Genomic DNA, 67,624 nt, shown 5'->3' on the forward strand with positions numbered 1-67,624 from the left:
ATTAGACAGTTCACAGAAGAAGATTCAATAGAACCTTGCTGAGTTTCTTTTCCAATTCCCTTGTACTACTGTCCGCCATTGGTTTTCAATGCTCAAGGGCTACACATCTTGATTCATTTCACTAATTTTTGGCCTTTGCTAAAACTTAACATAATATAACCAAGCATCATATAACTAGCTAAATTTAATTAACTCATGCGGAAGAAGTCTTTTTCTGTTCATATATAGGGTTTTTGTTTAGCAGACCTTTCTTTGCAAAAAACAATAGGAAAATCAGGTAAGTTGTTCTAATCTTTCTCAACATATATATACTTGGTTTGGCGTAATGCAAGCTGGACCAACTCTTATGTTTTTATGAGCATAAACTAAAATTGTAAATGCTTTTTTCCTCAGTGTGTTGTGTATCTAGGGTTCTGTAATGGTTAAAGAAAATTTTGTTAATTTATATATTAATAAAAAAATTGGAGCTGACACTTCTAATTTGCAGTCTCCTTTTAATTATTTAAAATGGGAAACAATATTTACATATAATAATTTCCTTAGACTTTTTTTAATACCATTTGTTTAGACTTTAAGAGAGAAATTAAGGAGGAGCAGTATTATGTGTTTATATATATATATATATGCGCGCGCGGGCCCGTGTTTGCAAATATCATTTTCTATTTATAATTCAGATTCAGAGGAAAAATTGTCTTATAAATGTGTAAGTTATTTTGATTACTTTCTTTTATGTTGGTTGAGTTGTATTTTGGTTTGTCAAATTGTTTTTTTTTAGATTGGTAAGAGGGTATACATGAGTTTGGATTGACTCGATGATTCATTTAATTAATCTAAATTAATTAAATCAAAAAATAAAAAGGGTTGGTTTAGATAATCATTTTATCACTCAAATTAACTTATACCATTTTAATTAGTTATATATATATATATATATATATATATATATATATATTATTTCTATAATATTTATATTGTATAATTTTATAATTCTATTTTTTGAAATTATTTGTCAACATTTTTTATTTTATTATAATTTCCTATTTTTTAATTATTTTGTTCTAACGACCTGATCCAAGCTAACCTAAATGTGAACAAGTTGGTTTGGATGGTAAAAAATTGAAAACCCAAAAAAAGACCAATTGATTAACATTGGATTAGATCAATCTATATATCTCTTAAACCCAACTTGATTTATGTCCACCTATATTGAGTATTGCTATATATATGGGTGCTAAATAATTAAAAAGATTTGTTGATGTGCACCTATTTGTCTTTTAAAAAGAATAGTTTGGTAAACTATAAGTTTCATTGACTAAGGACCGTCTTAGAAAGTCTTATATAAGTTTCATTTTCTTATATAAGGTGTAGTTTGCTAAATATATTTTTTTATAAAAAATAAGTCACTACTACAAAATTGGAATCTAACATTGAGTTTTTTAGACATTTAACATCAGTTTTGAATCGATGTTGAAATAACTGTCGTTGAAAGTAGGTCATTTTTAACATTAGTTATAAAAATTGATGTTAAAATTCATTATACAACATTAGTTTTCTCCAAAACCAATATAGTATAATAGCAAATAGACAAAAAAAAAAGCAAAAACAACACGAATGTTGTAAGTACCATATAATATCAATTTTGTCAAAATCGATGTTGTATAATAACAAATAGACAAAAAAAAACAAAAATAACATCAGTTCTGAAAAATCGATATTGTATGATACTTACAACATCAATTTTGACAGAACCGATGTTATTGTTACAATTTTTTAATATATATATATATATATATATATATATATATATATATATATATATATATATATATATATATATAACACTTTTGAGTTTTAAATTCAAAATCAATCTACAAATACATTATTTAGATTACTAAATGACTTCATTTTTTAAGAACATTCTACTAAGTTAAATAAAGTTGCATATCAGTATAAAGAAGTTCAATATGTAATGACTATTAATTAGAAATAACTAAAATTGTTAATGACCATCCTTGTCATATTCTGCAGAGGCCCTTTCCATAAAAATCATCAAAATGTGCAGATTCTTATGCATATTGATCAAAAAAGAATAAAGTCCTTACAAATTATAATTATAAACTTATGGAAATGTGTAAGCAAATTCTACAAGAACAAATTGACCAGAAATGGAGAATTACCATATGTGATAGAGCTTGTAGTCGAGCTGAACGTAGAAGCAGAGCTTGTTCATTATTACCCACTTCTGCCAATTGACATAGTTTTGGTATAAAACCCTCTAAGTTGAACATGTATGTACCATTTGTCTACTTTAACTCAAAGGGTCAATATGACTAAAATTTATGACATTGTAAAAAGAGGGGAAAAATACTTGGTCTACAAAATGCAATATCACAAGTAGCATGACCTATAAAGAGATGACAAATCTCTCAACATGAAATTGAGGCAATTTTGCAGTGATTTTAACACTAACAAGTCAGAAAGGCCAAATAAATTTCTTGATTTGTGGGCGCCTAACTTGCTTGCAACTTTAATTTGGAAAGTCTGCAAATAAAAAATCTAATAAACCGGAAATAAAATTTAAACCATACTCTCCTAGACTAAGTCTTGGACAATTAATCCATTTAATAATTTTTCATTTGAATCATGTGATAATATATTAAAAGTTGTTGATACCAAAACTAGATAAACTAAACATTCAAAGGCATGTAATTTTAAATTCTTAATAATAATATTGATGAAATGCAAAATGAAACAAGAAAGAAAATAATCATAAATTCTTAGTGTATGATGAATCATAAATTCTTAATTTTCATTTTTTCCACTGATTAGTCTACAAATTATCTTATATACTTATACAATAATTAGGGAAGAAAAACTGAAGCTCAAAAAGTTTCAGTTAGAAGCAGAAACAAAATCCAAAGGACAATTGAATTAGACAGCCTGCTTGATTCCCTTCTAAATATGGACATCATGGTCTCAAAGAAATGGGGTTGTTTTCAAAAATCAGAATATGGATGTGGAATCAATCATAGATTTGTCAAAGGTAAAAGTGTGGGCTTGGCTACAAGCCAAGGTGCCAGCATTCAAGGTTCCTTTTGTAAAATGACATTCTCATTTGTCAGTGTTTAAATCTCCTAAAGAAATTATATATAGTGCAGTGAGAAATGAGTGTGAGGTTTATTATTAGACTTTGTTCTATAGGTGCAACTGATTTGAACTAAAACTTTGTTCCATTGTAACATTTCCTCTGAATGTGGGCCATAATTAGTGCAAGCAAGAGCTAAAAATGAAACCTTTTAACCTAGGCAGCTCACAAACTAGTGACCCTCGTCACCAAGTTCAAGATTCAAAGCATGAAATTGGGTTGTAAGGGTGAACAATCCGAAATGAATTAAAATTGAGAGTGGGTAAATAAGGAAAGAGGTGAAATTGTTACCTCTCAACGGTGGCCACATTAGTTGAGACATCATCGGTACAAGCAAGTTAACTACAGAGTAGACATCACCACGGTTCTACCTTTCTCCATCTACAACAATAACATAATAAAGTTTAGGTTTTTGTGAATATAAGATTATTGGTCCCTTATTCCATTGTGGGAAAGCACTACAAGTGTACACAATAGAATTATATTCTACCAACTTTTTAGACTCCTACCTACAAGTGTAAATAAAATTCATAAAACTATGAATAAGATTCAAGGCTTCTTTTTAACCAACTTAATAGAGGGAGTTAGTTTAAATTTAAAAAATAACTTTAAAATATTTTTTTATGTACGTATTTTTTAAGTAGATATGATTTGTTTTTAAATAAAAAATTACTTATTTTAAGTAAAAATAATTTAGATAAACATATAAAAAAGCTTAAACTAACTCATAATAATCTATAATTATTAATAAAAACAATTATTCCTTTTAGTATACACATTTCTTATTTTTAAATTATTCTTTAATATATATATATATATATATATAATTGTTTTCATTTCTTTCATAAACATTCGAAATATAACTGTTGTCACTACTTTTTTTTATTACTTTCTCTTTTATTTTAAAAAATATAGATAAAGACACGAAATTTCTTTTCTTCAATAGTAATAATAATAAATAGTTAAAATTGTGTAGTGGTTTTTTAATTAAAAATATAAAGATGATTAACAGATATATAAATAACTTCTGTCAAAAAAGAAAACATATATAAATAATTTTCATAATTGAAAAGTTATTTTAAAATAGAACAAAATCTTCTAAAAAATTATGTACACGTGGGATATTTTTTAATTAATAATAATAAGAATAAGAATAATAATTATAATAATAATAATTCAATTCAACAACTAAAAATTTACAAAAACTGCATCATGTATGATACAAAGATATATATGCTCTGCCATTTTCAGATCAATGATCATTGGCACGTCGGACAATCAAAAAGCTAAAGGCAAGGGCTTCCATTAGGCTGATATATGCTCATGCTACCCAACAAGTACTAGCTTAGTCTCTCCCTTAGTTTCTCCCTTGCTCAACACCTTTTGTAAATAGAATAAGAAAAAGATCATATGTTTGCTGCATTTAGTTTAAGTGTTTAACAAATCCCTAAAACTAACAGACAAGAAATTTATAAATTCATGAGACTTAGAGAAGATTTCTCCCAAGTCAATCACACCAGAAAAACTCCTATTCAAGTGTAGGCACAGTCAATAAGTAGTAAAAACTGAATAGAAATTTGATTGTGTAGGTTGTAGTTATAAGCTCATGAGACTTATAGAGGATTACTCCCAAGATTAGATTGCATGATTTTTAGTCAAGTGAAAATGGAAAACAAAGACCAAGAAAGACATTGGGGAAGTTAAGCAGGATCTCATGGTATATAATATCTCAATTGATAGTTATATAGAAGTGTTCTTAATACTTGCAACGAAAAACTATGATCTATTTTGCATTTAAAATATACAATAATAATAAATATAAAAAAATAGGTTTGTGTATTGAGAAGTGCATTCTTGAAGCAACCAAATTTTTCTTCAATAGTATGAAGACTCTACGTGTATCCACACACCGCCGAGACCAATCTCTGCTATCAACTCTTTCATGAGTGCAACTCTAAAGAACAAATCATCTTTCTACTTTTCAGGTCTAAAGTTAGGTTTGAACTTTTTAGTTTGTGTCTAGTTCATATGCCTCAAGTAGATGTTTCTATTTATAGCGTTAAAGAAATATGGATTTGAGACTTTATTTCAAAGAAAAAAAAGGAAAGATTTTATTTAAAATAATTTCATATATCTATATCTCTATAAAAATAAAAATTATCTCATATCCTTTATGTTAAGAAGCTTCCTAATATAAGACCAAGATAATTCATAATTAATCACATGACTAATTACAATAATTAATCACGTGATCTAGTCTTGATATGTAGCAATAGAATATTATCCTTGTTTTATGGACAACTTCCACATTTATAAAATAATGCTCCTTTTTTATATTAGTTATATTCTTGGTGCTAGCAAAAAATAAATTTCACTAAAATATTTATTTGATTAAATTAAATTCTCTAATTTAATTATCAAATAAATTATTTTCTTTTGTAAAAATTGGAACACTCGTTTGTGTGTGACCCAATAGCTTCAATACTAATCCAGTAGTAAATTAATCATAATTAATTTACTATACAAGATTTGCATCTACCAACACTCCTTAACATCTGAATAACATGAAATAATATCTTTTACCTTCAAGAACCAATAGAAGAATAGTGCAATATATTTCATTCCATCATTTATAACTCAAGATTAACTGAGTATAATATTATTGTCAAACTCTAATAAGTTAACACACTTAATCAATGAATGACTTAAGGAATTTTTTTCTTCTTTCATTCAATTGCCCTGACCAAGGTCTTAATTCTATCATAGAGCTCAAACTCATTACCCTGAGTTGATGAATTCCTTTTTGATTAATCATTAATTCTACAAGTATTTAACCATATTCAATATTTATTCAACTAGTGTCATAAGGCATTAGATGTCTGAAATTAAAAATATAACAAATAACTTGTTAATTACTATGATAATCTCAAATCAAAGGAAATTATTATATTTCTTCTTGGAAACTTCCTATTGTCATATCAAGGTTGTGAATGTATATATACAAGTTTTGATGATGCCAAAGTATTCTCTTGATGAGCTCAGATTGATTCAAGATCAAACAAACAAGATCAAGAAAAGATAAGGCCTTAGTCAATTTGTTAAAAGAATCTCATATTGATTGCTATAAGTTTTTGGCCTCAAAGTTTGTTTTAAAATGTTTTTTTTTATCAAAAGTTGATCAGTTCAAAATAAAATATTTTTGAACTGGTAATCGATTAGCAAGTTTTGTAATCGATTACTAGGTTTCAGTAATCGATTACAAGGTTTCCATAATTGATTACAAGCAAAGAGATTACAGAAAATCTTTTATAAAAGCCATGACTCTTCAAAATATAACTGTGTAATCAATTATCATAATTCTATAATCGATTACCAATAGAAGAATCTTAAAAGCTATTTTGAAAAGACACATCTCTTCAAATTGTTTTTGGAGAGCCACAAAAGGGCCTATATATATGTGTCTTTACTTCAAAAATAAAGAGAGTTTTTTTTATTAAAAAAATAGAACCTAATTGTTAAATTCTCTCAAAACAACTATTGACCAAACACTTGCAAATCAATTGAGAATTCTTCTAGGATCTTCAATTTGTATCATCTACTCTAAAGGAGAGAAATCAATCTATTCATCTCTTTTAAAACTTAGTTGTAATCAAGAGATTGTTAGTCTCTCGGTGTGTAAGGATCTTGAACACAAGGGTAGGGGATCCCAATGTGTGTTCAAAGGTTGTAAAGACTTTACAAAGATAGTAGAAAATCTCAAGTGAGTTACTTGAGAACTGGACGTAGGCACGGAGAGTGACCGAACCAGTATAAATTGAGTTTGCAATTCTCTCATCCTTTATCTCATTTATTTTATTACAACTGATTTTATCTTGCACGTTCTAAAAGAACATTATTATATTAATTGCTGCTTCTTTTTCTACATTCTGAATTGATTCTATATCATTTAAAAAAGAGATTAAAACTTGTTAGTCAAAATTTTTTTAAAACTTAATTCACCTCCTTCTTAAGTTATTAAGGCCACTTGTCCAACAAAGGTAATATTAATTATTAGGAATTCTCAATTAAGTCATTTCAATGATGACATCCACATATACATAATCTATATATGTAATTTAATAAATAAGATATATTAATTTTTATCCAATAAAGACCATTACATATATATTGATATATCCGGATTATTGATGCCATATTCACAACAATCCTACGATTAAGAACAATTTAGATTAAAATTATAAAGGACTTATTTCTCATTATCATAATTTTTATCATGATAGCAAACCTCTAATTTTAATGAAGGACTTGTCAAATTAACAATTCAATAAAACAATAAATATGATAATAAAATAAAGAATAATTCTTTACTAAAATTGATAGCAAGATTGATTGGATCTTGGACATAGATATTTATCCTCAACATCAACATGGATGAAGCCTTAAAGAGATATATATAACTTACTTTTAGCTCTCATATTTCAAGAAAGAGAAAATCCTTTCACCTAATAATATTAAGTTCAATGACTACTTTTTAGAAAATATGGTGGATAAAACATTACTAAAATCTTAAAGGAGATTAAATGAGTATATCAGGCCCTTGTCCAGGAGGTATCGACAGAGGGAATCAAAATTCTCAATTATACCGAACCTTTCAACTTCTCTTCCATAATAGTAGCTAAAATCAATGAATAGATAAAATGCCCCTTGACAGTGAAAATGAATAGTATTTTTTTAAGGAAAGAAAAAAACTAAAAATAGAGAAAATAACGGTCAAGCAACGGGCCAATGACTTCACAACTATGGTTCACATATTTTCACACCATCCATTTCTCTAAAGCTTTCAACCAATAAATCCCTTCATTCCCTGAAGGCTTTCACCATGGTAGAAATAGCTTCCCCACCAGCATAGCCTAGTCCTAATGTAGCAACTCCAACTTTCTAAGATATACTACTTGCACATGAAGTGAACTATATTCAATAAATGTGTTATTGTTAGCTACAAGTTAGCCAAAGTAGAGTATCAATAGTTAACTAGAATAATCACTAAGTTAGTTTGTATGCTAGAGAAACGGGGATCACTCAATCTTATATAGGCAAGGCAACGAGGCGATTCGGGGTCGAGTTTTTCTTATCCCGCCTCTAACTCCCCATTCCCCCCCCCACCCCCGCCCCCGAAACCCAATGGGGGTGTAGATTTACCCCTCATCCTCGCCCCCGACAGGGTTGAGTTTTCCTCATCCTGCTCCCGACATGCTTATAAAAATTCTGTAAAAAATATAATCAGATTTTTTTTATATAAAAAAAAAAACCAATGTTGTAAGTGCTTATACAACATCGGTTTCTAAAAAATGGATGTTGAGATTCTTTTTAAAAGTCCCTTGCAAGTTCATTTCTCGATACCCTCTCACTCTCTCTCAGCCCTAAGCCTCAATGTTGCCCCTCATATGCTCGCTTCCTCCATTCTCATGCTCTTGCTCTTATACTCCTAGCTCCATACGACACCTCTTTCTCTCGTTATTTTGATTCTTTTAAATCTTCTAATTGAAACTCATTGTCGTTTTTGCCACTACCTCCAAGGTTGTATCTTCACACTGTCACCGAGACCAAGCTTGTCATCGACACTTCCAGAGCCAAAACGATGTGTATTAATGTAATTACTAATTCCTATCCATTTAAAGCTTAATAACTTGTTTATTTGAAATAATATTTAAAATAATTGTGCACCATAGATTAACTTGTCATTGTCCTTTTGATGGTGAAAATGCAGTTTGATGTTAGGTTTAATGCGCTTCTGTGTTCCATACTCAACCTTGATGCCATGGACATGAACGAAGAACAACATCTAGATGTTGCTTGGGGACTGGATGTAGGCATGGGTCGTTGTCGAACCAGTATAAAACTTGTGTTTGCTTTCTTCTTTCATACGCTTTTTACTTTTCTGTTGTGCACTTTTTATTTCCGCTTTACTTTTGTCTAAGTTATTATTTATGTTCTTTACTTTCTCATAACTTAGTAGTAAAGCCTAATTGAATCTAGTAAAATTAAGAAGGATAAATTTTAATTAGTCAAGACACATTCATAATTATTTCAACCCCCCCTTCATAATTATTCCGAGGCCACTTAATCCAACAAGTGGTATCAGAGCAGGTTATCTTGAGAAAAGTTTCACAACTTCAAGATAAATGGCCTCTTTAAATTCTCTATTTTTCGAAAATAATTTCGTGTATAGATCAAATTTGAAATCATTTCAAGATCATGATGAAGACCAAGCCAACTTATGTCTCATGACAAAATCCTATGAGTACAACGAGGAAAAATCTGTAAGGAAGAAGTGGTACATCGACAGTGGATGTTCCAAGCATATGACGGGAGATGTGTCCAAATTTACAACCATTTCTCCCAAGAAAAATTGACATGTTACATATGGCGACAACAACAAAGGAAAAATCATTGGAGTCGGCAAAATAGGTATGAGTTCCTTCACTTCCATTAAAAAGGTGTTACTTGTAGAAGGTTTAAAACATAGCCTATTAAGTGTTAGCCAATTATGTGATAAAGGATATAAAGTATCTTTTGATTCTGAAAAATGTGTTATCAAGCATGAGCATGACAAAGATATTGAGCATATAGGTTTCAGAGAAAATAATGTTTATATGATTGATTTGAAACAAAAATCTGAAAATGATAAATGCTTTCTAAGTAAAGATAGTGATCCTTGGTTATAGCATAAGAGAATTGCTCACATTAACATGGATCAACTAAATATATTAATCTCAAAAGACCTAGTTGTTGGTTTACCAAAATTAAAGTTTGAAAAAGATAAATTAGCTGATGCATGCCAAAAAGGTAAACAAACAAGAGCATCTTTTAAATCTAAAAATATTGTCTCTACCACTCAACCATTACAATTACTGCTCATGGATTTGTTTGGTCCATATAAAGTCATGAGTTTTGATGGAAGTTATTATGCACTTGTCATAGTTGATGATTATTCTAGATATACTTGGACATTGTTCATCACTCATAAAAATGAAGCATTTCAAGCATTTAGGAAACTTGCAAAAGTGATTCAAAATAAGAAAAATCTTAAAATTATTTCTATAAGGAGTGATCATGGGGGAGAATTTGAAAATAAAGAATATGAAATGTTTTATGATGAATATGGCATTGAACATAATTTCTCTGCACCTAGGACTCCTCAACAAAACGGTGTAGTTGAAAGGAAAAATAGATCCTTAGAAGAAATAGCAAGAACCCTATTAAATGATACTCATCTTTCAAAATACTTTTGGGCGGAAGCCATTAAAACTGCATGTTACATCCTAAATAGTGTTTTAATAAGACCCATCTTAAAGAAAAATCCTTATGAATTATTCAATGGTAGAAAACCAAACATTTCACATTTACATGTCTTTGGTTGCAAATGTTTTGTACTAAATAATGGAAAAGAAAACTTAGGAAAGTTTGATGCCAAGGCAGATAAAGGAATCTTCCTTGGTTATTCCTAGCATAGTAAAGCATATAGAATATACAATAAGAGAACTATGAATATTGAAGAATCCATTCATGTTTCCTTTGATGAGTCCAATGTTATTTCTCCAAGAAAGGATGTTTTAGATGATGTTTCATATTTCTTAGAAGAGATACATACTCATGAAAGGGATTCTAAAAGGAAAAGAGTTGAATGCAATGAGGATTCTTAAGACTATGAAACTCAAGCAAACAATGATCTTCCAAAGGAGTGGAAAGCTTCCAGAAATCATCCTCTTGACAACGTTATTGGTGATATCTCTAAAGGGATAACAACTAGACACTCTCTCAAAGATTTATGTAATAACATGGCATTTGTTTCTATGATAGAACCTAAAAACTTAAAAGAAGCCATGATAGATGATCAATGGATAGTTGATATGCAAGAAAAGTTAAATCAATTTGAGAGAAATGATGTTTGGGAACTAGTTGAGAAACCACATAACTATCCCATTATAGGAACAAAATGGGTATTTAGGAATAATTTAGATGAACATGGCATAGTCATTAGAAATAAGGCTAGGTTAGTTGCAAAAGGATATAATCAAGGAGAAGGAATATATTATGAAGAAACTTATGCTCTTGTTGCAAGACTAGAAGCCATTAGAATGCTTTTAGCTTATGCCTCCATTATGAACTTTAAGCTTTGTCAATGGATGTTAAAAGTGCTTTTTTAAATGGCCTAATACAAGAAGAAGTATACGTAGAACAACCTCCAGGTTTTTAAAATTCAGATAAGCCAAATCATGTTTATAGATTGAAAAAGGCACTATATGGTTTAAAACAAGCCCCTAGGGCATGGTATGAAAGACTAAGCAAATTTCTCATAGAGAAAAACTTTTCTAGAGGAAAAGTGGATACCACTCTGTTCATAAAGAAAAAGGATGATGATATTCTATTAGTTCAAATATATGTTGATGATATAATCTTTGGATCTACTAATGAATCTATGTGCAAGGAGTTCTCTATTGACATGCAAAGTGAGTTTGAGATGTCCATGATGGGTGAGTTAAATTACTTACTTGGACTATAAATCAAACAAACAAATGATGGGATGGAAAACTCAAAACACATGGCTACTCCTATGAGCACTGGTTGCTACCTTGACAAAGATGAGTCTGGTCAACCCATTGATGAAAAGCAATATAGAGGTATGATTGGATCTCTACTTTACTTATCTGTAAGTAGGCCAAATATTATGTTTAGCGTGTGCATGTATGCAAGATTCCAATCAAATCCAAAGTTTTCACATCTAACTGCAGTAAAAAGAATCATAACAGTCTAAATATTAATAAAATGATTATTTTATCCAAATAAAAAGTTACAAAATGCTAACATACACCTTTTTATTTTTTTAAGTCAATCTATGTTAGTATCCCTATATATAGAGGGAGAGAGATGTTTAAGAAAAGTCATATATTCAAATTAAACATGTGAATAGTTAACAACATTATATATCAGATTAATGTTCAAAGACTTTTTTACATAAATTATTGAATTATCTCAAATTTAACAATTAAAACAAAAAATTTTATTATATCATACACCACCTGAAAAATTTAGTACAAATAATATATTTTTTAATATGTTAAAATTTTAATTAAAAAAATTCATATTAATTTAAAAAGGTAAAAAAAATACAGCTCAGTTAAATAGTAAAAAAAATAGTATGATTTTGGGTCCCTCCAAGAATTCACACGGCTACTTTGACCATCATTCGCCATTATTGAAGGCGATTTCCCTTCTCTGTGACCTGTGATCCCATGTTGAAAACTCTAATCCCAACTAGCAATGACCTTTTCGTCAAAGATTCTCATTGTTGTTGCGCTTATCACCTACATAGTCATAGTGTAGTTGATTAGCACTGGTTTCTTTGCAAGTCTGATGTTGTGAAAGTTGAGTTTGAGTGAAAAGAGTAAGTTGAGTTGATGGACCTACCACGACTGGTGGTGTAGGCGGCAACATTAGGGGGAGGGAGGATAATCCAATGTTGTTTTCCTCAATCGAAAGTTTCAGTTTTTGGCTGAGGTTGAACAACATTGTTCATGGAAACACCATAGCTAGAAATCTCCTCTGGAGGCCACGAACGATTTTCAGTGACAAGACTTTGCAGATAAACTGGTGTGGAATCTATTTCATGAGATTGATCAAACAACTCAAAATTGCAATCCATCATGTACCTGTGTGCATGCATCTATAAATAAAATGTATTGTGTTTGGACGGGGAATTTCCAAATTCTAAAGAATTTGAAATGCTACATATTTGAAGTGCTTTTATTTAGAATTGTTTTATTTTCTAAATGATTTATTTAGATAAATTAATTCAAATTTTTGGAATTTTAAATTCTTAATTTTGATGGATAATTCAATACTTTCATATGCAACATTTTATTTTTAAATTCACATTTTTCCAAGAGTATCAAGATAAATATAAATTTCTTTTCTTAAATTGTGACAAACACTATTAGAAAATATGTTTTCTACATCAGTTATTTATGACTTTCAACATCGGTTTTTGAACCGATGTTGAAAGTACCGACGTTGATAGCATTATCGTTAACATCGGTTTTTTAAAAACCGATGTTAACGTAAAATTACCAACATCGGTTATATAAATAACCGATGTTGCTAATATGAATTACACCCAAAAAATGTATATTAATGTTGAAAGTTAACATCGGTTTTTCAAAAAACCGATGTTAACGAATGTGTTAATTTTGACAGTTAACATCGGTTTTTTGAAAAAACCGATGTTAACTGTCAATAATAATACATTGGTTAACATCGGTTTTTTCAAACAACCGATGTTAACGTTAACATCGGTTGTTTGAAAAAACTGATGTTAACTGTCAATAGTAACACATTCGTTAACATCGGTTTTTTACAGAAAACCGATGTTGTTGTCAGAAATTTTTTTATAAATAATTTCTCTGTTTTTACAAAAAAAAACCAAAATTTAACCTGTAAATTTAAAATCAGACCACACAGCACACAACATATATCATTTACATTCTGCTTTCAAATAGGTTTTAGCAAAAAATTAGCTATCAACAAAGGTTATTCAATGTTAAGATGAAACAACAATTGTAAAAAATGTAATGCAAAGTATGTAAACTAATTAAGTAACCTAAAGTTACATAGTTGCCTAACAGCCTATGTTTGATTTCTAACTTTTAGATAATACTGTGCCCACTGGATGCAAAGCGCCTTGAATCTCTCTGCTTCCAATGGTCTAACTTCATTAAAATACTGCATGATCAAATAAAAAATAAATTAATAATGTAATAACAATTATAAGAAAACCAACTTTGTTTGAAATAAACAATTACCGTCTCCCAATTATTCCTGAAAGATCCTAAGATTATCATGGACATCCAGTGCATCACGTAGTAGCCACATTCAGTGATTCCTTTTTGTATATTACATTAAATACATAATGAAATTTGGATATTAATTAAACGTTAACTACAATTAGTGTACACACACATAAAATATATATATATAAGTAGAACTTTTATTTAAATCACATACCTTAACAACAATCCACCTAACAACAGCCTTGGATTTAGGTTGTGGAGTATCATCAAGTCCTTTCAAAGCACTAGTGTTGAATATGAGGAACATTAAAATATTGATGTTGTTGAGTTATGCCAATGAAAATGTATTGTAAACAATACTGACCTGTTAATTATTCCCTTAAGGTAGTTGTCTGGCCTATTATGTAAAGAACAAAACCAGACAACTAGGTTTTCCTTAGGCAGAATGACGACCATTTGCCAGTGTCCGCTGCAGTAGAGACGAATATGGGTTATTGTAGTAGTATAGATTATTTAAATTCAATTATTGTGTTTAACTTACCCATTCAGGTAGGCTCCAAGGTAAACATCTCATTTTGAACTCTGTATCCAACTCTTGATGTAACTTTCGGATTCAAATTGTGATTGCCTAGATCTCTGAATGGACTATGGCTCGAGGAATCCATACACATCAGAATTCCCCGCTCGCACACTTGGCTCAGTCAGATGGCTGTGTTGTTATGCCAAAGTTAATTATGTATGAATTTAAAATAATTACTTTGGTAATTAACAGTAATCTAAAATGACTTACAGAATCCACAACTGTATAACAGATATGCTGAGACATTGATCACCGTGTGCAATTTCAGAGAGATCTTCGTGCTTTATATATAACGGGAAGTTTTGATTAAACACCCCGAATATGGTAGCATCCCACATAACCTGGAGAGGCTTCAAAAACAGTTGTGGGATGGTCAATGTCATCAGGTACAGGGGATCCTCGACCTCTTCATCCGGGCTTTCTGGAGGTTTTGCTGGAGACACAGCTTCCTGTTGATCAAACATAGTTAATTAGCAAGTTTTGATTACAGTGAACAAATTAATTGAAAAAAATAAACATATAATCTGCGTAAAATACCTATTCTAATAAACGCTTCACAAGATGTGTTGGCCAAGCAAGGAAGGTGTTAAGTGCCTGCCCCACTAAGGTAACCTCATCAGTGGGTACAGGAACGAGAGCCTCTGCATCTTTAACCTCCTCAACACCAACCTTGACTTGGCCATGCAACAAAGGGATGTTGTGAACTGTTTTGGATCCCTCATAAAGTCTTCCTAGGGCAACTAGGCGGGAAGGATTTTCTTCAATGTATAGTCTGCATTTATTTGAGTCACCCGTCCCTGGATCGTTCCCTGAGGGAGCAACACAACTTTCCTTTGTGCTGACACGAGGACCTGAGGGACCAACTTCTGGCTCTGGAGGTAGTGCAAGTCCCTGTGATTGCATTTGAGACTGAAACTGGGACTGCATCTGGCTGAAGGATGCCATCATCTTTCGAGTCACTTTTTATGTGATTGACTCCTCCAGTTGGTCTCTAATTTGTTGGGTCAGCTGTTCTAGGTCTTCAGGAGGTATGGAGGAAGAACTGCGGGATGTTTGTGAAGCCGATCCAAAGTATTGCTTTATGGTGACACCGGCTCCAACAACACAAACATGACCATGGTGCTCTGGTCGCCCAATTGCAGCAGTCAGGATATCCTGACGTCCATGAGGGACAAACGATCTCTGTGACGCCTGCTCGTCCAAAGAATCCTGTACCGAACACATATTTGTCCAAGGAATTCACAAAATACACAAAGATAATTACAATTATTAATTAAAAATGACTTACCATCTTGTCAGCTATTTCCTTTGCTGCCTTAGACGTCATCTGTCCAGTTTTCTTCGTGCGGGTCATCTTCCATTTCACGTGGCGTTTGATGGGAGATGGAGGGTCAATGATGCCCTCAGTGCTTCCAGACTGGGCAGCTTCATCCAGCCTTTTCTTTGTCTTTTCAGCCATGAGCTTTTCTTTTAAATATTCATAAACCCCACGAGACAATACGTGGGGGCAGTGTTTTGCTTCTAGGAGGCCTGTGCCTTTTTCCGCACATCCTGCAAAAGTTTAACATTAATGAAAATGATTATTACAATAAATTATAAGAAGTGATTTTATTGTGGAAAACAACTAAAATGACAAAGTACATACCTCCCATGAGGGGTCTCTGCGGGTCTGACAAAATTGGGCCCATTTCTCCTTGCTAATGCCATATTTTTCACAGACAATGTCGTCCACATCGTCCTTGTCGGCTGCAAGTGCCCATTTCCTAGTCAAGTCAGATTTAAACTGCCTCCAGCGCTCACCGACAATCTGAAGAATTTTCTTCTTTGTCCTACTGTCAGAAGCTTCAGGGATTTCAAATTCCGCCTGACAAACAATAAATTAGGTTTTATTGTAAGTAAATAACAAATTTAGACTATTAAAGAAAATCAACGAAAAAAAACTCAAATACCTAAATATCCTCCCATATCAAATCCTTCTGAGCAGTAGGGACTTCCTTCCAGGTGTCATATGTGACGTCGACCTTATCATGAGCGACAATCCCCAAATATGTTCTTAATTTCTTCTTGTGGGGACCGTCGGCCTTGCCGGTAGCAGGATCGACGTTGACCACAGGTCTTTTTGCCCCAGGTGGTCTAGTGGCCAATGATCGTAGCCGTGTCGCCTTGCGTGTCCGCTTCAATGTAGATGGAGATGCTGATGTGTCTGCAGGAGGAGGAGGAAGAGAAGGAGGAGGCGAGGCAGGTGGAGTAGCCATGGGCCTTTAAAGAGAAAAAGTTGAGTTAGTTAATATTATCAAAAAACACTGTATGAGTTATGTAAATGAATGTACCGAAATAAAATACTATATTAAAAAATTACATTACACGATGTTAATTAATTCTCCTTCATCATGATCATTACGATTAGCATGAACGTTGTCAGCTTCTTCTTCTCCGACGCTGTTAGAAGTCATTTGTGTAGACAAAGGACTAACATAAGTGTCCATGTATGAATCATCATCTTCTACATTAACACCAATTGTTTTCCCATGTAGAACCACATACCACCTTTCATCACAAGGGTCTTGCACATAAAATACTTGCTTAGCTTGTTCTGCCATGATGAAAGGGTCATTCTGGTAAGCTAGTTTCTTCAGGTCTACCAACGTAAATCCGACATCATCAGTCTGCACACCGGTGTTGCTGTCAACCCACTTACATTTGAAAATACAAACAGTAAATTTAACATAGTTAAGCTCCCATATTTCATCAATGAAGTCAAAGTAAGGGATTGAAGCTACACAGGGATTGTCATCATGTACAGTTGCAAAGTGTTGAGATTCAGCCCTTAGGGTGACCCCGCTGTTTTGCATTGTACTTTTGTCGTCTTGTGCTTTTGTGTAAAAGGAATACTTGTTTATGTCGTATCCTTGCCAAGTTATAACATTTTTTTAGGCCCATGAGCTAGCTTTCTTAATGTTTCAGAAGCATTTTCGTCAGCAAAGATTGTATCTTTAAACCAATCAGAGAAAGTCTTGTTATGATTTTTCAAGACCCAGTTCTTTGACATTTTTGGATTAGTTTGTTTGACTAAACGTTCATGCTGAACCATGTATGGCAAAACTTCATTACTGTTGTTCAACACATACAAGTGAGCTTGTAACAAATCTTCTACACTTGGAGTGATAACATGCAGTCCTCTTGAACCCTTACCGCCCACTCTGTCGTCATGGCGAGACTCAGGAAGGCCAACAGGTTTAGCCTTTTCAATGTACTCTGAACAAAATTCAACGGCTTCTTCTGTGATGTACCTTTCAACAATAGATGCTTCTGGACGATGTAGATTCTTGGTATACCCTTTTAAGATCTTCATGTAGCGCTCAACTGGGTACATCCAGCGCAGATAAACAGGACCACAACATTTGATTTCTCTAACCAGGTGAACAATTAAGTGGACCATGATGTCAAAGAAAGCAGGAGGAAAATACATCTCCAACTGGCACAATATAATTGCAGCCTCATTTTCCAGGTCATCAAACTTGACCGGATCAAGGACTTTGCTACATATGACATTGAAGAAAAAGCACAGGCGAGTTATGGCTAACCTGACTTTGTTAGGCAAAATGTCTCGTATGGCCATGGCTAACAATTGTTGCATCAACACGTGACAATCATGAGACTTTAACCCCACCAGCTTAAGCTCCTTGAACTGCACAAGGCTCTTAATATTTGAAAAGTATCCTGGTGGGACTTTAACCCAGCGCAGACACTGGCACAAACTGATCTTCTCATTTCTGGATAAAGTATGACAAGCTGGAGGCAAGTATATTTTTTTACCATCAGACCTTGGATGCAACTGCGATCGTATGCCCATGCCAGCTAGATCTTGATGGGTATTTATATCATCTTTCGTCTTGCCCTGAATGTTAAGGAGTGTCCCAATGACACTGTCACATATATATTTCTCTACATGCATAACATCAATACAATGTCTAACATCTAAATCAGACCAGTACGAAAGATAAAAGAAAATGGACCTCTTCTTCCATATGCAACTCTTACTTTTATCCTTCTTTTGTAGGTTCAGTGTGAGACATAAAAGGAAGTGCAAACATACAATATTGGTTGCGGAACAAAATGGTGAGGGATCACTTTTGTAGGTTCAGTGTGAGACATAAAAGGAAGTGCAAACATACAATATTGGTTGCCCTTTAAACATGTCGATTTTATATCCTAGCTAGTAGAGCACCTAACTATTTTACCATTCAAAACAAAGTATCCAAACATGGAATGAGGAAGCATTGGAAACATGTACCAGCCCCTGAAATAACGCACTCAGTTTAACTCTTCATTAAATAAACTCAAAATGCCAAATGATCACCAAATACAATAGGATTTATACCAAAATCAGATAATAATACCATAAATCTAGTTCTATAAGTTATAAACTAAGTTCTTAGTTAAACTAAAATACCATATATATATATATATATATTCATTAATGTGCGGGAAAAAAAATCAAGCTAGTAATTTGGTGTGAATTAGAAGGAATACCAGGATTCCGTTTCAGTATGCTGCATGGAGTGGAGAGTTTCCAAAGCACAGTGGAAGCTTCAGATCTGCAGAGAATGGAATATCCAATAGAAGATTCACGATTGCCACATTGCCACTCGCAGCTGCCAAAAACAGTGGTATGATAATATTTTCATAATGGAATATCCAATAGAAGATTATGGGAAAAATAAACAGATATAGTAATTTCATAGTATTTTCTTAAATAAGTACAAGTGGTATGATAATTTTATAAATAAAATTGCAAGTGCATATAAATTTGATTTAGGCTATCATGAATCGGTTTTCAAAATTACATCTGCAATTTCCCTGAATCTAGCTTCTCAACAGATAGCCTATTTAACCAAGTATGATTAATTAATTAATTAATTAATTTCTGTTCGTTGGAATAACTATAAAAAATAAAATAAAAAATTGTTATAGAGCAATCGTGAGCCACGATCAAAGGCCAACCAAGTCCTTGTATATTTCCAAGCAATCTGTTTTATAAATTAGAAATCCAAAATAAGAATAAAATTAGTTTTATAAATTATAAAATGTAAATTTAAAACTCATAGACACAATAAAGAAATAATAAAATTAATATACAATTTAATACATAATTAATAAATTATAAAAATATACTAATTTTAGCATGTCAAAACACAACAGTGAATTAAAAAATGCGGACACACGCGGGTCTCCCCTTATGGCATAGTATTTTCTATTAATTAAAGAATGCCAAAACAAACATTAACATAGTATTTTTTTTGTAACAAAAAAAATAATTTATCAATGATTTGTTAATCATTTATATTTTAAAATTTTAATATATTATAAAACACGTATAATAACATTCACATTCTAGAAAGTTCAAATATTTAATAATTCACTTCGTATACCAGCTCCCAAAATACAATAGATAAGAAAACAATCAATAAAATAGATGGGGACGGTAGAAAGGAAATAGCATGGTTGAATTTTCAATATTCTCAATGAGATTGAGATACCTCGTATGTATGAACAAGGTTAGGAAGAGAGATATAATCTATAACAATAGCAATAGATAAAGAAATTTTTTTAAAAAATTTTCACATTAGTGCATAAATAATAAATAATAAATAGAAGTAATAAATAAAAAGAGAAAGAAAGAGCATGAGATGGTAGTATAGGGATCCGTTGGCATTTGGTAATGGCGGGTCTCCCCTTTCTCCTCTACTTTAAATCCTGACTATCAATTTTTGTCTCAAACTACAAAATACAGATCCCCAACATCACCAATCTCAATACCAGTTTCTCCTTAATTTAATAATTATAAATCTCTCTCGAATCTTCGCTGTTTCAGTTTCAGTCTCAGTCTCCCTCCCCTTCCTTGCACAGTGACTCCTCACCCTTCACTTCACTCACTCTCACGCGCTTCCCTCAATCAATAAATGCAGACCAGAAGACTAATTAAATGATACATACATATATATATATATATATATATATATATATATATATATATATATATATATATATATATATATATATATATATATATATATATATTCAAAGCTTCTTCTTCTTCATTATGCGACGATGAAGCATGTTCTTCTCCGGCGTGGACACCCACACCTCATTCTCTGATATCGGGCCACTGACATGGGCTGCGGGGGGTCCAAGGTGGAGGACTTCCCCGTGGTGGTTCTGTGCAGAGAGCGAAAGGCGTTCCTCAAAGCCGCATCAGAGCAACGCTACGCTCTCGCCGCTGCACACGTGGCGTATTTCCATTCGCTGAGTGAAATTGGCGACGCCCTTCACAAGTTCGCCGAACAAGACCTCACCACCACCACCGGTTCCTCCTCTCCGGTTCTCACATTACCCTCGGAAACCAAAAGCATCAACAATAACAAACTCTCATCCTCTTCCCCTTCTATAGCATCTAATGAAAAAAAAACTATGAAAAACAAAATGAATGGCTTAATTCACTAGTCAGCCTATAGTTGTTCATGAAAAAGTAGATAGGAACACTCCTAAACCAGACTTGATTGAATTTTACATGAAATATGTGACACTAATTTTGAATAAAACCCTAAGATAAAGCATTCAACAATATAAATAAAATTAGGGCAAAAAACCAATGACGCGTACCTCTATGCTGATTTAGCTCTAGTTTGTGACTCAATTCTGAAGATAGGTAAAGAGAAAACAAATACTAAGATAAAACGAAAATCAAAGTAGTAAACTTGAAATATTTAAAAAGGAAGAAAGAACGTACCTCAGAATGATTTGTAGGAAGCGAAAGAGGACAAGCAGAAGAGGAGTGACTTTGAGTTCTTCTGGAAGTTTCACGCTTGAATAGCTCTATGATGGGAAACTGTTTTTTCAAATTAATTATTACTAACTTTTTTTCTTTATTTTGCCATTATTTAAAAATACATTATTATTTATATTTTCTTTCTTCCTGTTTTTTTTTTCTTCACACCCTTGCAACTCTTTAAAAAAATTTGAGTTATCACCAATTCACCATAACTCAGGAACTTAAATAATTATTTTTAAGCAACGGATCCACCCTAGCTCCAAGAAATTATGAAAAGTGGGAAAAAAAATTAATGAAACTCAATAGTGAAACAAAATTTTAACACAAGTTAATAATAAAATTCAATATTTTTTTTTTTATCTAATGCAAAACGACCTAAGAACATCTATTGTGTTGAATTGCTTGCTTATTGAATTGTTGAAGTAATTTTTTAATGGGTCATACACATTACGCTACACTTAAAATCTTATACTATTTCTCTTTTTTTTTTTAAGCAAACTATTATGTTCTCTAATAACATACAATCGTGAGTTTATTAAATAATGGGTCTAGTTGAAATTATTTATTGAAAAATAATTTTAAATATTAGAGAAATAGACCTCATAAATAATTAAAAATAACATGTGATAGTCTCAATGTTTATCATAACATCATTTTGTCAAACAAATAAAGTTGACGGCAAAATCTAAAGATAAAGAAAAGTTTGAAGATTTTGACAAGCCAAATATTTTTTTCAAATATTAAAATTAGAATTTTAACAAAATAGACTGAAAATAATTAATCCGAAATGTTTTTTCTTTGTTTCTTCTTTCCTAAATGAGTATTAAAATATATTTAATTGAGTATTAAAATAACTTTTGACAAAAAAAATTCATCTCTATTTAAATATAATTCTTTTTCTTTGTTTCTTCTTTCCTAAATAATTTTTTTATTCAATTTATTAACAAAAAATTCACATAATTAAAAAATGAGGTTAAAAATAATAAAAAAAAATGACAAATGTAATAAAAATAAATTACATGTGGATTATAATTAACTCTAAATTTAAAGACTTAACACATAATTTTCGTGTCTCATGAAAATATTTTTATTTTTGTTATGAAAAATTTGTTTAAAAATAATGAAAATATCATTTTTTTTAAAATCCTACAAATATAGGAGATAACTATAATCATTTAAATTAAACCACTGTAACACATATTTTCAATAAATCAAATTAATATATACAAATATTTTAATTTATTTTTAATTTTAAGATAATACGATAATATAAATATAGTAGGATTTCATAGAATTTTTAAATAATATTCTCCATTTACCTTTTTATGAATAAATTTTTTTATTTATTTTTATAATAATTAAATCAAAATATATTAGCAATAAATTTTAATTTTTTTACGATATAATTGTTTTTACCAACATTCTATAAAATTTTTATAAAAGTTAAACTCTATTATTAAAAACAGTTTTTTTTTATTTTCAAATTAACTAATATCAAATAATTTATATAAATGTGTGTTATATTTAAATGATAATCATGAAATAATAAAATTGAAATTACGAAATTCATTTTAAAAATTTAGTTTAATTTTTAAATGTTTCCCTTTTGAATTTATTATTGTTTATTAATTATTATATTTTTTTAATTAAAATATAATTAATAATGCAATATATGATTTTTTTAAAAATATATAAATAATTAAAAAAAAGTTTATATTAACATCGGTTTTTTTGGAAAACCGATGTTAACATATCATACGTTAACATCGATTTTTTGGAAAACCGATGTTAAGAATGATACTTTATTTACAAATATGTCACCGCGTTTAACTTAACATCGATTTTATCCAAAATCGATGTTGATAAACCGATGTTAAAACTGCTTTTTGTAGTAGTGAAAATGAATATTAAATTTTTATTATATTCATCAATCAAAATGAAAATCAAAATGAAGATTTAATTTCTTTTCATAATAGTTTTTTTAATAAAAAAAAAAACTGTTTGATAACATTTTTTTCTTGATTCCTCCTTCCTCGCAACTTGCACCAACTCACCAATCAAAACCACCACCATTGACTACCTTCATGCTACCACCTCCAACCACCATTGTCATTGTCACGTTTTGCCAGCGACGTTACTGTCGTTCTCTCTCATGTGTGACATCACAGTCTCCCTCTCCTTCATGCGCAACACCACCATCACTATCATTCTTTCTCTCCTCTATGTGTGACACCACTATTATCGTCATTCTCTCTCAATCTCTTTCACGTGTGATACCACTGTCACCATCATTCTCTCTCTCCACCATGTGTGACACCACTATCACCATCGTTCTCTGTCTCTCTCTAGTATGGAGTAACGAGACAACAAGGGTGAGAGTTGAGTGAGTGCATCTCTGAAAAAAAAAATCAAATTCTTTATTTTTGGAAGTATTTTAAATTCAACTGATTTAGTATAATTAAATTTCCCAATAAAAATACTAGCATTTGAATGTCTTTTTAATTATTTTATACAAACAAGTCATTTCACTCAAAAAAAAAAATTTCCTTCACAAAATAAATTATCCAATTTAAATATCTCATCCAAACACATTTAATGTATTTGGGTTCAAGACCTTGCACGCTCTCTCTGTGTCGGAAGGATTTGCGAATCCCTATTTCTTATAATAAAACTTTCCAAGGTTCGTCTTATGGCATGAAAGTTAAATCGAACAAGTATGGTCATCCTCTCTATTAGGTTGTAGTTTTTTGTTTTGAGGAAAGATGTACTATATAAATATCATCATAATTCTTAGCTTCAAGTCAACTTCACTCCTCCTAAAAAAAGCCAGCATTACTCCATATTGCATTAATACTTACACTCAAATTTATCTTATTTCTTTGAATTTTTTTCTTTAAAAACTATATTACTATTTTTTATAATTTTCATATTGATAAAAATAAAACTATACTAAATTTTAATATTAAATTATTTAAAAATAAAATTATTTAAATATAAATCACTTTATTAAAAAATTAACTCTAACTAAAATTAATTTTTTAAGGTTAATTTTGTTCAAAAAGACCAATTTTTATAAACACTCTAAAATATAAACTTGTTAATTCTTTCTTTCGTACGCATGTGACCTATATTAAAGGGAGTCCGTCTTTGTTAGAAGAGGCATCAAGAGAGAAGCAATGAATCAATCAAATGAGAATCTATCGTCTCAAAAAGTTATTGCATAGCACATACATAGATCTGCAAATTATAAACCCAACATTTGGAAATATGACTTTCTGCACACTACTAAAAAATAGGATTTCAACATCGGTTATTAACCAATGTTAAAAGTTCCGATGTTGAAAGTGATACCGTTGACATCAGTTTTTCAAAACCGATGTTAATATAATATTACAACATCGGTTATTGAAATAACCGATATTATATAATAAGAATTATAAAAAAACAATATATCTTCATATCAACATCGGTTTTGGTTAATATATGCAGACAACATTGGTTTTTTGTAAAAACCGATGTTGTATGTCTATATTAACATTGGTTTTGTTGTTGGTCATTAAATAACATCGGTTTTTAAAAACCAATGTTGTTGGTAATAAAACAACATTGATTTTTAATAAAAACTGATGTTGTTTATGAAAAGCTTGACATCGATTTTTTAAAGAATCGATGTTAATAAAACATACAACATCAGCTTTTTATTAAAACCGATGTTATTTTTTAGGATTTTTTTTAATATATTGTCTATTTTTTTAATAATCCCAAAATTAACCTACAAATTTTAAAAGCATAACCATAACATAAATTTTCATTTTGTTTTGAAATAGTTTTTTTTCTAGAAATCCCATCATAAATTTATTATTTTCTATGAATTAAAAGAATATTTAATGTTAAATAGACATGAATTGTAAAAAATGTAAAGTAACTAAACTACAATTACAAAATTGCCTAAACATCATAGGTTTCATTTTTAACTTTCAAATAATACTTTCTCCACTAGATGTGAAGCGCCTTCAATCTCTCTGGTTCCAATGGTCTATCATCATTGAAATACTGCATGGTATAATAAAACATAAGTTAATAATATAATATCAATCATAACAAAATGAAATTTGTTTGAATTAAACAATTATCGTTTCTCAATTATTTTTGAAACTTCCTAAGATTATAGTTGACATCCAGTGCATAACGTAATACCCACACTCAGTACTTCCTTTTTGTCTATTACACTAAATACATTATGAAATTTAGATATTCAACGTTAAGTACAAATTAGTCTACACAGTACTAAAATATAACTAGAAACATTGTTTAAATGACTTACTTTAACAACAATCCACCTAGTAGCAGCCTTGGATTTACTTTGTGGAGTATCGTCAAGTCCTTTCAAAGCATTGTTTAATACAAACATGGATGCTTATTGTACAATTAAAATATTGATGTTCCCAACTAGTGGTAATGCAAATGTATTGAAAAACAACACTGACCTGTTAATTATTCCTTTGAGGTAGTTGTCTGACCTTTTATGCAACGAACAAAATAAGATAACAATATTTTCCTTAGGCAAAATGACGACCATTTGTCAATGTGGATTGTAGTGGAGACCAATATAGGTTATTATATTTAAATTTATTTGTTTAGTTTAAATTACCCATTCAAGTAGGCTCCTAGGTACACATCCCTCTTTGATTTCTTCATCCAATTTTTAATATATCTTTCTGATTCAAATTGTGATTACCCAGATCTTTGTATGGACTGTGGCTCGAGGAACCCATACACATCGGCATTCCCTGCTCACATACTTGTCTCAGTCATATGCCTATTGCTGTTAATATAAAGTAAATTATGTATAAATTTAAAACAATAAGTTAGGTAATAAACAATAATGTAAATTGACTTACAGAATCCACAACTATATAACAGAGATTCTGAGACATTGACCACCATGTGCTATTTTAGATAGATCTTCATGCTTTATGTACAAGGGGAAGTTGTCATTAAATACCCCAAACACGATAGCATCCCACATAACCTGCAACAGCTTCAAAAAAAGTTGTGGGATGGTCAATGTCATCAAATATAGGGGATGGTCGACATCATGATCCGACCTATCTGCAGGTGTCATCGGTCCCATAGCTCCATGTTTATCCAACACAGTTAATTAACATAATTTAATTACCGTGAACATTTTAATTGAAAAAAAAAGCATTTAATGACACTGAAATACATGTTCTGATAAACGCTTGACAAGATGTGTCGTCCAAGCAAGGAAGGTGTTAAGTGTCTGCCCCACTAACTTAACCTCTTCAGCGGGTATAGGAATGAGAGCATCTGCATCTCTAACCTCGTCAACACCAACCTTGACTTGATCATGGAGCAAAGGAATATTGTGAACGGTTGTGGACCTCACATAAAGTCTTCCTAGGGCAACCAAGCAGGGAGGAATTTCTTCAACGTACAACCCACATTTGTGCTGACACGAGCAGCTGAAGGACCAACCTTAGGCTTAGGAGGCTGTGCGAGTCCCTGTGATTGCATCTACAATTGAAACTGGGACTGCATCTGGTTGAAGGATAACATTAGATTTCGAGTCACTTTTTCTATGATCGACTCCTCTAGTTGGTCCTTGATTTTTTGCGTCAGCTGCTCCAGGTCTTCAGGAGCCATGGACGAAGACATGCAGGAAGTCCTTGGAGCCGACCCAAAGTATTGCTTGATCATGACACCAGCTCCAGCAGCACGCACATGACCAGGGTGTTCTGGTGGCTCAATGGCAACAGTCAATACATCCTGACGTCCATGGGCAACAAAGGAACCCTGTGAGGCCTACTCCTCTAAAAAATCTTGTAATGAACATATTTATTGATTTACTCAATAACACAATAAACATAAATAATTGCAATTAACAATTGAAAGAGACTTACAATCTTGTCAGCAATTTCCTATGTTGCCTCAGACGTCATTTGGCAGTTTTCTTTGTGTAGGTCATCTTTCACTTCATGTGTCATCTGATAGAAGATGGAGGATCAATCATGGTGTCAGTGCTTCTAGATTGAGCAACTTCCTCCTATTCCGGAACCTGAGGCGTCTGTCTCAACAACAAAAGGAATGTTGAAGTTGGGTAAGACCAAAACAGGGTGATTGCTTATGGCATCTTTGAGTGATTGAAAGGCACGACCAGCTTCAGGTGACCACACGAATTGGTCACGAGCCAGTAGCTTTGTCAATGGAGCTACTAAGGTGGCATACCCCTTGATGAACCTTCGATAAAAACCTGCTAGGCTGAGAAATCCTCGTAATGCTCGAGTTGTTCGAGGTTGTGGCCATTGTTGAATAGCCTACACTTTTTTTGGCACCGGTTCAACTCCCTTCTTCGACACTAGATGTCCAAGGTATTCAATCTAATTTTGGGCGAAAGAACACTTAGTCAGTTTAAGAGAGAACTGGCCACACAAGAGAACCTCAAAATCACTTTCCAAATGCACTAGATGATCAGAGAAAGTTTTACTGTAAATTAAGATATCATAAAAAAACACAACAATGTATTTACGCAAATAAGGCTGAAAAAGTTGATTCATGGTAGCCTGAAAGGAAGACGAGGCATTGCACAACCCAAATGGTATCACTTGAAACTCGTAGTGGCCATGGTGTGTATGAAAAGCAGTCTTGCTAATGTCGACTTCGTTCATTAGAATCTAGTGATATCCCTACATAAGTTCCAACTTCGAAAACCATTTTGGAACCCCCCAATTCATCTAGCAACTCGTCCATCATAGGAATTGGAAAGCGGTCTCTGGCCCTGATGGCATTGAGTGCACAATAGTCTATGCAAAGCAGCCAAGAGCCATCATGCTTCTTCACGAGCAACACCAGAGAAGAAAAAGAGTTGGTGCTAGGTTGAATGAGGCCATGTTTCAACATAGAAGCAACCTGAGATTCAATTTCTTGTTTCTGGTAATAGGGATAGCGGTACGATCGCACATTAATCAGAAACGAGTTAGGTAGAAGGGTGATAGTGTGGTTGGTTGGATGAGACGGAGGTAAAGTGGTGAGTGGCTAAAACAGATAAAAATCTTTGTGAGTTAATGTGTTGATAGAGGTCATGGGGTGTGGGGAAGGCAAAGTTTGGTTAAAAGGGGGCTTTAATCGAATGTGAAAGAAGGCACTAGTTGTCTCTTATTGGATCATGCAACAAAGCTGTGGCAAAGAAATCAACTCAAGACCAGTCTCTAAGTCACCTTTCAACTCAGTCATCTTATCACCATAGATGAATTTCATGGTTAATGTATTATAATTAGTGAGAACAGGGCCTAAAGATTTTAGCCACTGTACTCCCAGGACTACATCAGCACCGCACAAGGAAAGAACATGAAAATCAATAGGGTAGGAATGTCCCTGTATCTGCACCACCACATCGTTGCAAAGTTGGTGACATTCGAGTTCATCACCATTTTCGACTGTTATGCGCAACAGGGTCGTATTTGTTGGAGACATGCCCAAAGCTAGAACCACACGGTGTTAGAGGAAATTGTGAGTGCTACCCCTGTCTAGTAAGATATGCACTCCCTTATTAGCAATTAGGCCCATCACTCACAGGGTCTTAGGGGCAATATGGCCTGATAAGGCATGCAGGATGATTTGGGCTTGAGGTGGTTCGGTAGTTGGATTGGGTGGATCCAGGTTCAGGATCGAGTGAGAAGGTTCCATAAGAGTGTCATCCTCATCTGCCACCAACAAGAACAAGCTAGAAGCACACTTATGGCCACATGTGAATTTTTCATCATAGTTGAAACATAACCCTTTTTCTCGCCACATTGCAAGCTCATAAGGAGAAAGACATTTGAAGGGTATGGATGGAGACAGTGGTTTGGAGGGGGTGGAGAGTAGAGGTGCGGGAGAGATGGTTGGGGGTGGTCGTGGGCCTAGTGGTCCTGTAGTGTTTAGAAGGGATTTGTAGCGGCCAGGACGTCGAGCATCAAGGAATTTTTCCTCCTATAAGAGAGCTAGAGAGACTGCCTTAATCAACGATAATGGTTACAAGGCTTGTACCTCGCAGCAGATCTCCGGGCTGAGTCCAGAGATGAAGCAGCTAAGCAGAAATGGCGCCGGAAGTCCGAGAATCCGATTTGCAAGGGATTCAAACTCATATAAGTACTCATTAACAGAAGCACATTGCGTGAGCTTAAAAAGCAGTCATGTAGGATCCTCATAAGTTAAAGAAGCAAACCGAGTTTCAAGGGCATGGAGAAAGGCAGACTAGGAAGTCAATTGAGCATTGCGGTGCATCCACTGGAACCATGATAAGGTTGGTCCGTCCATGTAAAAAGAGGCAATAGTGAGCCGTTCGTGGTCCGGGGTGGCATGATATTCAAAGAAATGAGTAATCTTGAATATCCACCCAGTTGGATTAGAGTCATCGAAGTAAGGAACCTCGAGCTTCAGACGATGTGAAGATTTTGACGTAAAAGTAGAGGGACTGGCGACGGATGAAGCTAGTGAGTGTAGGTTGTGGTGGGTGGTTTCTAACTGGGACATATGATGAATGAGGTTGTTGATTTTGGTTGACATGGAGAGATGGGAAGAGGTGAGTTTCACAATGGCATCTTCAAGATGATCCATCTTGGACTTGGAGCGAGTGGATTCAGCCATTGTTCAATGAAAGCACCAATGTTAAGCCTTGGAATTCGAGGACTAAGACAACCCTCCAAAAGGTAAGAAAGAAGGGGAAATTTCAGATTTTATTTCTCTGCTCTCAAAGGAAAGCATATTCCTACATATATAGAGCTAAGTGCTCGGGGATAAGCTCCCAACAACACTAACGAAAAGGATAAAGCAAATAACAAAATATCCTAACAGAATGATAACAATACTATTCTTTTTAACAACCTACTATCTTATTAGCATGTTTTGCTCATGTTAGCCATTCTGCACATAGTCCTTCAAGTAGGTTGGTGGTACAATCTCCCTTTTGGGCCTTGTAGCCCTTGCTTCTTGCAGACCCTAGTATAAGCTATATCACTTTCTCTCCCAGTTTCATCAACGTCAACCAACACTCTAATTTGGTTATTGAAAGAATGGTTCATGCCTTGGAGCTTCCTGCCCATTGGAAAGTACCATGGTTTGAGGTCAAATGGCACGTCAAGCAATACAAAAAGGAGAAACACATGGACCCAAATTTACTTGAATTGGCTAAATTAAATTTCAACTTGATTCATGCTAAACTTCAAATGGAGGTCAAGGAATTATCCAGGTATATATTTTGAACCACCAAAAAAAAATTTAGATAAAAATTATTAGACTGCTAAATACTAATTAGTGTTTTTAATTAGATGGTGGGAGAATCTTGGCATAAAAGAAGAATTGAGCTTTGCAAGAAATAGGTTGGTAGAAGCTTCTTGTGTGCAGCAGGAGTTGCATTTGAGCCTAAGTATAAATCTGAGAGGAAATGGCTCACTAAAGTGATTACTTTCGTGCCAGTCATCGATGATGTTTATGATATATACACCTCATTTGAAGAGTTGAAGCCATTCACAATGGCTTTTGAAAGGTTTGTTTATTTACAAGATAGAGCAAGATTGTTAATATATACGTTATGTTGTACACAATCCCGTTTCGGAATATTAGAAAAAAATATCTTAATTTAAATATATGTAAATTTCAGTTAATTTTATCTCATTTAATTAGATCGTCTTCAAAATACTAGTACCATATTAGTATACGGGTACAAAACATAAGATTTTTTTTTTTAAATTAAGATAATATAAAAAATATACATATATAAGAAAATAGATTTTTTGTGCAAACAAGCTAAAGTTAATTGTATATATGTAGCAATGTGAGCTTGCTTATACTGATTATTTAATGTGTCATACACACAAATGGGACGAGAAAGTTCTTGAAAAGCTTCCAGAGTACATAAGAAATGAAATTGCTTATGAGATTGGCGGAGAAAATAACTTTCACTTGGTGTTACCTTACCTAAAGAAAGTGGTATTGTTACTAATTATTATAACCAACAAGTACTGATCTCTTTGTTTTTACAAACTCGATCAAATCAATATCAAAACCATATATGATAATTAATTAAGTTCCCATCTTAATAATTAATTTTACAGTGGATAGACTTTTGCAAAGCATTATACGTGGAAGCAAAGTGGTCTAGCGTGGGATATATTCCATCGATGCAACAATATTTAAGAAATTCTTGGATTTCATCTTCGGGGCCAGTGATTCTACTCCATTCATATTTTGTCGTCAGCACGTGCAGTAAGGTGTTGAGTTATGTCCCACAAGGAGCATAATCCTCATGTTTAGTTGCCAACATTTATTTTGGAACTCTAAGAAGGCTGCCGGTAAAACCAGAGGAAGGTGAGGACGGCGTCAAGTCATCATGCTCCTTATGCATGCTGGTTGATTCACTTTTTCCTTCGTGCAAGCATTTGGTTCACCCCTTTTGTGTTGCATTTTTTTGTGATCCTCTGCTTCAGTTTGTGTTTTTCGCCCCTCTTGATGATTGTTGACTCAACATTGATTTTGTGCTTGAGTTGGAGGGCCCTCTATCCATCAAGTCAAGTAATTTGCTATTGGAAATATTGCCACCGTGTATCTCATGCTTCTTGTTTCTTCGAATCAGTTCCTAGTGTCAGTCAATCAAGATTCACCATCAAGAGAGGTGATAAGAGAACACTCATGATCGTCTTGAAAATAAGCATAAAAAGAAAGAAACTTGTCCCTAACCGCGATCTGCTAGTAGAACACTATCAAGTTCTTAACCCAAGAACAAACAAAAAACTCCCACAATAGAGAGATTCTCAATTTCATTAATCTTTAAATTATGCTTTAGGAGGATACAAGAATTTCCTATTTATAGGCTAATCTTGAAATGTTATAATAAATTCTCGCTAATATGCATTTACAAAATGCATTTATAATTGCATGTCACTAAATGAAAATAAATGACAATAAACATGTAAATAAATTCCCACTAGCTACTAAATGACCTGGAGCATTCTAGAAAACATTTAGTAAGACTAAGAGAAAATGAAAAGTTACCAGAAAATTAAGCCAAAAAACCACTACGAAATTAGAAATAAAATGATAGAAATTGGACTTAGTTATTATCTAATCAATCCAATATTAATAGTCTACCAAAATTGATCAACTTAGCCTATGAATGCTTCTTGTCTTCTAAATTGAGCTTCTCAAAGTGATTCTTCAAGTTGGCCTCAAAGCATCTTCATCAATTTGTAGGAAAGTAACCCAATTAGGTACAACCCTTAACTCACATTGGTCTTCTTTCTTTTTGATATTTAGAATCAGGTCTTGCAATGCTAGCTTCATCTTCTTAGTCTTGGACCTTGTCATAAGACCTTCAATCCCATGTAAAGAGTCATTAGATGGGTTGGTTGCACCTCTATCATTCCCTTCCTCTTTGAAAGGATTCGTCCTCGAATCTAATCCACCTACATCAAATAAAGATAGATCATCCACATTAAAGGTAACACTTATATTATCATATTCTCTTGGCAAGTCCAGCTTGTAAGATTGTCGTTTATCTTTTCTAGAACATGAAAAGGCCCATCTCCTCTTGGTTGCAACTTGGATTTTCTTTGAGCAGGAAACCTTTCCTTCCTCATATGAACCCAGACCCAATCTCTTGGTTCAAAAATAACTCTGACGTGGCCTTTATTTTCTTGCTTTCCATATTGTTCATTCTTCTTCTCAATGTTGGCTCGAACTTTTGCATGCAACTCCTTGATAGAATCTACCTTTTTATTACCATCAAAATTAGCATACTCATTAGAAGGAAAATGTAAGATATCCAAAGGAGTCAAAGGATTAAAGCCATACGCAACTTTGAAAGGAGAATAGACCTATTATAAGCAAATTCAACATGTGGCAAGCATTCTCAATTTTTCAAATTCTTTTGAATGATAGCACATAACAAGGTGGTAAGTGTCATATTTACCATTTCAGTTTGTCCATCTATTTAAGGATGTGCCACAGTGGAAAACAAGAGTTTTGTTCCCAGCTTATTTCACAAAGTTCTCCAAAAATGACTTAGGAACTTCACATCTCTATTGCTTACTATTGTTTTGGCAATCCATGCAAGTGCACTACTTCTTTAAAGAAAAGATCAACAATATGTGTTGCATCATTGGTTTTGGAACATGCAATGAAATGCGTCATTTTACTAAACCTATCAACAACAACAAATATATTGTCTTACCACCTTGAGATCGAGGTAGTCCTAATACAAAATCCATTGAAACACCAGTCTAAAGGTGATTAGGCACTGGCAAAGGTGCATGACTTCAGATTTTTTTTGTTTACATGGTATGCACTTGTCACAAACATATTGCACATCATGCTTCATGCTAGGCCAATTAAAATGCTCATGTGGAATTTTTGTAGTCTTTTTCACACTAAAATGTTCCACCATTTCACCCCATGACTTTTTCTAACTAACATTTCACGCCAGGCACACACAATTTATTTTTCTTAAACAAGAAACCATCATGTCTATAATAGTTCCCAAAAGCATGTTTCGAACAAGAATTACATATTTTTCCAAAGTTAGAATCATTATCATACAAGTCCTTCACAAACTCAAAACCAAGCAATTTAGTTTGCAAAGAAGTAAGCAAAGCATACCTTTTGGACAAAGCATCAACCACTATATTTTCCTTACCATTCTTGTACTTGATCACATAAAGAAATATCTCAACGAATTCCAACCACTTGCCATGTCTCATTTGAAGCTTACCTTGAGATTTCAAAAACTTCAAACTTTGATGGCTATAATGAATTATGAATTCCCTTGGCCACAAATATTGCTACCATGTCTGCAAAGCCCTTACCAAAGCGTACAACTCTTTGTCATATGTGGAATAATTCAATGTTGTCCCATGAAGCTTTTCACTAAAGTATGCAACTGGTTTATAATCCTGCATCAGTATGACCCCTATTCCCGCACCAGAAACATCACATTCAATTTCAAAAGCTTTATCAAAATTAGGCAAGACATGGTTCATTAGCTTCATGAAGAGCCTTTACTTTCGGTTAGGCCAGTCTCATCATTCATGCAATTCACCCATCCATCAACCAATCATGCGAGCATTTAGTTAGCACACACATAGCGAGCGAAAAAAAGCATTCATCATGGATTCTCTTCCTCAATCAAAATGTCTATAAATTGATACTTATTCATTTGTCAAGACTATTCGAAGTCAGTTCCAGTTATAATCCAAAAATGATTTGTATATATATTTTACAGAAATGTGAAATTAAAGTAGGAGATAAAGTGGCTGGGAAACATGGAAATAAAGGTATCATTTCAAAGAAGTTGTCTAGATAGGATATGCCTTATTTGTAAGATGGAAGACCCGTTGATATGATCATCAATCCACTAGGGGTACCTTCAAGAATGAATGTAGGACAAATATTTGAATGCTTGCTCAGGTTAGCAAGAGATATGCTAGAAACACATTATCACAATGAATTTGTTCCTAGGCCTTGTACACACCACCCGTTACACTATGGGAGTTGGCCATGCCTAAAGTCGTTACCTTAACAGCAAGGAGGGGGATTTCGAAGGTATGGATAATGATTGGAGTGAAGTTGTAACAAGGTAGTCGTACTAGAAGGTGCAACTGGATCACCTCCTTTTTAGGGAGAGTTAATGCTTGTTGGGTAATTTAGTTTGACACTGCTTCACACCTAAAAGGAATTGAGTTATGTCTGAGTATAATTTAGAGATGGAAGTATGAAGCCATTTCTTGGTCAAGCCACAAACGCAACTCGTATGGCTCATATCCTTTATCAAAACGGCGATGGTTTTGGTACTCAAGATTGAGATATCAAGAAACATATCTTATCACAAGTTGTTGAACCCTTTTAGAAGTTTATGACAACATACAATTTCATTTTGGCACTTTTTTTTCTTCTAAGCATTTACTTTTGCACTTCTCACAATATTGTAAAATAAACACCAATAAAAATTGGTCTAATTAGTAAAAGTTTGACTATTATGGAAAATGAACCCGAGTTTGTGATAGAATGAGTCAAATGAAGCCCAAAAGAATGAAAATTAAATGGGTTAAGAAATTTATTGGTTTGAGTTAAAATAATAAAATATTATCTATTATGTTATTTAGCTTTTATTTTTAATTTTCTAAGCTAGGATGATGATACTTGTAGGATCACCATCAATAGTAGTTAGGTTATATGTATTGTATTCTCTCTATCCTTTTGATATGAATGAAAAATATCTGATCGAGTTGTTATTTTATCTTCTCTATAGCTTTCTTTAGTCTTTAATAGTGTTTTCTTATGTGTAGAAATAATATAGCTTCTTGCACATTGTTAATGTGAGATTCTTGTTAATAGATAATATATAATTGTTTTGTAAATTTTGAGACTTGTCCTAACTTTATTGAACTTTCAGGGACTCAATTCACCTATTTCTTTTTTAAATAAAATAGGTCCATTATTCATTCAATGAAAATTGTTGTGGGATACTCTAGCTAAAAGTTAAAATATGGTTCTTATTGGTGGTTTAACAAAACATGTATCAATTACAAAAAATAAATGTAAACTAAACATACATTGTTGTTGGACAGTAGAGGGTGGGATCGTTAGTTTCTTGTAGACTTTCATGAGTTTTTTTAAAAGGATTTACATGAAAATACATTTTTTATCCAAATTCTCAATATTTACAATATTATACTAATTTATATTGTTTTTATGAGATTTCTTGTTATTTTTATAATGAATTACTTGAATCAGTTTACTGATTTTTCATGAATTGAAGATTCACCATGCTTCTAAGAAATGCGATTAAGCAAATAAACCAAAGAGCTCAAGTTTAGACGGTTTTTGTGACATAGTCCTAAAGATGAGTGGCAATGTCTTAGTGACCACAACACAACCCAGTCTCCTCATTTATAACATCACCAAAATAGATTACATCACGAGCATTTGATGATTCCTTAATTACGGGGTTTGTGCCTCTTTCCTCATAAATTGCACTCCATTCAGTCATATGACAAGATCCAACCTTATAGTGTATGAATCATTTTTCTTGATTCATTACTCATAAGGAATTTTTTGTTCATAAAGCATTATATTCCTTGAGATTACAAAATATTCAAGTCATATACACCCTTCATCCTTTCTTTGGATAAGGATAACTCATTAAAACATATTTTCAACATCAACTAACATACTTATCTCCTCTATGACAACCAACATGGGATAGTTGAATGATCTTTGATTTGATCCTTTAAGTAAAATTTTGAATTTGAGATTTACAAATAAAAAAATATAATTAAGATGGAAAAAATTCACAAAAAATGACGAGTCAAATTTTTAGATTAATCAATAAAAAAGTCAATAAATACTCTATAATGTAAACATGATAAGAAAAAAAAAATCTTTGACATTGATTGTAATACCCAAATTTTATATGACTTGTGATTAACCTTCAAATATAATTACAAGAAAAAAATTATAAATTTATATGATTTTTTTCCTAAACATTGTTATAAACTAACAATGTAAAATTACATTGTGAAAGTAAGCAAACAATCAATAAATTCTAAGTATTATAATTAAGTTTATATGAAAAATTAGAATTATTTTTTACACGGTTGATTAAAATAATAATATTTTAATATGAGATCTTCAACTTGTACTTATACCAAAGGGAAAGAAGCCACCCCTATACAAAGGTACAGCCAACAGAAAATACACACAAGAATTAATGTCATCACTACGCAGCACAAAATCGTGTACATAATGTATTGTGCAATAACTACCCATCAACCTTACGTGCCTGCATATGTGTCCACAAAAAATAGTTATTTTTACAACTTTTACAATTCTCAATTATTATGATTCAAATAAAAAGTATAAAGTAATTTTATGTTTTACAATAGAAAAATAGAAAAATGTGTAATCTCACCACTCTCATTTTTATCAAAATATGCATCATATTCTTTTCATAAAATTTAATCAATATATTCATATTAATATGATTTTTTTTAATTTAAAGTATATGGAAACTAATTTTTCTATCATTTTCAAATGAATTATAAACTTCTCAAATGATTTATAATATATCTATGTGTATAAATATATTAAAATTTTATGATTTTATTAACAAAATAATAATGAATAATATAATAAAATATATTACATAATAATTTAAATTTAAATTAATGTTTTATAAATATATATAAAATTAATTAAGAGCTTGCTGGGAGGCCTAAGACTATTGCCAAATTGGCCTTACCATTGCCACGGCACTGCCCACAATACCATGCAATCAAAACTTGGGAAAATATAGTTACCAGGGTTTAAAGACCATAAAACTAAGGAGAATTTGAAGCTAGGATCCTTGTTCCCCTACTGCAACTCTTTTGTGTAAAAAAAAAAAAAGGTTTAAATGCGTTTTTCTCAAGTTTGTACTTTTTAAATTTTGATTTTGTAAGTTTTTTTTTAGTTCATCTAAGTTTATATTTTTTTTTAAAAAATTATTCCTGTAATTTGTTTTATTTATTTTTAGTCCCTATAAACTTGTATTTTTTTAATATCGATACCTCTAACTTGTGTTTTTCAAATTTTGGTCAGTTAAAAATGGAAAAATAAATAGAATGAGAACTAAAATTGAAAACGTAAACTTGTAAAACGTACTAAAAATGAATAAAAAAGATTACAGGAAGCAAAATTTAAAATATGTAAACAAACTAAAAATAAATGGAAAAACTTGTACCAAAATTAAAATATTTTCAACTCATAGGGACAAAAAATATTTAAGCTTAAAAAAATTAACAAAATGATACCACGCCAGAATTTTATGCAAATTAAACTTATCACTAACAAATCACAAATTCAAAACCACATGTGATGGATGCATTATTTCAACCAAGAACACAGAACATAGAGAACATTGAATTTTATTTATTTAAATTAGATTTATATCAATTAAGAAATCTAACTCGATTAGTTGAATAATCTGAGTTCAATTTTTGTGAATAAAAAAAATAGATTTTTATCTAAAGTTTATTAGACAAATGCTAATGATAGAGTGTTCTTAGAACATTGTTTAAATAATTGAAAAGAGAAATTTTTTTATTAGAATGTACAAAATTGTGTTGTTTATGACTTTTTTTATATTCTTCTATGATTTTTACAATAAATACTTATTCTTTTTAATTTCTTAATCAATATCTAAGTGCATTAGTTAGTCACGGTGGAAAACCTAGAAATTTTTCTTAATTGAGACAAGAAATGATTTGTAATATTATCATAAAAAAATATTAGTATCACAAAATACATAATATGGTGACAAAAAAATCCAAAATATTTGTTTTTCCAAATTATAATTATCTTTTATGTATTTTTTTTGAAAATGTTCTATTATTTTTTTATATTGTCAATATTATCAAAAAATTAAAAGAATAAAATAGTAAGATTAGTATCAATTTATTATCTCTTTTTATTTCTTATATTTTCTTACATTCATTTTAAACAATTCATCTCATGAGAGTAATATTTATTTTTTTATGGAGATAAACTTTTGTTTGTTACACTATACAAATAAATAAATAAAAAAATCTCGTGAAGATAATTGCCCCTACACCTTATAACCTGGATCCTGGTGGTTACTTAGTCAGACACAAATTATTATTCATCTAAGGGAACAGTTAGTATAGCCGTTTGGCCATTGTTTTTCTAGGTCGAGGGACCATTTGACCAATTAATTGGCTTGATACTAGTAGGCCATGCGGTTTTATGTTGATGGTCACGCACGTACATTTACACAACATGGATCCCTAGAGTTTTAAAGAAATGTTCATAATTTAATACAATTATTCAAATCAATAAATCAAAAGTTATTTTGAAAAAGATCAAGCGTTGTACAAATTATTTAAGGGATATGGAAGAGGTGACTATTTTCTATCCACACCATTAAGGCCATAACGTGTGTGCCCTGGCACCCCATGCCTAGCTCGTGAGTTTCCATTTCATTTGGAGGCCTTTCTGTCAACATTAAATAATACGAACACACACTCACACACTCTTTTGATCCAACAGATTCTTATAATAATTGTTTTAGTTTAGATAATTATTCATACTATTTCCATTTCTATGTATAAAACCCATATTAAAAATAATTGTTTCTTTTGTTATTATAAGTATATATTTCAATAACCATATGTGGAAACACGTTTTTCGTGAGACGAACCAACCTGCGGATATTTTGGCTAAATATGGGTTTAACTTTGTTACAGATGGTAGTGTTTTTAGTTTTTGTCCTAATTTCCTTAAGAACGCTGTTATGGCTGATGTAATGTCAATTCTTTTCCTAACTGAGTTTAAATAAATTTCTTTTGGGGTCTTAGCTCCTATTGGCCAACAAAAAGAAATATTGAAAATTGTATAATATATATTTTTTTACTTTTAATTACTTGTAAGGAAAAATTAGTTACATTTTATATTTCAATAATCCTATGACACTGTCTGTTAATCACTTAGGAACATATTTAACCATCAGTGCAATAAGTACAGATCAATAGCTGTATTACCTGTATATATACATTCCATTACTTTTAACTACTTTTACAATTTCTTTTTTTAAAAAAAACTATTTTTACGGTAAAATTAATTATTTTAAGACATTTTAATAACCTAATGAATTATTACACTATTAATCACTTGTGAGATATAATTAATTGTTAATGCTACAAATATAAATCGATCATTATATATAATCATGTTTATATATTTTTAACTAAAAAATAATCATATTTACACGGGAATTAATCATGTGTGATGGGTAGATGCTGGGTGGAAAAACCCACTGATATGTTTATCATTTGTCGTACAATAATGTATATATATCATCAATCCTGGTCTGGCTTTGCAGCCAAAAGATATTTTTAATTGAAGTGCTATTTCACTCTCATTTTCATACACAAACTAACACAATGGACCAATTCTATGATGAGGTTCAAGAGCCCGTGAGTCCTCATGGACATTATTTCAACAGTTCGGTGATTTGCTCCTATGTTTTTGGCTTTCTTGAAATGGCAGTTCCAATTGATGACTCACAGACTATACCTTTGCTGGAAGATGTCTTCCTCCCCATCAACCCACGTTTCTCCTCTATTATGGTTCTTCTCTCTTCCATGATTTACTATATATACTCTTGCATTTAGTAATTAGTAGAAGTCCACCACAAAATTTAATCATGGCTTAATTATGTTTAGTCACTCAAATTAAGAGGTATGTTGTTTTTAGTCCTTCAAATAAAAATTTGTATTTTTTAGTCTCTCAAATTCAAAAAATATTTTTTAGTCCCTCCACCAAAATTTGAAGGACAAAAAATGTAAATTTTATTTGAGGGTCTAAAAGAAATATACCCCTTAATTTGATGGACTAAAAACATAATTAAATCTTTAATTATTTATAAGGTTAGTCAACTCATAAAGGCTTAGTGATATGTACTAAATTAGCAACACTCATTTCAAATTTGAATTAATGTTCATCAATCATCATATTGACCTTTTGTTTTAATTGTTCAATTGAATGTTTGACCACAGGTCAGAGACCAAGCTGGTAAAATGAGATGGAAAAGGGTACAAGTGAATCCTGAAGAGCATGTAAAAGTCCCTAGATTTCCTGAATGCAATTCAGCAGAATTGTATGAGCAATATTTTGATGATTATGTGACAAGGATTCTAAATGAACGGACACCTCAGAACAAGCCACTATGGGAAATCCATCTTATTAAGTATCCAACAAGCAGTGCTGCAGGCACAATAATTTTCAAATTTCATCATTCACTTGGAGATGGTTATTCCCTCATGGGTGCCCTTCTTTCTTGTCTTCAAAGAACTGATGACCCTTCTCTTCCACTAACTTTTCCTTCAAATTCACAGCATGCAAAGAAAAACATGTTTAAGTTACATTCAGTGATATCCTCCCTCTTTAGCTCCATGTTAGATTTTGGATCTAGCATAATAAAGACTAGAATGATTGAAGATGACAAAACACCCATAAGGTCTGGATATGAAGGAACTAAGCCTAAGTATTTCACCTTGTCAAACATATCATTATCTCTTGATCATATTAAAGCAATCAAGTCCAATCTTGGAGTGGTAAGATTAGAGCATCTTCAATCCAAATTTTTTTAAGTGGGTTTCATAAGTTATTTTTTGTGGTTCTCAAAGTATCATGTTATCGTAAAAAATTCATACATAATTTTGCTCCAATGACGTGAAATTTTAGGAAATTTCAAAAAACTCACTTTTATATTTTTTTTATTTTCACTTAATCATGATTTAATTATAATATTGTTATGTGTCGGATAAATGTTATTGTTTTATTGTTAAGAAATAATTTCTTGCAATTTCTTGAAAAAGATACAAATTTTATTTTTAAAAAACTCTTCATATCACATAGATTTGCTTAGATGGGAAAGAAACTGTAAGAGTTTCTTCACTTAAGAAATTCTTAAAAACCCTCGTTAGAGATGCTCTTAGATCAATCTAGATATTAGTAATTATGAAAAAAATAGTCTATGTAGTAATAATGTAAAGATTATACAATTAAAAATCGTTATATATGTTAAGTTTATTGACTTTTATAAAAACTATCTTAAAATTTATATTTATCATGATTTCTATGATTGGTTGAAAATATAGAAATCGAACTCTTAATTATGTCATCCGATTAAGTTAGCTAGCTACATTAATTAATTTATATCTTTTCTTTATTGTGACATGAATGCGGACAATAAATGATGTGATTACAGGGATAATTTTCTATGGAATTCGTTTGTACATGCAAGATATTGACTACTTGACAAGAAAAGCAAACTCCACAGCTTTGGTAGTGCTCAACACAAGAAATATTAGAGGGTAACAATCGGTGAAGGAGATGCAAAAACCAAAGGTCCAAGGTCTCTGGGGAAATAAAATTTCTTTCTTACAAATACCAATTCCAAAGCTAAGTCAATCCAAAATCTCCAACCCTCTTGAGTTTGTTTGGAATGCCCGTAAACTAATCAAGAGGAAGAGACATTCTTTCAGTGTTTATCTCATAGGTTTGCTCCTGGATTTGGAGATGAAATTAAGAGGTCCTGAGGTGTGTATATGTAGTTTAGGATTTGTTTGAAAGTGTTATTAGGATCTATATTCATAAAAATAGTTTATGGTGTTCCAGTAATTCTTTTTAAATTTATTTTAGTAAGTTTTATGACAACTTATAACATAACTTAAACATATAATTAGTTAATATTTAATTAGCTGTTTATTTAAATACACTCTTAATGGTAATGTATTTAATTAACTGTTTTAGATTTTGATATAATTAATTTTGGATCATTGCATGTGATTGAAATGTAAATTAAGGTGTGTGAAATTGATTTTAATAGTAAATTAAAGGGAGCCCCATATTGTATAGAGCATAACCCTTGTATCTTCTTTGCTTTATGTTGTTCAACTTCTCTAATTTATGGTTTGGTGTTTCAGGTTGCGTCTAAAACCTTCTACAACACTCTGGGAAATTGTAGTGTTCTTATATCCAACATGTTTGGGCCAATGGAGCAGATGGCTTTGGCAAATCATCCTGTAAGTGGTGTTTATTTCGCTATGTCGGGTGGACCTCAGGTATTTATTGATTTATTCATTCATTTTTGGGAGTTTCATTAAGCACTTCCATAATTGCTTGGCCCAGCTTTGGATAATTTGAGTTCTAAAAGTGGTTGTAGAATGTAAACGTAGAAATTATGAGCTATGTGGGAGAATTAAGAATCACCTCGAAAACTCTTAAGGGATTTATAGATGAACAGAAATTCAAGTTTTGCATAGAGAAAGCCTTTGATGAAATATTCAAAGATGCTATGGAGATCTACGAGATACCTAAATGGGACATATATATGGAAATATTGATTAGTGGTGGCGCAGTGTAAGATTATAGTTTTACTTTCCTTCAGCGTCAGAATGCCACAAACCTCATCCAAGTTTATCTGTTTTGTAACTTCGGAATATTCTACAAACACTGTCTATTTTTCCTTTTTATGGAATGTCCGTTGATGATATGAATTTTAATTGTATGCTTATATTGATTGTAATTTGGTCCCGCAAATTTCAATATCATACTATGTCTGCTTATTGCTTTCTCTGCTCATATGCTCAAGATTCTGTGCATCTGTTGATCCTTCAACTATATATACAAATAGATAGGTTGCAATTGGAGTTGCCATCATATTATGACCTCACAAACTTTGGTAAAAAAGGCTAGCATTAAATTCATTTATTTACCATGGAAGCCCAACTCTAAAATTAAGCCTGACAGTGAAAAGTGGCCCAGCTATTTATTTATTGCACTTAACATTAGAATAAGGGGAAAACAACACTACAGTTGTGTACGAAAGAGTCATGTTTAATCATATGATGACTGTTTCAATACCTTTATATTGAGTATTGTGATCATTAATTAAAGGGAGAACAAAGAAGTCTAATGAGTGTGACCACCTAAGGATAGATGTTTCTGGCTGAACCCCTCCATGGCGTTGGTACGCTTCACGGCTTTTGCCTTCTTTGTGGTAGCGTGCTTGCTGATGTATGTGTTGAGCTGTCTGAACCTTTGGAGATAATTATAGAAAACATGTTCTATTATCTTGAATTAAGAGGGGAAATGAAAACAAAGAAAAATAGGTACCAGACACGGGGTATATGATTGATTATGAAGATGTTTAATTCTGTCTCAGAATGAGCATAAGCACAAGTTCAAACTAAAAATAGGTACCCGATGGCCCATCTTTTTCATGATCTTGAACGCACCATTGCGTTCTCTAGATAGCTCTTCCAGTTCCAGATTGAGTTTTACCTTCTAATTTAGAATCTATCAAAAGCAGAACATCCCCACATTGTTCAAGTTTCAAACCATCGCAGGAATACATCAACTTCGCAGTTACAGGTCAATAGAATTATAGAACAACCCCTCTGGTGCAAGATAGCATCTGGTTTCTGCCAACAGCTTTGCCAGGCCAAAATCGGCAACTTTTGTGTTATATTCAGCTTCTAACAGAAAATTCTCTGGCTACACGTTAGAATATACAGTGCAGTCTCTACATTATATGTGTAAATAAAATATAGTTTATATGAAATAACGCTGCTAAGCAAATTAAAATGAAAAAGAGAAATTACACAATAATAGAAGTCTTTTTAAATAAGGTAAATGCCATACGATTTTAAAATTTGATGCGGTGTCATGTGGCCAAGGGGCACTTGGATTCATACAGGAATTCAGCTCAGACCCATGAACAGGAAATGGAAATAAGGCAAATCTGAAAAATTCATGCATAGTTGATTGATCAAATTAGAACTACAAAATTACCATAGCTCTGAATACTATATAAATTCCCATAATTTATTAGTCACAGTGGGTGTTCTGGTTCATACTTAAATTCACCTGACCTAGGAAATAGAAATGAGAACAATCTGCAAAATAAATGCAGAACTGACTGATAAAATTAGAACAAAATTGCTTGACTCTAGTTCTTGAACGCTGCATAAATTCTCATCTCAGCAATCAATAATTTAAGCTGAAGGATACCAAACTTTCAAATAGACACAGCAAATCAACAAGGCAATGCCTCCCATTCAAGGGTTTCACCAGCAAACATGGGAACGATGTCTCCAAATGGAAATGACAAATAATCAGGTACTTTCCAAGGAGCTTTCCTCAGTTTAATCTTTGACTTGTTTCTGGGGAGGCCATAGAAGTCAGGTCCGTTAAAGCTTGTAAAAGCCTCTAGCTTATCAAGTGCACCAGCCTGAAATTGCAACAATTTCATAAAACAAATTAAGATTAAACTCTACACACTTTCAGAATGAATCATGCAAAATATGATATATCATCGCATACATAGGCATTAGCATATTATTGTACCATGAAGCACACATGAGAAATGCATATGAAAATTAGAGACTTGTCAACACCGGATGCATTATCAGATACCATCACCTCTAACGTACAGTATTACTTGTTTTGCAACTACTTGGAAATGATATTTTTGTTTCTAATCGCAATTTAAATACTAATTAATCTCAGAAACTCTGCATATTATTCCAATTGAATGATATAAACCCCCTTCTGAAACCAACTAAAATGCACATCAGTGAGATGAAGACATAAAAACAAAGATTTACATATTATATTATAAAAATATTATAATATAAGTGTTACCTCTTCAAAAACTTTGGCATATAGTGATAGAGCAACCGGTGAGTTGTATATGCCAGCACATCCACAGGAACATTCCTTTTTACGCCTATCATGTGGAGCACTATCAGTTCCAAGGAAAAATCGTTTACTTCCACTAGTGACAGCCGAAACAATAGCCTGTCCTAAATAAGAAACAAACAAAACGAGCTCAACGTATGATGTAAAAGACCTGTACAATTTGGCAACAATTATCAACATGATGATCATTGTCCATAGTGACGTTTCCTTAACCTAACTTAGGAATTAGTACAGTGTAAAGTCAGAAACTCAGCAATGTACTGAGTACTACATTCTGCAGAAAATTAAAATTTATAAAAGTATAATGATGTTTCTTCAAACACCATTTAATGTACTGCAAAACATATTTATCTTTTCACATAATCAAATCAATAAGGAATGTACAAATTTACTGAAGATCAAAACAAAGAAATTGTAAATTCATATGATTTAAATCATTTTGTCAATTTTGGAAGAATCATTATTTCAAATTGTAAACTAAAAAGTTTGATATACACCTGAAGATGTTAAAATTTATTATTAGATTGTACAGGAAGGAAACAATGTTACATACTATGGATCTCTCTTTTGAGCACTGGAAGACAGTAATTGTGAGGCTGTAAGCCACCTTGGAACAAAGCATTACGATTCAGAAGAAGATGCTGTGGTGTAACAGTTGCTGCTACATAACCTAACAAATGTGCAAATCATGAGAATAATTTTAAAATTAAATAGTACAATACAATAATAAAATAGATCTTCCAAGTAATTTATTATGTTACCTTCTTTGCAAGACTCTACAAATTTAACAGCATCTGCAGTAGTGATATGCTCCATCACAACCTTCAGCTGTGGAAGTCTTTGAATTAAAGGCATTAAAATTGTTTCAATAAAGACTTTTTCTCGGTCAAAAATATCAACGTTTGAATCTGTAACCTCTCCGTGAACCTGTCATGCATAGTGATTCGCAGATAAGAGAGTATAATGTGAACTTCTAAGTTTTACATATTAATATAAAGAAGGAAACATGACACTAGGCAGCACTTGACTGCCACAACCACCACTCAGCTCATAGTTAATTGTTGAAGTATTAGTAGACGATTTCATAGTGGACATGTCCAAAATTGGTGTCCAACATAGTGTGTAGTAATTACATTCTATTCAATGCCATAAAATAATTCATGAAAAATGTGGCTTACCCGAACTGATTTGAATTAAGAAGGCAAGCATGGAAGCAAAAAGAATTAAATACATTATTATGCATCAGTAGAAGAACATTAAACATAGACACGCAAAAAAAAAGGGGGGTGGTAAGAGAGAATGTAAAGAAATAAACAAAATAAAAACCACAAATAAAAATAAAAAAATTTAAATTACCAATAATGGTAAATTTTGCTCAGCCATTTCCTCAAGAACAGAAAAACAATTTCCAAAAAGATCTGTAACACCATCTTGGGAGTTTGTTGTAGCACCAGCAGGATACAACTTCACACCATAAACAAGTCCACTTTTTTCTGTCAGTGCAAGTAGCATAATCAAGTAGTGTACTATGATTAATAGGGGGTGGGGGGAACAAAGCCAGATGAGCATGGAGGGTGTAATCTAATCAAATGATAAATAAACATTGACTGTCATGGCCTCCTTGGTGAAGACATTTGTTACAGGATCGATATCGAACATTATACAAGTTAGGCAATTACATTGCAACAAATACAAGGCTGATCAATAAGAGGTAGCAAAAGAAGATACAGCAATTTCATTTTAATCAGATTCAGAACAAAACTTATATATATAAAAATAAATATAGACACACAAATTAAACTTACTGATACAGTTAAAACTTTTTTCTCTTCATGTTTCATAGGTAATGTTTTTTAAATTAATGTACCCCACTAATTAGACTCACTTGCAAGTTTAATCTCATCAGGGGTAGTCACGTCTGTGAGGTAAAGTGACATGAGAGGAGTGAAGTTGCTATCTTTAGGTATTGCTTTCAAAATGGACTCTCGATAAGCGACAGCAGCAGACGTGGTAGTGATGGGTGGTTTCAAATTTGGCATTACTATGGCCCTTCCAAAATGCTTCGCACTGCGGGAGCAAAAGTTATGAATCAGAACTCTTGTGAATTTCAGTAGGAATGCAATTAACAAAATAAATGCCAAACTATACAAAGATGCAGTGTGCAAGCCTTTCTCACATTGACCCCACAATAGATTAGAAAATACTAGAATATCAACAATAACAATAATCTTATCCCATTATACGAAGTATACTACATGGATCACACATATTAACATACTCATTTATGTTACTCCCACTTTTTTCTCGTCTTTCTAAAGCCCAGCATTCACTACCATAGAGTATAGCTAGTCATATAGCAGCACGATAAAACTTGTCTTTGAGCTTTATGGTCTCAAATAACAAACAATGTCTTTTTCCATTTTAAGCCCCCAACTTGTATCTTGTGTGTGAAATCATCACTAATTTTGCTATCTTTTTATAATATTGAACTAGATGTTTAAACCTAGAAACTTGTGATATGACATTTTCTCTACTTTTTATCTTTACATTTTATTTTCTTCTTATTTCTTACTAAAATTGCAATGCTTAACTCCTACAATAGGAGAGTATCACTGAGTATTTTTTTTTAATATTATTTATTTGCAAGCAAAATGACCTGTGAGGGAGGACAGCTTCAAGAAGGGAACCATCACGGAGGTGAAGATGCCAATCATCAGGCTGTGTAATAGTGAGCTCCATCTTTACGCTGATCAACCTTTTTTTTAGTAGAATCTTAATACCTATAACAAAAGGGTAACAAAACAAAATAAGCACTAGCAGAATCAGCGTGAGACAGAGCAAGTGAAAGTTCAATGTAATGGTACACACACGCGCGCGCGCACACACACTCCTTGAACACTATTTCAGTCGAAGAATGTGGTTTCATCTACCAGTGAAATGAAAAGCTCAAAGGAAAATTGCAATTCGAAATGCTCAACCGCAAAACAGAAGGATCCGATGAAACACGCAACCGCAACATCGAAACGTCAGAACTACACTAATTGGATGGAAGAAGATAGGGACCTGAGAGAGATGCAAGGCCAAACTGAATTGGATGCCGGCGGCGGAGGCGGTGGAACTGAGAGCGATTGGACGACGGCGAATTGAGGTCGATCCGGTGGCCGTCGACGAGTGAGAGTTTGGGATATTTTGTTACGCGTTGAGATTGGTATCTTTGGTTATGACTTATGGACTATAGTGTTCCTCAATGGACTGGGCTTGTTTTGCTATTCTCTTTTCTTTTAAGACAATTACTTAACACATTCCACTTTTTGCTTGGTACAACTCCAAATTTCCTTATATCCTTTTTTTACCCTTTTTCTCCTATCTCTCCCAAACCTCCTTGGTAGCCGCACTCCACCTCCACAACTCCGCACCGCACCAGATACACCACCTGCCCCTATCCACCACCACCACATGCAATTTTGTGAGCCATGAACCTTGACGCTCCAAACTCAACATTGCACCCCACCACCATAATTGTATTATGAATTAAGTAATTCCTAATACAAATATATTACGCAATGTTCAATACGTAGTATTTTTTTATGACAAATTTCTTAATCCATAATAAAAAAAAATCCATTATAAATTAAGAAATCCACGACACAAATGTATTTTGGATTGTTGAATTTGTAATGTATTTTTTTATTATGGATTATTTAATCTATAATAAAAAAAATGGGATTGAACAATCCATAATACAAATAGGTTATGGAGTATTCAAGTCCGTAATATATTTGTGGATAGGACGACACAATGGTAGATTTGGTGCTGCGTGAAGGTTCAATGGGTCACAATGGTGTGACGTGAAGGTGCGATGTTGTTCATGGAGTGCATCGGTTGTGTTGGGTGAGGTCAGGTGCGGTGGTCATGGAGGTTTGGGGGAGAGGCATTGCTTAGGAGAAAAAGGATATTTTAGAAAATATGGGATGCCGCAAACAAAAATAGGGGTACATTAAGTAATTACCTTCTTAAAAAAAAATTGCATAAACTAACAAGTCAGAGAATCTTAAATATTAAATGTATTCCATGTATCCTTCGGACTGAAAGCGCCGTTTAGAGCCGTCATAGTTCGACTCCTCAAGTTCCTTTCTTTTCCTCATTTTCCAATTCCGCAATGCAAAGGGTGTCTCCAACCTCCACAATTTGGAGGACCATAGTCTCCAAGGCCAGAAAAAACGTGTTTTTCATCAACGACCCTTTTGCTGCGCGCTCCTTCTCTGCGGTTCCCGTCGTGGCAGCCGCCAAGAAATTGCATCAACCAGAGATTCCAAGCGATTTCCAGAAATGGGGTTCGGTTGGATTCTGCAGAACGTCGAAATTTGCCTCTGGGTTCAATCCACTTCAACCGAAGCCGTTGGATTCTATTGTAGATGTCCACAGATTGAAAGATCGGTATCCTGAAGACATTGCTTCTGTTTGGGATGATGTAATGTCTCATTCATTGCCATGTTGATTACTTGTTCTTTATCCATTGTTTGGTACCAACAACAATGTTATGATATTATCTCATTTTGTTTAATCTTTGATAATTAGATAATTATCCATTACTTGTTCTTTATCGTTTAGATTTGTTTGACTTATAGATTCTGTTAGTGAATCTCGTTGGAAGAGTATAATATAATGAGCAAAACGAATTGAGCTTCTTCCATAACTCTTATAGAAGCTCTCCCATCTGACTTCTCTTAAAGTTGTGGTGATAAGTTGATTTTAACTCATGGAGAAACTCAGTTTATTTTACTTTCTTATTTCTTCTTCAGTGCTTATGGGTGAAGAAATTTATCCTAATAGATGGTATTAGTTTGGTTGCATTAAGAGAAGGATAAGAATAGGCTCAACATGTTTTCTATTATTCGTCTTTGCCACTTGCTTTTGTTCGACTTGTTTCGGTTTTTTGAGGATGAAAAAAATTGAAGATAAGTTGGATATAAGCTGTAGTAAAAATGAAAAATGAAACACCAAATGAAAATTTGGGCTGTTAGTTGATCAATGGGAAATTCTGTGTGGTTAGTATAATACAAGCAAAATGATATAGCAGAATGATGATGATGAATCTTTGACACTTTGACTGGATTTATTTCAGTATCACATAGGAAGAGGTCATATTGGAGCAACTATGAAAGCAAAACTTTATCACTTGCTGGAGCATAGAGCTTCAGAATGGTATTCATTTTTATCAATATTGATACTATGAATTTGTGCTATTCTAGATTTCCAGTTCTCAGCATTCTTTCTTTATCCTTGCAGCCGATATTTTGTCATTCCTTTATGGAGGGGAAGTGGATACACGACAATGTTTGTTCAAGGTTTGACAAAAATCACTCTCTTATTTATGTGTAAAAAATCAATAATTGTTTTGACTTTTAAATCAAAACTGTGTTACACCTGATTGCTAATTTGTATTTGGGAAGACCAAAAGAGAAATATATATTTCCCCATTTTATGTAGGTATTATTATGATATTATCTATTACTTGGATGGGCGTATATGAGAGAACTTGAAAGATAGGGACTTTTTCCTTCTTGATATTAATATCTGCAGACTGGCGTCAAAGATATTGCTACGTGTCCACTTATATTCATGGACTCTATTGTAATCCGCTATGCAAATAAGGATATCCTAATTGGCAATTAGAAAATTCAAAGGGTTAGCTTGTACAGTGCACTGCAAATAACATAACTGTTAATAATCAACCAAAAGTTAAGCATTAATGAACATACACAATCATATTTGGCAACTATTTTGATCCTTTTGTGAGAAGAGAAGATCTACCTGGATATGCGATTTAACAAAGTCTTGTCTAGTAGCTAATTCATGTATTTCCTGATCCTGGAGAATGAGATGCAGTTTTAGCTACATATATAAAAAGATGTTAATAATTTGCCACTAGGTCCTGGACAATTTCTAGATTCATATAACTACTATTGACACCCTTTGAATATACCTTCACTATTGAGAAATCAAATTACAATCTCTCCCTGCACATAACTATGGACATGCTACCACAAAAAGCATTTTAAGATAAAGCTGAACTTGGAATACATTGAAATCTTATGTTTTGTTCAGTTTGATGGAAATAAATGTATTAGAAGAAATTGCTTTGTATGTTATCTTTAATATTTGATAAGATAGTTGTCCTCTACCTCCTTTTTTCCTTTTCTGGTTGGATTATTTCCCCATTTTTATTTTTGAGAAACTATTTTTATTTGCAGCTCTAGCATCAAAAACTAGATTCCCAAACATAGAATTTTATTGCATTAAGATTAAGATATTTGTCTCATTCTGGTTAAATCTTGTCCACATATAAGCAAAAGGTGTTGGAGAATATTGTTTTCACTTGTTTTCCAACCACAACATCTTTTTATTTTATTGCAACGTTAACATACTGTCAACAGTGAAATGCTTTTTATATATTATTTTTTAATTGTTTAGATCACCTGCAATTTATAACTTTTTATGGGACTTTCCATATGATGACAGGTTTTAGAAATTTAAACTTATGTTGAAAATTTATGTTAATGGTAGATCTCCTTGATAGTTGAGAGGAACACCAAAAGCATTTTGTTTTTGGTTTGGAGGGTGTTTTCAAGTGGGATGAAGAGAGGAAGATTTCAAGAATGATTCTTCCTCTTAATAAATTTTCTACTTGCAGAAGCTGAAATATTATGAAAACATGTAACAAATGATTTTTTTATTCTGAGTGTTTTCTTTTTCAACACTTCCATCGTTGTCTCACAAATGTATTCATTCTTTTCTTGCAGTCCAGACGCCACACATGATTTTTACAGGTCTTGAAGATTACAAGGCCAGAGGAACACAAGCAGCCCCTTACTTTACTTTGACCTTTTACACAGAATTTGCAGAGAGCAAGGACTTGGTACTGATCCGTGGGGATGTTGTATTTACCAGCAAGCTTACTGACCCAGAAGCAAAATGGCTTTTGGAAACTGCTCAGTCTTTTTATTTGAATGATGCGAGGTACAAACTGGTTGAGAGGTTCAACAGGCAAACACATGATTTTGAGTTCAAAGATGTCTTGCAAGTATTGGACATGCCTATTTTGTAACCTTTTTTTAATTGGACAACTGCTAAACTAAACATCAGAAAAGCAAAAGTGGAAGGGTTGATTTGATCGAGAATGAAGTTGCAAATGAAGGAAAGGAAGAAGAGTAACAGGGAATGTCACTGGGGGTCAGGAAAGGAGCTTTTTCATCAGTTGTAATCATATACTTTTGTATAAGGAAGGGGGTCCTGAACTAAGCTTCCTTATTAATTATTATATTATAGTCTGATCTAGTCTTTGTTTTTTCTCTTTCGTGATGATTGAATACAGAGATATTGTATTGAATCTTTGCTTCAAAATATCTATATGATGTTACAAATAAACAAGTCAAATAGAAGAAAAAAAATGAGTTTTTCTTTTTCTGGTTTAAGATTATATATATCCTCTATGGAAGATAATTTTGTCTAAGTAAAAGACATTTACGATGCGGTAAGATTGGGGCCAGTGTGTGTGTTATTTTAGAACAGTGGCTGTGTGATATTTCAGCATAGAGTTGTCCCGAAAAATGCTAAATGGATCCCTCTGTGTGAGTGTGTTGGGGTCTGTGAAAGAATCATTGTCTGAAAATCTTGAGAAAGGGAGTATGTATTGAACAAGATAATGCTTTTTCAACTCACTTAAAATGAAATTTATTTCAAACATATATACCATGGTTCCCTATGTAGATAAGGAACAAATATCCAAATTTTTAGACACTTACTAGTACCAGTATGAGGCTTCTACCACTGTGGTGTTCAGGGCGGATTAGACGTATGTTGAACTTCTTTTTATTGATAAATATTAATTATGAATTATTTATTTTTTTGTTAATAAAGAGAATCCAATACATAATCTTTCTCTTTTTCTCTTCTTTTATCATCAAATCAATTTTATAACTTCATGATGAAGCTCACTCTAGAAGGAGAGACGCCCTTTCAATGAATGTAACCCATGAATATGATCAGCAGCTCGCAATGAAACAGCTTTGTTGCGGTGTTAAGGCTTACCCGACTATTTTTTTTTTTTTTATGAGAAGTACCCTCTATTCCTATAGTGAATGATATAAAAGAAAATATAACAAGATTGTGGTGGAAGCAACAATGTGAACTTTAGACGAACGTGTTGGTTGGGAGGCACTTTACATTAATTTTGAAATGTTAGAAATATTTTTTGTCCGGTTAATTTAGGAACATCCTCATTGTACTAAAGTTATAATTTTTTTAAAATGTTACCAGAATTTATTTAATAAATTGAAAATAATTTTTTTTAGTCTTAGATTATATGTATTTTTTTAGACAATTTTATTCAATTTGGATAAGATTGATGTTATGTAAAGTATCACAGAAATGATACACAGAAATCTCAGAATTTATTTATCAAGATGAGTTTTAGATTACAAGGAGTTTTTCTAAAAAGAATTGAAAAAGAATCACACACAAACTAAACAGTAGTTGAACTATTTATATTAGGTTTTTTTACAAGTGGACAACTCACTAATATTAGTAGCTTGTTACAACTATTTTAACTACAAGCTTAGTTTGTTACAACTGTTTTAATTATCAGCTTAATTTGTTAGTTATGTGGACCAACTTATCAACAAATCTCCACCTTGGTTACATAACTAAACAAGGATCAAAGTGGTTGCTCCCTTTTTTGACATCAGACTAGCTGACATTACTTCAAATTTATAAGGTCCAGGCAGTAGAAAAACTTGATGCTTGGTAGAACTTTAGTGATCATATGAGAGGGATTATGCTTAGTGGAGACTTTCTAGACAAACACAACTCCTTCATAAATAATCTCTCTCACAAAGTGTAGCTTCACATCTACATGTTTTGTCCTTTCGTGATAAACTTGGTTCTTTGAGAAGTGAATAGCACTTTGGTTATCACAATGGATAGTGATAACATGATCTTGCAGCTTCAACTCTCGAGTTATTCCCCTTAACCATAGTACTTCTTTTATTGCTTCTGTCAAAGCAATATACTCTGCTTTAGTAGTGGACAATGCAACCACCTTCTAAAGACTAGCTTTCCAGCTAATTGTAGTTCCAAATGCAGTAAATACACAGCCCGTGGGAGACTTTCTAGTGTCCAAACAACCAACAAAATTAGAATCTACAAACTCATCTATTACAATAGTATTTTCCTAGTAACCCTCAACTTCTCCATATATCAGACTCTTTCCAATTAACCCTTTTATGTACCCTAGGATCCATTTTAGAGCCTGCCAGTGTGCTTTTCCAAGATTTGCCATAAATCTGCTTACAAGGCTAACTGAGTATGAAAGGTCAGGTCGAGTGCATACCATGGCATACATGAGTGAACCTACTGCATTTGCATAAGGAACTTCAGATATGAACTCCTTAACTTTTTTGCTTTCAGGAGCTTGATCCATACTAAGTTTGAACTATTGAGATAGGTTTAGCATCTGACATACTAAACCGGTTTAGAACTTTCTTTAGGTACATTTCTTGAGATAGAAATAGTAGCTTCTTGTCTCTATCTCTCTTGATCTCTATACCCAATATTCTTTTAGCTCCACCCAAATCTTTCATTTCAAATTCTCTTTTCAAGTCTTCCTTAACTTTGCATGTTTCATCCTTGTTATTGCTTGCTATTAGGATGTCATCTACATAAAGCAATAGAATGAAAAAATTATGATATGAGGCAAACTTGAAATAGACACAGTTATCAAACTTGCTCCTCTTGAACTTGATGCGAGTCATGAACTCATCAAATCTTTTATTCCACTGCCTTGGAGACTGCTTTAGACCATATAGGGACTTTTTCAGTTTACACACAAAGTCTTCCTTTCCTTCTATTATAAATCCCTCAGATTGTCTCATGTAAATAGTTTCTTCTAGTTCTCCATACAAGAAGGCAGTTTTAACATCCATTTGCTCCAATTCTAGATCAAACTTGGCAACCATTGATAGTAGAATTCTTATGGAACTATGTTTCACCACTGGAGAGAATACATCATTGTAATCAATTCCCTGCCTCTCAGTGAAGCCTCGAGCTACTAGCCTAGCTTTGAATCTTCCTTGTTCAACTCCAGGAATGCATTGTTTCCTCTTGAAAATCCACTTACAACTGACTAACTTTGACCCTGCAGGTCTCTTTACCAGGTCCCAAGTATGGTTATCATGGAGAGACTTTATCTCTTCATCCATGGCCATAAGCCATTTATCCTTCTCTTTGCAATCAACGACAGCTTTGTAACAGTTTGGTTCATCATTCATGACCTCACTAGCTGCAACAAGAGAGAATGCCATCAAATCTACATAACCATACTTCTCAGGGGGTTTAACCTTCTGGTTCTATCTCTAACCAACAAATAACCTCCTCACCTTCTCCCCCATCATCATCATCAATTTGAGGTTGAATATCATATTCTTCTTTGTGCCAAATTTCAGATTCATCTATTTGGTTTTCTTCATTGAACTCCACCTCAATGCTATCCTTTTCTGAGCTTGCATGGACCACCTCAATGCATCTTCTATGTCTTGGCTCTAAACACCACACAATTTGTACCCCTTAACACCTTGACGATATCCTAGAAACATACACTTGATAACTCTAGGTTCCAATTTGTCTTGCTTTATGTGAGCATAAGCAACACATCCAAACACCCTGACTCTATGGCTGCTTCAGCCCAAAAAGATTTTGACAAATTAGCACTCATCAAAATACACCTCAATCTCTCAAGAATGGTTCTGTTAAATCTCTCAGCCAAACCATTTTGTTGAGGTGTTTTTACTACTGTCTTGTGTCTTGCTATTCCAGCCTTCCTACAGTAGTTAGTGAAAAAATTTGAACAAAATTCAAGTCCATTATCTGTCTTGAATCTTTTAATCTTTTTTCCTGTTTGGTTTTCTATCAATGTTTTCCAGTTTTTAAAATAATCATGCACCTCATCTTTAGTTTTGAAAATGAAAATCCATAACTTCCTAGAATAGTCATCTACCATTGATAGAAAATACCTAGCACCTGAGTGAGATGGAGTTCGAGATGGACCCCATAAATCAACATGGATGTAGTCCAAAGTACCTTTAGTTCTCTGTTATCCAGTACTAAACTTGACCCTGCAAGCTTTTCCATAAACATAGTGTTCACAAAAGTCAAGTTTCTCCACCTTATCTCCACAGAGCAGGTTTTATTTTCCCAATTCAATCAACCACCTCTCACTCACATGTCCCAACCTTTTGTGCCATAGTTCAATCTTTGACAACCTTTTGACTGAAACTATAGCAACTGGTCCCATTACCACTTCTCCAATAAGAGAATACAGACCATTCTTTTGCATCCCTTTCATGAATATCATGGAGCCCTATAGAACCTTTAGAACTCCCTTCTCTCATTTGAACACATAGTCTTGTTTCTCAAACTCACTCAGAGAAATCAAATTTCTGGGACAAGCCTTACATTCTTGATGACTCTCTCAGCACCATCATGAAGCTTGAACCTCATAGACCCAATTCCAGTGATCTCACAGGACCTATTTCCAAGTAGGATTGAACCACCAACTTGTTCATCAAGCTCCTCAAACCAAGACTTGTTTGGTGTCATATGGAATGAACACCCAGAGTCCAAGATCCATTCTGTCTCAGTGTTTTCATGAGACACCATTAAAGCCTTAGCTGACTCATTACCATCTTCAACTAGAGCAGCATTTCCAAGTTCTTTAGATCGATCTTGCTTGTTTCCTTGTTGTCTATCAGGACAAAATCTCCTAGTATGGCCTTCTCTTTTATAGTGGTAACATCTAATGTTTGGTACATTAGATCCATATTGAGTTTGTGACTTGGATCTTTTCCCTTCTGTCTTATCATCCTTCTTATATTGTCTTCCATGAACTGTGAGTCCCTCCCCATGTACAGAAGGCCTTTGTTCATTTCTTTCATTTAATTCCTTAGAGTTCAAGGCTGATTGGACTTCAACAAGAGTGAGAGAATCTCTTCCATAGAGAAGTGTTTCTTTGAAATGAGCAAAGGTCTTAGGTAGAACACACAATAACACTAATGCTTGATCTTCATCCTCAATAGTAACATCAATGTTTTCAAGATCAAGAATCAATTTATTAAAGACATCTAACTATTCTTCTACCGTTTTATTTTCTTGCATCTTAAATGAATACATGCTTGCTTAAGGTAGAGGCAATTTACCAGAGATTTGGTGATGTACAAGTCTTCAAGCTTTGACCAAATTCCAGCTGCAATCTTTTCTTTGGAGACTTGCCGAAGCACTTTGTCTCCCAGACTCAAAATGATGGCACTATGTGCTTTGTCGAGCAAGATCTTCTTGTCTTTACGTTCCATCTTGACATCAAGATTGGTTTCACCATTCAGAGCATCTTCAAGACCTTGATGCACAAGAAGAGCCCTCATCCTTAATCGCTAAAGACCGAAATCATTTTGTCCTATGAATTTCCTGACTTCATACTTTGCAGATGCCATGGATGATCAATCCACGCTCACTGCACCGGTTTGTTATGCAAAGTATCACATAAATGATACACAGAAATCTCATAAGTTATTTATCAAGATGAGTTTCAGATTACAAGGAGTTTTTCTAGAGAGAATTGAAAAAGAATCATACACAAACTAAACAGTAGTTGAGCTATTTATACTTACTTTTTTACAAATGGACAACTCACTAATATTAGTAGTTTGTTACAACTATTTTAACTACAAACTTAATTTGGTACAACTGTTTTAACTATCAGCTTAATTTGTTAGTTATGTGGACCAACTTATCAACAATTAACTTAGACAACGCCTTCAAATATGAGACCATTGAATGAGTTAAAACAACTCACACAAGCTCATTCACATGATGGTACAAATAATTTGAAGTTCAATATTTATAACTTAAAGAATGATATTTTTTTAACTTCAACCTTTTGAAATTATTTTAAGTCCATATTATTATTAAAAAAATAAAGGAAAAATAATATAATTAAACACCGGTCTAAAGCAAAAGATGTGCCAAAAAATGATCATCACAAAAAGGATGGATACTGCAGAATGTTTCATATACAAATAAAAAAACATATACTAAAAACAAGCAAAATGCATACTTTTACCCCACGACTCAGTAACAAAATAATCACGGAGAACTTGGTTTTCCTTTTGTAATTCTGATCTGATAACGCATATACAACTGTCTCTTGTCTGTCTTATTATTATTATTAGCGAAAACACAGGTCGTGCTGTGTCTGTGCCTACATTTCTATTTCATTGTTATATTTTTATATTAATAAAATTGAAATATAATTTTATAATTTAGGTTATTATGCATTGACACACGTATATTAATTTTAGTCTATGTTTTTAAATACATATTTGTATATAAAAATCCTCTACAGTAATTGATAATATCATAATTTAATATACTATTTACACGTCAATGTAAAAACATCAATTTAGATTATTGATGTTTTACAAAGAGTGGAACACTTAAAAAATTATGAAACTAAAACAACCAAATAATAAAGAAAATAAAAAACACTAATTTTCTCCTTGATTCGAAATTACAACCCGTATGTTTCTAAATAAAAAAGAACTATTAATAATAAACTATAAATAAATAAAATATATCATTAATTAATTAGATTTTTTATAGTATTCTTTTATTATAACAATTATTAAATTTTAATACATATTTATGGTTGAACTTGGTTTGGTCAATGTTGTATTTATATACTGAATAATTTGAAATTAATTTTAAACTATAATTTTAGTTTTTATTTAATTTAAAAAGAGTATTATTTTTTTAATGCAATTTAAAATGAGTATTTTTAAGTGCCAAAAAGGTATCATCATTATAATAACACACAACATGTTTTAAATTAAATGGTTTGAAATATATAAAATTGGTTTTGTCTATACTGGATTGAAGGTATTTTTTTCTCAAAAAAAAAAAAAACAAAAGACTGAAGGTATTTTATAAAATTTAATACAGTAGTATGATTGACTTTATTCTAGTCAGGTTAACAAATTAATATAGTAACGTTAAATTCAATTAACTTAAAATCAATTGGAATCGGAGAGAGAGAGCTCGGAAACGGAAGTCATAATTAAAAAAAAAAAAAAAAGGTGGGGCATGAACCTGAAGGGTCAGTTTTGGTAGTGCAAAAGTGTTTGTTGGATCTGTGGAGAATTGAAGAGTTCCTCCATGCAGTTGTACAACTCAGCAAGCACCACCAAATCGCTTTGAATTGTCTCTACTTCCAAACATGTGTGAGGCTTAAGATGGTTCAAAAGTGCTTTAACTCTTTGAGAAGAAGGGTGCACTCTTGTGGGCAAACTAATGGACCTTACTGGTTGATGAGTCATTGTAGAAATAGGTTCCATTTTTTTTTTCTTTGTTGTAGTGCACCAAACACAAGGGATGCTTGATTGGGAATTAGTATGACTTCAATCTATTTATAGGAACATGGTAGAAAATGAAGCTAAACTTGGGAATTATAAGTGTGCAAGCCAACTATCTTTGTAGTATATGTGCATGCATGTGACAATAATGTGGGTCTCCCTACCTTTCCGATTGCTTTGTAATAGTTTAGGCCAACAATTCTGTAACTAAAGTGATTTAATTTATTCCATGGAGATAAGATGAAGTGCTTTGAGGTTTGAGCAATTAGTGGTAGTACACAAACAAAGGACACTAGACATTGCTAGTATATGTTCCCCTTCTTCCCCCTTTGTGATGAATCAATTCAATAATAATCCCATCTTGTCAACCATAATTCAATAGTATAACTTATCTCTAAATGGTCATGTGTATAATTGAAGTTGTTTTCTATTTGAATTAGTTTTGCACTTTGTGTCTTTCTTTAAAGTATAAGTGAGGGGTGGATTTAAATAATCCTAGCTAGCGCAAACAATGTTGTGAGTTATAGAAAAAAGTTTTCTTCATGAGCCTGGAATCTAGGCTAGCATTAAGATGTTGTTATTTGGGGACATATGAGCAAGGTTGGTTCAAATTGCTATAGTTTATGATTTAAGTGACTGAATAATGGAAAGCATGAGGTGTTGTGGTGGCAGTGTATTTAGTGATATTAGGAGACAAAGGGGGCAATTAACAGTGATGTTTCTTCTACCTTGGGAATTGATTTGTTAGCATAATTCATTATAGCATATAAGTTCTGGTACTTGTGTTGTGTTGGTGGCTTGTGTTAGGAGTATAGAAGGGAAAAGGGTACTTAAGGAGTTGATTAAAGAGTAAGGGGAGCAGTATAGGAATCACATGTTAATTGTATGGCTGAGAAGGTGATTCTTGTTGTCTTTTTTTTGTGCATGCATCTGCACCTTAAACAACATTTCGTTTCAAGAGCAATGTACCTAGCAGACATATTTTCCCATAAATCATAACAGACACTAGAAACTTATGATAAATAAATTTACACGTTGCACTTGGGATATTCAAATAAAATATTTGCCAACATCCCCTATATTGTATTACCTTACTAATTCTTTTAACTAGAAAATTGTTATTTGATTCTTTTTTTTTCCTCTACATGTATCTTTCTTTGAGAAAATCTTATTTGAGATATTATGAGACACTATTAAATGTAAACACCTCTCCTTATTTAGTTTGATTTGTTATAACATCTATTGAAATAGAAAGGACTCATGAGAAGAACCTCAGAACAATCACACTAGAAAAAATAGTTACTTAAATTGGAGAGTCCAAAGCCCTGTAAACCTCACTGTAGAATGTGGGATTCAAGTCTGTTATCTTTAATTAGATCCTAAGAAGTAAACTTACCAAAGATAAATGAAGAATAAGGTATAAGATATTTTAAAACTAAATTGTTAAAATTAGAATTGAAAATTTAAATGTACAAAACAAAACATGTATGTTTTCAAGGACTAAAATAATAATTTTCTTTTCTTAGCTAAGGGTGCACTATACAATTGTCCTTATATTCAAACTTCTTAATTAATGTGTCGAAACAAAGGTGGCGAGTTTCATTGGTATAGCTAGCCTATGACAACATGTGATGTCCTAAACTTCACCTGCCATAACCATTTGAGTTAAATGCAAACGAAAAATCACTCTATTGTTATGCAACTTGTGATGGACTGTTGTGAATTATGATAAGCCTGTTGATTTACATAAGGCATGGTGGTGTTGAATTTGTAAAGGAAACAACACTGTCATTTTGCATGTGATGCAAATTAAGCATTAGATGTTGCATGCTCATAGCCAATTGAGACAAGTCTGGCTTGGAAAGTTGGCCCTACAATGCATCCGGAGAGGCTTGCAAGCAAGCATTCTTCCATTTATTGCCACTGCCACTGCATGGGCCTTTTGGATCTTTTGAATCCTATGCCCAAAACTACTAGCAATGCTGGTAAAAATTGATCAAAATTTCTATCAATGTGACATAAATTGTAAAATTTTGTGATTATCTTTAGCATTTTTTAGTAGAGTTCCAGATAGGTCTAATGGAATTGGTTCTTATTAAGCATGGCTTAACTATAACCAATACTTTGAGGGTAGAATTTGTAGAGAAAATTATTAAAAGGCTTGACCCTTTTTTTATGGTAAAGTTTAGGTGAGTTGGGTCTAGGAGGTTTACCAGGGTGAAAGTATGTTTCAAGATTCACTGTCATCAATAGTGTTACCAACACCAATAGAAACCCATGCATCGCTACATCAATACACGATCTTAGATAAGAATATATACATTTCAATGTATTCAAAATTACTGCTTAAGTTTCTCACCTACACATATCGCCTCCTATTAGTTGTAGCTACTACTATTTCAGTGGCATAGGAAGTTAACGCTCGTTTATCTTCTTGTTGCTTTAGTGAAGATAGATTCATACGATTTGAAGCTACCATCACCGCACTCATACTTATTGTTACAAGCTTCTTTCAAGGTATGTATCTTGTTGTCCCACTTAATTGGATATTACATTTGTGTTAATATATGAATATTGTTTATTATTAAAATTGTATGCATTATGAGTGAACCTTAGTTTCCCATTTGAGATTCAATACACTGATTAATACGAACAATTTGGATTAATCTTTGTATTGAATCTTGAATTTTCCATTTGGACAGTTTGAGAACACTCATTTTTTTACTTCATTCACAGTCATAGGTTAAGTATGTTGTGTTATATTTGATGAAATTTTGATTTTGTGCATATTGCTTTGTTCTCTAGGTGCATACTTGATCGTGGTCAGTTGATGTGACCACTTTCATTTCGTGTACTTGGAGACCAATGCGAAATGCTACTGAAATTTCATCAAATTTATCATAACGTAATTAACTTGTACGCATGAATGAAGTAAAAATGGGAGCTCCTGAATGGGATAGGGTCTTACCTTTATATGGAAAAAGTGAGACTTTCATGCATATATGATAACATAGCCAGTATCACAGACTACAAAACATGGATCGAAGTTGGATTAAAGCACCGCACATAAGTGACGACTATCAGAAGGGGGTTAAAAGTTTCTTGCATTTTGCGCAAGAAAATGGACCAACATTGGGAGGAAAATATTTTTGTCCTTGTGTTAAATGTGTGAATAGGAGATGTCAGTCATGGAATGACATTAGATCACATCTTATATGTGATGGCTTCAGTTCGACTTACACAAATTGGATATGGCATGGTGAATTGCCACACATGTCAACAGCCCCTAACATTGAGGCGAATGATGTACAAACAACAGATTGTATGTATCATACCCTAATTTCATTTGGGGACTATCGTTCGTTGATCTTTTGATCCTTGCTAGTTGACTTACGGTGTTGAATGCCAGTTACAGTGTGAAACAGATGATCATTAAGTGTTTTGATCAAGAATGCAAAAAATACCAAAAAAGGGGGGGCAAAAGGGTCTTTTCCTTGGTTTTCCTGGACCCTAGCTCGCCCAGGTTAGCCTCTGGCTTGCCTGGGCCACCAAATAGCTTCATGGTGAAGAAACCAACTCACCTGGGCGAGTTCCAGCTCGCCTGGGCGAGCTCACTGCTTCATCACTAAGTTTCAGCTCGCCTGGGCGAGCTGCAATTGCCCCAAAGTGATCCTTTGCCTATAAATAGGCAGCCTAGGGGTGTTTTAAAGAGTTCCAACGTTTAGAAGTGGAGAGAATTGAGAGAAGAGAGAAAGAAGAAGAAGAAGAAGAAAGAAGAGGAAATGAAGCCGAGGTGCTACCGAATCACAACTATGATCGTCCCTACATCGTTTCTTGTTCGGTGTTCTTTGTGCGACCATTGGCTAGTTTTGTTTTTAAGATTTAAATGTGATCTATACCCTTAGGGGTCCCCCTTGTTATTATGTGCACATCCATCTTCTCCATCTTGTGGAAGCAATGCCTTCCAAGGTTATTTTGATGATGCCAAAGAATCAAGAGTTAAGCAAATTCCAAAGATTCAAGAATGTAGTTTCAAGAATCAAGATTCAAGAATAATCAAGATCAAGATTCAAGACTCAAGATTCAAGAATCAAGAGAATACTCAATCAAGATAAGTACTAAAAAAGTTTTTCAAAAACATTGAGGTGCACAAGAAGTTTTCATAAAATCATTACCAAAGAGTTTTACTCTCTGGTAATCGATTACCAAAAGGTAGTAATCGATTACCAGTATTTTAAAACGTTAAAATTTCAAATTTCAAGAGTTACAACTTGTGTTTAACAGTTTTAAATCATTTTAAACTTGTGTAATCGATTACACAACACTTGTAATCGATTACCAGAGCTTCTAAATGTTTTAATTTTCAAAATTCAAAATGAAGAGTCACATATATTGATATGTAATTGATTACACCTTAATGCTAATCGATTACCAGTGACTGATTTCGAAAAATACATTTCAAAAAGTCACAATTCTTCAAGTGACTTGTTTCTGAAGATTTTTTTTTCAAAAGTCACAACTTTTTAAGTGACTAGTTTTAAAGAAATTGCCAAAAGTCACAAGCTTTGACTTGAGTCATCAAAAGATTATAAATATGTGACCATGGCATGAGTATCAATCATCAATCATCTTTGAATCATCTATCTTTCTATCTTTTTTCAACATCATCTCTCAAACATCTTTCAATCAATCTTTCAATATCTTTCTACAGAATTTTCTGATTCATTTCTCTTCATCTTTCTAAAAGTTTTTGATCAACACTTTCTCTTCCAAGAAAAGTTCTTTGTTCAAAAACTTGTGTTATTCATCTTTTTCATTCTCTTCTCCCTTTGCCAAAAGAACGAAGGACTAACCGCCTGAATTCTTTTGTGTCTCTCTTCTCCCTTACAAAAGATTCAAAGGACTAACCGCCTAAGAATTCTTTTGATTCTTGCCTTCCCCTTAAGCAAAATATTTCAAAGGACTAACCGCCTGAGATATCTTTTGTTTCCCCTTTACAAAGATTCAAAGGACTAACCGCCTAAGAATTCTTTGTCCCAACACATTGGAGGATACATCCTTTGTGGTACAAGTAGAGGGTACATCTACTTGGGGATTGTTATACTAGGAACAAGAGAAGGTACATCTCTTGTGGATCAGTTCAAGTGGAGGGTACATCCACTTGGTTTTTCAAAGAGAACAAGGGAGGGTACATCCCTTGTGGATCTTTGGCTTGTAAAGGATTTTACAAGGTTGAAAGAAATCTCAAGAACCGTAGGTTGCTTGGGGACTGGATGTAGGCACGGTTTGTGGCCGAACCAGTGTAAATCTTGTGTTTGTCTTCTTCTTCCCTACACTCTTTAATTTCCATTATGTACTTTTAATTTCCGCTTTTACTTTTGGTTAAGTTTTTTGTTCTTTACTTTCTTAACTTTGTAGTAAAAGCCTAATTGAATCAAGTAACATTAAGAAGGATAGATTTTTAATTAGTCAAGACAAGTTCATAATTAATTCAACCCCCCTTCTTAATTATTCCGAGGCCACTTGATCCAACATATCTATCATCGGTGATCTCGCTTTTCTTTGTAAAGTTCAATCATAACCGATCACTAGTGTTGTAAAGTTGTCTATAAAGAGATTGAAAGTTAATAAACAAAACCAAGATAAAACCAACTCATAACTAACTTCTTTTTATCAAATATCACTTGAGATCGTTTCAAGGTCCAACACCTTAACAGTTCTCTCCGCTTATCAAATTTAAAAGATCGTTTCAAGGTCCAACGCCTTAATTATTCTCTCTGCTTTTCAAAATTTAAAACATCGTTTCACAGTCCAACGCCTTAAACGAATTTTCATTCGCAATTAAAATCAATCTTTCAAAAACATAAAATCAATTTAACACACAAACATTCAGACTTAAAGAACTACGTAGGTTTGAATTCCTCATCTCACATGAGGATACGTAAAAGCAAGGGCAAAACCCTTGTCGACCCCAAAAAAATAAAAAATATAAAAAGGGAAAAGTAAATAATTTTGAAGTCACGCTTCACATACTAGATTAAAGGCTACCGTCCCTTGTGACGGGCGCATGAGATGCTAATACCTTTCGAACCCTTATTTTCAAAAATTCGTAAACCTCTTTTGATTTTTCTAACTTTTCCGTCGAATAAATATTGGTGGCGACTTCGCTCGTTTTCTCCCTTGGAGACGAACGCTTTTGGCTTATCTATTTCGCCTCGCCCTTTTGTCGAAGGGTAGGTTGCGACAGTATGGAAGACATGATATGCGATCTTGGGCAAAAGGGTTTTCTGCAAGCTCATGCAACTTATTATGAAAAATTGCAAACAGATTCAAAAATGCCATTGTATTTGGGATGCACAACCTTCACTCGGTTATCAGCGGTGTTAGGTTTGGTCAACTTGAAGGCCAGATTTGGGTGGAGTGACAAAAGCTTCATCGAGTTGCTTGTGTTGTTGAAAACTATGCTTCTTAAGGATAAAATGTTACCGAAGAGTCACTACGAGGCGAAGAAAATTTTATGTCTTATGGGTGTAGAGTACTAGAAAATTCATGCATGCCCTAATGACACTATTCTATACAGAAATCAGTTTGCGGAAATGCACAATTGCCCAACATGTAGGGTATCATGCTACAAACTAAACAATGGCCAATGCAGTGATGATGCAAGCATAAACAACAGTAGTCCAGCAAAGGTTTGTTGGTATCTTCCAATAATACCAAGGTTTAAGAGATTGTTTTTGCTAATGTGAATGATGCAAAATACCTTCGATGACAAGTAGATGGCAGAATAATTGATGGGCTACTCCGACATCCAGATGATTTTCCACAATGGAAGAAAATTGATTTGTTGTATCCGAAATTTGGAGAGGATCCCAGAAACCTAAGGCTTGGTCTTGCTTTAGATAGAATGAATCCTTTTGGAAACTTGAGCACCGACCATAGTTCATGGCCTATTTTGCTAATGATTTACAACCTTCCTCCTTGGTTGTGCTTGAAGCGAAAATACATTATATTTTCTATGATGATAGCAGGTCCAAGACAACCATGAAATGATATTTTTCAGAAAACCTTCATGTACCAAGACAACCTTCCTCCTTGATGTGTATGATTAGAGTGTTCAGTAAACCTTCAAGTTACGTGCAATGATATTTTTCACCATTAATGACTTTTCGGCTTATGGGAATTTGAACGAGTATAGTGTCAAAGGACACCACACATGTCCTATTTGTGAGAAAAACACCAGTTACATCCAACTTAAACATGGAAAGAAGATAGTATATACAAGGCACCAAAGATTTTTGAAACCTTATCACTCGTATCAGCGATTGAAGAAAGCATTTAATGGACAGAATGAGATTGAAAGTACGCCTAAACCATTAGCTAGACACGAAGTTTATGATCGGGTGAAAGACATCGTAACTATCTTTGGTAAGACACAAAAAG

The 67,624-nt window shown here is 32.9% G+C and overlaps 3 protein-coding genes and 1 pseudogene across 4 annotated transcripts; 3 read left to right on the top strand and 1 right to left on the bottom strand.

The window, feature by feature from the left end:
• Positions 1–30,071: 30,071 nt before the first annotated feature.
• Positions 30,072–35,304, top strand: LOC121173140 (alpha-farnesene synthase-like; annotated as a pseudogene).
• Positions 35,305–40,396: 5,092 nt separating this feature from the next.
• Positions 40,397–43,542, top strand: LOC100818421 (O-acyltransferase WSD1). Its single transcript, XM_041007726.1, is given in 5 exon segments — positions 40,397–40,582; positions 41,012–41,568; positions 42,203–42,557; positions 42,944–43,081; positions 43,183–43,542. Coding segments are annotated over 5 exon segments (1,437 nt in total). The 3' UTR covers positions 43,384–43,542.
• Positions 43,543–44,764: 1,222 nt separating this feature from the next.
• Positions 44,765–48,966, bottom strand: LOC100815210 (dihydroorotase, mitochondrial-like). 2 transcript variants are annotated; one of them, NM_001255376.3, is made up of 8 exons: positions 48,786–48,929; positions 48,379–48,502; positions 47,608–47,789; positions 47,079–47,215; positions 46,484–46,649; positions 46,276–46,392; positions 45,666–45,826; positions 44,765–45,252 (listed from the first exon to the last, which is right to left on the bottom strand). In NM_001255376.3, exons 2-8 carry the CDS (start codon positions 48,459–48,461, stop codon positions 45,058–45,060), a joined length of 1,041 nt encoding a protein of 346 aa, NP_001242305.2. In that variant the 5' UTR covers positions 48,462–48,502; positions 48,786–48,929; the 3' UTR covers positions 44,765–45,057. The 2 variants fall into 2 exon arrangements, with proteins under 2 accessions (NP_001242305.2, XP_006591911.1); XM_006591848.4 differs by having other exon boundaries at positions 44,816–45,252; positions 48,591–48,966.
• Positions 48,967–49,752: 786 nt separating this feature from the next.
• LOC100306526 (uncharacterized) lies at positions 49,753–53,112 on the top strand. Its single transcript, XM_003539884.5, has 4 exons — positions 49,753–50,193; positions 50,848–50,927; positions 51,012–51,070; positions 52,526–53,112. The coding sequence occupies exons 1-4, from the start codon at positions 49,882–49,884 to the stop codon at positions 52,828–52,830; spliced, it is 756 nt and encodes a 251-aa protein (XP_003539932.1). The 5' UTR covers positions 49,753–49,881; the 3' UTR covers positions 52,831–53,112.
• The last annotated feature ends 14,512 nt before the right edge of the window (positions 53,113–67,624 follow it).

Source organism: Glycine max, chromosome 12 (assembly GCF_000004515.6).
Source record: "Glycine max cultivar Williams 82 chromosome 12, Glycine_max_v4.0, whole genome shotgun sequence".
Classification (NCBI taxonomy): Eukaryota; Viridiplantae; Streptophyta; class Magnoliopsida; order Fabales; family Fabaceae; genus Glycine; species Glycine max.

Excerpts from the sequence above, each read along its gene's own strand:
- LOC100815210 (XM_006591848.4), bottom strand. The coding sequence starts at position 48,648 with ATGAAACCACATTCTTCGACTGAAATAGTGTTCAAGGAGTGTGTGTGC. Across the intron at positions 45,827-46,275 it reads GCTCAAAAGAGAGATCCATA|GACAGGCTATTGTTTCGGCT; the intron begins GTATGTAACATT and ends TTTCTTATTTAG. Across the intron at positions 45,253-45,665 it reads ATGCCAAAGTTTTTGAAGAG|GCTGGTGCACTTGATAAGCT; the intron begins GTAACACTTATA and ends TTGCAATTTCAG.
- LOC100306526 (XM_003539884.5), top strand. The coding sequence starts at position 49,882 with ATGCAAAGGGTGTCTCCAACCTCCACAATTTGGAGGACCATAGTCTCC. Across the intron at positions 50,194-50,847 it reads TTGCTTCTGTTTGGGATGAT|TATCACATAGGAAGAGGTCA; the intron begins GTAATGTCTCAT and ends GATTTATTTCAG. Across the intron at positions 50,928-51,011 it reads GAGCATAGAGCTTCAGAATG|CCGATATTTTGTCATTCCTT; the intron begins GTATTCATTTTT and ends TTATCCTTGCAG.